The following is a 65,564-nucleotide window of genomic DNA, read 5'->3' as shown; positions in this document are numbered from 1 at the left end:
TGTAGTAATGTATTTTTCTGTTTTTAATGCAGTACTCTACAGGCACAATGGTACTGTTTTTGTAAGATGCTAGTTGTGAAATACAGTTAGTTGCATAAAATGAGAGTCTGATGTGATATCTGAGAACATACATACCTCATTCCTTGGTGTTGCTGTTTAAACTTTTTAGACATCAAATGTTAATTATAGGCTATTTCAGATGGATAACTACTGACCTGTTTATTATGTATTCTGCTTTATCTTACTAAATAGGATGTCTATTCATTGCTGTTACCTGGCCAAATTTAGTATCTGTAAAACAATGCTTTTTAAGGTTCTTAAATGTTTTTGGGGCTGGGCTAGTGTTCAGAATAACATACACTAGTTTTTAAAAGAAAAATACATGCCTCTCTACTTTATTTTTTAATATTTTATTTTTAGGTGGGACTATTTCCAGAATATACTGATGTAATGGATTACAAAAGAGCTGAGATTATTTAAAGTAAGCAGTGTAAGAATAGTAAATCTCATTGCAAGAAGTTTTATGGAATGTTTCTAATTTGAAATGCAATGAATGCTAACACATTTCAGAATTCCTTGCAAAGAAATAATAATCTATTACCAGTAATTGACTAAATGAGAAATGTATTTTTATTTAGGTTCATGTGAATAAACCACCCAGCACTGCCAACAAAAGGACTCTCTTCAGAATTAAGTAGCCATTTGGTTTGAAAGGAAGGATGGAGTGGATTTTACTATGATTCAACTGTCTCTAGAGAATAATCTCAAAAAATGTGGTACAAGTATGGTTAACAAAAAGAATGCGAAAAGTCTCACTGTTCTTTACGAACAAGACACTGAAGAGCAATTTCTACTACAGGTGCTACAGAAGTCAGCTAGGATCTTAAAAGCTGTGGTGGTTTTAACTGAACTATTAAGTTGCCAGAGTTTCATTGCAATGATGCTTGTCTTAGCATTAAGCAAAGTTAAGTTTTTGCCTGTTGGTGATTAAAGGGATATGACAGTACTGTCAGCAGAGTAGACAAATTCTAAGCAAAATACTGCATTTGACTCTGTTCATAATATAATTTAAATGAACTTCACTTTCATAATTTCTAAATAATTTTGACTTGTAGGAATCCTAAGTCTTTTTTTCTAACTGTAAATATATTTAAAAGCATCTTTACTCCATTTATAAAAAGTGAAAATTTAATGTTGTAATGTGTTCTGATTAGCTATTTTTCTCTGTGATTGCTCTGCATAAGAACTGTTATTTGTTAAATCTATATATGCACCAGTCTTCAACAGCCATACATCCTGGGATGTTCATGAAATGGTGGCCCCACAAAGACAAGTGTGATAGTGTTCCATGTAAATGAGTTCCTTTATGTGCTGATTGATTGTCTGGTTTCAGAAAGGAAAAGGGGGGAGAAATGGGGGAAAAGTATAAGTAGTTCATTGATAAAATGTACAGTAATTCAGTCTCTTATCTTCCTAACTTTGCCATTAGTTATTGGTGGTATAAGAAAAAGAACAAATATACACTTGACGGATCTCTTCTTTTCATGAATTTAAATCTACTTAATGGAGATAAACATTCTTCTACTCAGTAGCAGGTTGAATTACGCCATATAAAATCTTGATTCCAACAAAGGAGGTAGTAATAAATAAATTACATTTAAAAATTTTGAATTCTTGACATTAAGAGTCAATGATTAAGAATATGACTGAAGTTTTAATCTATTGTGTATTTCTCTAGATGTTTGATATTTTGGGGCATAGATTGTAAAATCTCAAAATGGCTTGATTTTATAATTTGTGCACTTTACTTTTTTTTTTAATATTTTAAATAGCACATTTTCAAGTAGCCATGAGAGACAGTGCTTTCTAGAATTTGTTCTGTTGGTTCTCTGTAGTGTTTAGGCAGGTCTTCTAAACTTCGCATCTTGCATCTTAAATTCTTTTTTCCTCTCCTGTCTCAAAAGCCTGACAGTTTCCTATGTTTTGCTGATTGATTTTACTTTGTTAACAGGATGGATTTGGCATGGAACTGTCTATTGTGTACTTTTTATCCAGGGTTCTTTAACTGTATCTGTTTGGGGTTTCTTTCTTCTGTGGCATGCCTTTATTTGGCTCTTCTCCCTACTAGGGAGTCTAGGTGTACTTCATTCAAAATCAGAAACTGTAGGGGAATAGAAAGGCATTTACATCTAAATTCTTCAAAGGCAACAGCACGTGCTATACTTGTAGTAAATTTAGCCTGTGCTTACTCAGGAATAAGTTAGATAAGATAAAAAGTTAATGCTGGTTTTGGCTAGTGGACCAGTCAGTCAAACATGGCTTTTGCAAATGTGTACCACTTCTTTTAACAAACAGTGTTAAGATTTGAGTGTGCTGGAAACACAGCTTGAGCTTTCAGAGGTTATCCTAATCTGAAGTTATGCCCTGACTTTTGTCAGAGAAGTCTCAGTTTGAATGGTTATAACTTCAAACTAGCAAAAACTGTACAGTAAAATCAGTCAAACTGTAGAAGCTCAGATGGTTTTCTTTTGTGCTGTCAAAGTTTTAAAAAGAAGAGAAATGTTAAAAGAGGCTTAGACTCGTCTAGGACAACAGTCAGGTACTGAACTTAGCTTGACATCTAAAGAACTCATGTTTTAACAAGAATTAACCACTAATTAAACTTGGAAAAGTACTTAATTACAAATCAGTGCTCTATAGAAATTATTGCAACTTCCTGTCTAGAATGAAGTAAATGGTACAACAGCAATGGAATACTGCATACTTGCTGGAAAATACTATTGCCCATCAGCAAGTGATGTTTACATGACTTTCCTAAGACATTGTGCTAGAAGACTGTAATATGTCTGTGAACAAGGCCTAGGAGTCCATATGTGTCCCCCTAACTAAACTGTACCATTAGATTCAAATGGTGAGAGAAAATGCAGTGAAAAAACAAATTAGTTTCAGATCCTAGAGTCTTAGTAATGCAGGAGCCTCCATTTAACTATGCTGGTAAAATTGAATTTAAAAAAAACCCACCACTGAATCACTCTGTATCCAATCCTAATCTTGCCCCTTTTATTATGGAGACAGATAAAAGTCATCAGAATGAACTTTCTCTGTCTGCTGATGGCAGATTTTAAGAGCAGACAGATTAATGGGCACAGGAAGTTTTAGGTGTACTTTTAACTTAAACATGGAAGATGAAGGGCAAAAGTATATTCTGTAGCTCTTAATGATTATTATTAAGAATGATTACAAGAGATGGCTGTCCCATTTGGAGTTTTATAAAAGACAAAATTGTAACCTTATCTAATCGCTCCTTGTCGCATACATTTAAAAAGAAAATTACTACCAGAAAAAATGTTGTTCAGTAACAGTACTCTAAAACATATTTCCAAAATGTTAATTATTTTGTAGAAAGTATGACATATCTTGGCAGATATGGAGGAGGACTATTTGAGCAAGACTATGTTTTCAGGATCTAGGCCACCTAAAAAAAATGTAGTCTTTGATTACACTGTTTTCTGTCATGGTTTAACCCCAGCTGGCAAGTAAGTACCACACAGCCCTTTGTGCATTCTCCCTCTGTGCTGTGGGTAGAGAATTCAAAGAGTAAGAGTCAGAAAACTCAAGGGTTGGGGTAGAGAAAATTTAACAGGTAAAGCAAAAGCTGCACATGCAAGCAAAGCAAAACATTCAGCACTTCCCCTAGGCAGGCAGGTGTTCAGCCATCCCCAGGAAAGCAGAGCTCCATCACAGGTAATGGTGACTGGAGCAGGCAAACACCATCCCTCCAAACATCCCCCTCTTCCTTCTTCCTCCTTTGTCTCTATATGCTGAGCACAACGCCACGTGGTCTGGGATAACCCTGTGGTCAGCTGGGGTCAGGTGTCCCCTCACAATTCCTTGTGCACCCCCAGCCTTCTCACTGGTGAGACAGTAGGAAAAGCAGAAAAGGCCTTGACTCTGTAACCTCTGCTCAGCAACAGCTGAACTATCTCTGTGTTATCAACACTGTTTCCAGCACAAATCTAAAACCCAGCCCCATGCCAGCTGCTCTGAAGAAAATTAACTATCCCAGCCAAAACCAGCACATCTGTGTACAAATAACTGATCTTGGTCAAAGCAAAGTCAAAATGCTTCTCAAGCTTTTAAGACATGTAGCTGTAGACCAATGGAGCTCTAATTTACAGTGGAGTTACTGAGAAGATAGCTGAGGAAAAGAGACTATTAATGTATTTTTTGATAACCTGCTAACCACATGCATGTAATTTTCCTTTTCTGTATGAAGAAGCAAAAGGATGCAGAAAAAGGAAATAAATGTAACCCAGGCTAATGAAGTGTGGCTCTTTACCTTCTTCCCAAGATCACTAGATTCTACAAATTGCAAATTCTGTTGGGTTCAAAGCTATTTGTGACTAAAGAAGGATGGAGTTGTTCAATCACTTTGCATCTTTTAAGACAAATGAGGGGTCAGGCCAATTCTACTTTTTCTACTTTCTGAATACCCACTTTGGGAACACAGAGATCTAATTTGCCATTTATATGCATCTAATGTGTAACTGTGATCCATAAATAATCTATTTCAAGCTGATTCTTCTTTGCACAGAATAAATAAAAATGCTTCAATGTCAAGCCCAGTTCCTGATGGCACAGATCTCTGAGCAGGAAAATCTGGCATCTGACTGATCATCTCTTTCTGTAACAGCCTTCAGCTATGAATTAATCTAGGCAAGGGAAGTCTCTTCAGGTTACTTGTATTATCATTACTCCCACCTCTGAAGGAAACACATTCTGATTCCTGATTCTTTCTTCACCTTTTTTTTTTTGTTTCTCTTAAGTACATCTATACTGTAAGTGGATGAAGTGAGTTTGAAGTAATTCATTATGACTGCTTTTTAAGTGGGGAATTTGACTGCTGTTCCCAGTTCTTCAACTCTATTTTGGTTTCTTTAAGATCAACATGGTTATACAGAATAATGGTATGTGGGAGCTTAGAGGTGAATATCAATTGTTATCACTGTTGCCTTTCTTTCTATATAATTGACTACCTGAACAGATTCTTGCTAAGCGAACTTAGTTACACTGATACTGTTACCTTTCAAGCACTCTGTCTGAGGTACCTGGCATTCTGGGATGCCAATCATCTGCATTTCTGCAAGTGGTATTCTTCCTTGCTGGGAGGCTTCCAAATGTGGCAAAGTAAGCAAATTTCTTTCCAGCTGATGGAGGCAAATGTTGCCAAGTGAAATGCTTTTAATCCCCACTGGAGAAGGGAGATTTGAGGAGCATGCACAGATATGGAGTGCTTTCTCTGCTTTCCTATGGAAATTCCAAGTAGGAGTCTTTTTCTAAAATGTCAAACCTCTTTAAAAACTCTCAGCCCAACAAAAAGACAGAGTAATAAACAGGGGGGAAGGAAGAACAAAGAAAATGCATTTTCAGAATAATCCCTAGAAGAGCCATATAATGGCTTCTTTGTCTTTTTTGTCCGTTTAGCATTCCTTTCTCTGTACTGTACTGGAAGTAGGCAACACTCACATTTCTTAGAAGTGTGTCTTGCTTTATAATTCTTCATGGCTGTTGGTTGAGTGACATTTGGCCTAAAGATGTAGGGTTTTCTGAATTAAATAGTAAATGCCATGCATATTTCACTCTTGCATACAAGTTTTTATTGAAAGGGTGGAAGTTTTGATGAAAGAGATAGGAACAAAATTAATTCCTCTCATGCAATTAGCTACTACACAATTTTAAAGGGTCTAATTCCTGGACTGCTAAGTAATGGGCTAGCTTTATGTTGCAAGGGTGATATGAACCTAGACTAGAATGGATGTGGCTTCTGAAGAGTTTTGTAGCCAGTAATTCATATGGCTGTTTTCAGTGATTATTCCACACCTTAACCTGTTAATCTTGAAGTGTTGTTAGAGCATCCTCACAAACAAATCAAAACTACCAACAGTACTGTCAGATGCTCTTAAAACTTACTAAGTGCCTTACACAGAGCATCACTGAGGCAATGGTTCAATTGCAAGGAAGTTCGAAAAAAAATTTACTCCTCTGGTTGAAGTTACAGGTTGTCAGTCATAACCAAGGTGATGTTCCTGGTTATACACATTAGAATCTTAGATTTTATTGCTGATACAAGTACCTAATAAAAAACAGTCCAGAAATTTTTGAGGCTTTCAATTTGTAAAACATCGGTTCTTTGGAGGAGGTTTTTTCTTCTAGCCAGTTGTGGTGGTCTACTGGAATATCACAGAAGTGATTAAAACTTAAGAGTATTTCTGGATGCTTTCAGATTTCTCAGTTTCTCAGTCAAGGACAATATTACCTTTCTTGGGAAGGGGTAGCTAAGTTGGTTTTGTTCATAGGGATTACGTTTATCCAACTAATTTTTTAAGAGTTCTATTATTAGAAAAAGGGCTTGTTATTTTGAAATAAAAATCTTACCTGCCAGGTGTCTTCCCCAAAATGAGTAAGTGCCTTTTCTGTTCTGACTCTTAGAAGTATTTACTTTGTCAGATTGAATCTGAATGTCCTGGATAAACCAACTATTAAGTACTGAGTGTTACTAATGGCTTGAAATCCTTTCACTGAAACAACCAGACAGATTGTAAGCCACTTGAATTGTTTTGAGACCTGATGTTATCAGAAGTTTTATAACTGCTATGAGTAGTGTACTTCTAAGAACAATGTACATTTTCAGGAACTTGATATTGATAGGAAATAAATATTTATTAAAAGAAGTATATTAAATAAATATTTATTTACCAATTTGAGTAAGACTAAATGTTACACCATGGGGGCAACAGTCTTGCTGTTAGCAGTCCTGACTACTTAATGGAAAGTAAAATTGAGGCCCTGGACTCTAACTATAAAAAAAAAAGGGTAGTATTTGGTGAGAGATTGGGACTGTGAATCTTATGTCCACGTTCTAATAAGGTAATTTTTCCTACCTAAGTTTTTACCAATTCTGAAGCAGAAAAGAAAGCATGAGCAGATATCAGTAAGAGGCCCTCTGATTTAATTGGTGCTGCTTCCTATCTCTAGTGGATTTTTTTTATTTTTTTTTAAACTTTGCTCAGGACTGGTACAGCTGAAAGTATATTTTCCCTTCATTCTTAAGCCTAGACTTTGAATGGAGTTTCTCTGAGACACTTTTGTAGTGAAATCGTATTCCCTACAAACACTGAAGAAAAAAATAAACATCTCTGTGAATGAAAGATTTTGTGTGATTGTAATTTTTTAATATACACAAATTTAATTACAAAAACCTAAAGGTACTCTAAGAAAAACATAGTATACTGATCTATCAAAAGGTCTCTGTGTAGCAGTCAGAAAGTACAGTTTGTACCATGCGATGCTACAAATTTTCTTTCTGATAAACTGCATTCAGTTCCAGCTTAGCACTCCTTTAAAGATGACCATACGTTGTATTTAGACAAGCGTATAGTAACCCATTGGGATACTGCCTCCAACTGACCTCTTCCTGACCTCAATTCAAAGACTATATTAAACAGTTTGAAGTTCTGAAAGTTTGGCAGGAAAGCTGAGATGGAGTGTCTGTAAAGAAGGAAACTCACACAGGAATCACAGTGCAAAGTTTGTTTTTTTTTTTTCCTATGATAAATGTTACACAATTAATGATAATGGAATAGCTTAAAAATTTACATCCCTATAGTTATTTCACATTGATGACATATTGTTGGTTTCAGAGGAGCACAAATAGATGGCTTGAATAGTGACACACAATGAAATTCCTTTCCCAGGAGTAAATTTAATACTTCTTGCCTGTGCACAATCTGACAAGAAAGTATATTTGGTGAAAACTAATGTAAGTTGACTACAATCTTCACTACCACTGGTGATGCTTAGGGTGTATTATGATAAAATGGTAAATAAAATTATTAAATTGTTCAGAACTCCTCTCTGCATTTATTATTTGTACTGTCTAGGAGAAAGGGCAAGAAATACAAGTAGGCAATTTGGGGATAAACAGCAGACTTTGGGAATTGAATCTCAAAGTCCCAAGAAGGCTCTGCTAATTTATTGGCAGAGATGATTCATTGCTGCTTTTGGTTATGATGGAAGTTGAGATATTCCTGGGAGTACTGCTTCTGAAGCAAGAAACTATGAAAGCATCCATCCATGCTTGCAAATTAAAAAATGAGGTAAGAAGCTTGAGAAGGGGGCTTTGTCTAAGGGTTCATCTCATTGTATATAAAAACTTTGCTATTGAAGCAGATTATAAAATGGTCTGTGTGGTTTCTCTCAACTTGTTTTCAATTCTACAGTTCACATGTTCTCTGAATTGTTTGTCATTTGTGTTGCTTTGCAGCATGTGGCAAAGGTCCTACAAGGCATCCTTGAAAGAAGCTGATTCTCTTGTAAAGACCCTCGGAGTTTCCCATTTGTGTACCAGGTAACGAGTATCGGCAGTGAGTATGGGACCTCATCCCCATTCCAATGAGGAAGCATGTGAGGCTGATACCGCCTTGGGTGCAAAATGCTTTAAATGCCACCCTGTCATTATTGGGCATAGATCCCCAAGAGCTGGCAGCAAGTGTTGGGAAACTGTTGACGTAACTACCAAATTTGGTACGAGCAGAAATACTGACTAAATTGTCATCAGATACCAGAATAGGGCTATTGTCACTAATTAAAGGGGTCTAATTTAGTCTTACTTACTTTTCTATTTTGCAAGAACAGAAGGGATTCAAAAGAGGAGCGCAAGTTGTTAAGCCCTTCTATCACCCTTTTATTCATTTCTTTTCACTATTGACTGTTCGGCAAGACTGCTACACAATTATGGGTCTGAAGATCAAAACAAATTTCTTAAATTCCACACAAATGTTTTGGCAGCCATGGGAGATCACAGCATTCCCCCGCAGATATGGGCCTGGTGCCTGGAGATAGTTTAGGACAGTGTCCAATTTTATTTTACCCTTTCTTGCCCTGAAAAAAAAGGAGTAAAAACTAAGTTTGTAAAGGTACAGATTAAAGATGGGCAAAGGAAGGCTGAGTTATGTCTAAGTACAGTCCTGAGTTAGCAGAACTTTAAATTATTTTGGGTGTTTCAGGCTCAAAGTTCAGCACTACACAATATCCCAACTACTCCCCAGCTCTGCTGCCACTGGTGCAGCAGAATGGTCCGAGAACAATCCAATTGACACTGTAGATAAAGCAGTGTAAGACTTCACACTCCGGGTGTGCACAAGGCGGTGCAGTGCAGGCTGACTGCTCACAGTCCTTACTTCTGTAAGTCTCAGGCATGACCAAGGCTGTCACCAAGTGTGATGGTGCTATATGCCTTAGCACCTTAAGGCACTTGTCTGATGTGGCTGTTCTATTCAGTGTTAAAAGGAGCAGTCAGTAAAAAGGACAATATTAGTGTCTTATCTCTTTTTCTTGATAATTCAGGTACTAAATGCTTTAAATAACTACCACATTTGACTGCTTTTGAAGCAGTCAGGTTTTGAATTCGTATTTATGAAAATTGATCAACCCTTACAGAAAAAGATGTGGAGAGACAAGCAGTAGGATTTTCTTTTTCTCTCTCTCTGACATGGTCTCTACATTGGTTTACATATAAAATTCTTCTTGAAGCGGGAGTAAAACCAGGGTACAGATGAACAGAATAAAAATTCGCAAAGTCAGTCAACACTTTACTTGGTTTGACTGACTGACCACTTTCCAAAACATCTCCTTAATTGAATGACCCTATGTTGTCTTTTTCATTTGAAATAGGAGCTACTGGCCCAGTGTATCCTCTGGCTTGCATTGCTGAATGGCTTAGAGACCTGACAACTCTTCTATACCTATTTCCACTTATAAAGATAGCTGGTAGTTGTCACCTAAATTTTTGTTTTCAGTTTAGCTGTTTGCTAGATAGAGTTTGGTTTTCCAAGACGTGCAGCCTTTTTTTCACTGGAAATAATAATAAAATGCATAAAAATTTTACATCAAATATGAAAAAACGCCCCTAAAATAAAAGCAGTGGATTTTTTGTTTATGGCCTGAATATTTCCTGGGCTAATGCGTATAATGTTAAGGATCTTCAAAAAAGTAAATAGGATAACATACTTAGTACAAGTAGTATAAATTCACCGTGTGGAATCTGCACTGTTACTGTGAAATGGAAAAGGTAAAAAATACCTCAGATAACTAATTTCAGATTATTTGATACATTTCATCTTAAAAATTGAACTTTCATGGCGTAATGGGAATTTACTGTTGCACATGGTTACTGCTAGTAAATTTTTTTTTGTATTAGAGGTAAATGAATATATTGTAGAAATTTAAAAACCCTCATCTGGGTATCAGGACTCAAAACACTTCATGCTGTAGCAAACAACAGCAGGACACAGTAAGGACTTTTAAACTTAGGTATAGTTATGTATAAATAAACAGTTATAAATAAATAGTTATGTATAAATATGTATAAATAAACATAACTAGCATTGCTTACCTTATTTCTATATTTTTTGTATATGGTATGTATTTGCGTAAGTACATTTGCTTTGACTCTTTGCAGAAGTACTTTAAATACAAGTCTTAGAATCACAGAATGGTTTGGATTGGGAGGGACCTTAAAGATCATCTAGTTCAAATCCCCCTGCTATGGGCAGAGACAAGTTCCTCTAGACCAGGTTGCTCAAAGCCCCATCCAACCTGGCTTTGAACACTTCTAGGGATTGGGCATCCACAGCTTCTCTGTGCAACTTCTTTTAATGTTCTGCATCTTGGTAGTGAGACTTTTTTCTTGTATCTAATCTAAACCTACATTCTTTCAGATTAAGGCCATTCCCCCTTGCTTTACCAATTACATTACCTTGTAAGAAGACCCTCTCCAGCTTTCTTGTTGGCCCTTTAGGTGCTGGGCGGCTGCAGTTAGGTCTCCCCAAGCCTTCTCCAGGCTGAACAAGCCCAGCTCTCTCAGCCTGTCTTCACAGGAGAGGTCCTCCAGCCCTCTGGTCATCTTCATCACCCTCTCTGGACTCTCATCACCCTCTCTGGTCTGCATCCTTCTGATGTTGGGGACCCCAGAGCTGGACACAGTGCTACAGGTGGGGTCCAATGAGAGTGGAATAGAGGGGCAGAATCCCCTTCTTTGCTCTGCTGGCCAAGCTGCTTTCATGCAGCTCAGGACACGTGAGCTGCAAGCACACATTGCTGGGTCATGTTGAGCTTCTTGTCAATCTGATTCTAGTTTAGAGACAAGGATATTGCGTGGACAGTTGCAAATGTATGCAAAGGTATATGACATGTCTGCACTTCGCTAATCTATCAGCATTCTAAGCCTACTGTAGAAGGTCACCAGATTTGTCAGGCGTGATTTGCCCTTAGTAAAGCCATATTGGCTGTCACCCATCTCCTCTTTATTATACCCATGCCAGGAACAGTATTTGGAAAATTTTAGATGATGCAAAGAAACAAAACCCCAACACTGAGAATCGCTTCTGGACTGATATTTGGGAGCTACAAATGTAGAAATCTTAACAGAAAAAAAGTACTTGACACACAACTATTGAAAAAAATATAGAAAGAAAATTATCTTTGTGGTTCTAGAAAGTATTCATTCTGCTTTTTTAATGTCGTATACTACTAAATACTGTGCAGGCCTACATATATAGATGTTTATTGATTTAGAGGATGAAATTTAAATTGAATTGAATTCTTAAGGGAAATGATACAAATATTTTTACTAATGTTTAATAATTTACAGTTGTTCACAGAGGATCTCTTAAATAAATTTTGAAGTGTACTACTGATGAAGAAATAATTGATTCAAATTAGAAGAAACTAGGAAATTTGCAAAGTATCACACCACTTCCTAAATAGTTTACAATGCCACTTACCTAATTTCATGCACTGTTGTCCTAGATGTTTTCCTGTTTCTATTGTCCTTGGGTGTTACTGTGATTATAGCAAAATATTTAAAGCTCTTGCTTGAAGTAGGTTGAACACACAACAATGCTAAACAGTGAGAACTAAATAGGAAAGGAATGGGGGAAAGCAATAATATTTTGGTTATCAATAAAAGTTGATTTTGACATTTTTTGTTATTTTTTTATACATTAGGTAATTTGAAGTGGTAGATGCAATAAGAGTGGAAAGCAGTTGTACCAAACTAGGTCTTTTTCTCAAAAGGCAATAGACAGGGAAAAAATTAATATCTGGCAGCAAGAGAAAAGGGTCATTGCCCCAAGAAGTCTGATGATACCATGTGTACAACACATGGCAGCAAAGCAGTTTCCTCCTGCTTACCCAGCCTTGCAATCTATCATAGCCAAGTGCTGACACTGCAGCTTGTATGAAAGGGCATGTGAACATCAAAGAAAGCGTCTTTGCATTTGAAAAACCCTTAACTGGTCTGCATACAGGGCAGTATTGACACAAATCTATCAGCACAAAATCTTATTGCTTTACAAACTTAATATTTTAATTTTGTGAAAGAACAAAACCGGGGGAATGATACAAATGCATCTGATTAGGACTGGGTGTGGGGTTTTTTTGTTTCGTTGGTGTTTTGTTTCTTTGTGGTTTTGTGTGTGTTTTTTTTTTTTTTCTTTAATTTAAGTAGATCTGATTTATCTCTTGATCTAATGACCTGTTAGAATGTTGGTTTCCTTTTCTGGCTTACAGTGACTGCTCTTATGAACACACTTGCAGAAGTATCAGATGCTGATTCTTTAAAAAAAAATTGATTGTCTTAACATATTAACATATTTAACACTTGTAGTTTATTAAGATAGCTTTTTACTGGAATTGAGCTATTTTCTGGATCTAGTAAATAGAATTGAATACTCAAGATACAAAAGTTACCATGGCTAAATAACTGAATTCTAGTAAAGAAAAGGATTTAAAGATTTATAATCATTAATAAAATGAGAGAATCTTGCATCCAATTGTAACTCAATGTTTTAAGCTAATTAAAGACCAGCAGACCTTGTAGTATAAAATGTTACATATTGTTCATAAAATATGCATAGTGAGCAATAAAGATACATAATTATTAATCTTTAAAGAATTTATAAACTGAATTGGGTAATTATATACCATCTGATAATTTTTTTTTCCTCAGTAATAAAATTTAGGTGTAGCATTTCAGTAACTTTTTCTTATCTTCCTTACTCACAAGACCAAGTTTGTAGTAAGAAGCATTTTGTCTTTTATCAAGCCAACTGATAGTTAGATTAAATAGAGAGATTTTGCAGTGTGAAAAAAAGCCTTGTGTGTATGTAAATTTAGCTGGTTTTTTCTCCCCAATAGCAAGAGAGCTTAACAAAGATGCTTTCTCTCTGACCTTGCCTTAGTTATATTCCTAGAGCACTGCAGATACATCCTCATTCATTAGTTATTTACATATCATTGAACAGTACTGAATGAAGAGAAGTAATGACATGGTTGATAATAATAAAAAAATCTCTGTTACCTCTCTTTAGCACTTCTTATTTATTCTTTTCTCCTCTAAATATAATTTCTTCCTCTGAAGCATGAGAGCATTATTACTACCCATCTGCCACATTCATTCTTGGTGCCACTATAACACCCTTTCAGACTTCATTTTCTCTGGCTGGAACAGTCTTCCATATAAAAGAAAAGTGTCACACCTCAGCAGGGAATAAGTGGTCTGCTTTTAAGCTTGCTGTCAGTAAATATGCCATCATATCTCTGTTCCCTGACTCTCATGTCTCTGTGTTACTCATGCCCTGCCATATGGACTTGACAGCATGTGTAGGGGGCTGTGAAGTGGGAGAGTGGCACAGGTCAGCAGGTAGATATGCAATGAGAGCAAAGAACCCGCTTTTGAGCACAAACGCAAAATCAGGGAAGCTGGATGGCAGGCTGTGGCAGAAAGCACTGAGGAAGACACAATATAGGGGTAGAAAGCCCAGCTAAGACCTTGTGTGTGGTTTCAGAGGTAGTTCTTCCTGCAATGCAAGCCGGTAATTGCTTTCCAGAGTTCTTTTTACAAATCCTCTGCCATTTCAGCTATGACTCTCCCATCACCACCCTGCCATCTTTGGCCCTGATTTCATCCTCCCTAGTTCCTTACTTCTCTCGGATTCTTTTTTTTTTTTTTTTTCTCAGCCCCGATTTCCCTGCTTGTATCTCTTAATACTCATGCCAGTATCTCCACTGCAAACAGGGTTGAGTATCCCATACTTTCTGAGGGACACCTTTTCTCCTCGTTTCTATTTGTGTCTTGAGGAAGCGGTGATGAACAGTTTTGGCATTACTTCTCTTCCAGCTACCAGAGTCGCCAGCTGGCATCCTGCTTTTACCTTCTTTCAAGCACAGCCAAGAGCAGTAGTAAGCTATGGCTCAGGTTTTATGGGCATTCACACATAACATACATCATTAGACCACAAAAGCTATAACAGAACTATTTTTTTATGGTTTATTGGGAATTGTGGTGGCATTTTTCTTAAAATGCAGAGTCCTGAATGGGGATATTATCACTTATTTTAAAAAAGGATGTTTCTAGTCTATAGAAAAAATGTGAGCCAAATGCACTGTAAAGACAAAGAAGTAAGCAGAATTATTCCAAACTTGTATTTTTTTTAAAACCAGTGTCAGAAGCTGAGGGAACAGCACTGAATTATGAATTTAAAATACGTTCCTTGGCAATAGTATAGGTTAGTTAAGCTGTTAGGCCTTTGCTCAGTCGTCTGGGCTAGAGAGAGAGGATCCACTACTGTGTTGGATTCAGCTGAAATGCAGCCAATATTCTTCCCATCTAGCAAGATGTACAGCTATTATTTCTTCTGCCACTTCCCAGACCTGCATTTTGTTGTCCAGAAGCATGACTTGGTGAACTAAAATACTTCTATTTTTGCTAGTGACTGCAAATCCTTCAGGCTCAGTTCTCCAAGCTTCTCTGGCCCAGCAGCGCCCACCTGCTCCAGGGTGCCACACAGTCACCTGTGTGCCAAGGCCAGAGGAGGGAAGGGCTGGAGTCCAAAGTGATTCCCATGCTCAGACTGTGTCTATACAAGGAGAAAGGACATCTGTGTAACTTCAGCTGCCTAAGGAATGAGTGGGTATATCACAAAATCGGTGAAGGTTGGAAGGGACCACAGTGGATCATCTGATCCAGCCTCCCTGCTCAAGCAGGGTCCTCCTACAACACATGGCACAGGATTGTGTCCGTACGGTTCTGGAATATCTCCAGTGAGGGAGACTCCACAACCTCTCTGGAGATCTTTTCCAGTGCTCTGTCACTTGCGCAGTCAAAAAAGTTCTTCCTCATATTCAGGTGGATCTTCCTGTGTACCAGTTTCTGCCATTGCCTCTTGTCCTATTGCTTGGCACCACCAAGAAGAGTTTGTCTCCATCCTCTTGGCATTCTCCTCTTAGATATTTATACGTAGAGAGTATCCTTGTACAGAAGCAGCTGTGAAGCTTTCACACAGGAAAAGTTAGTGCAACAGAAACACTGAGAGTGGAGAAAGTGTGTCATTTTGAGGGACATTTAGCCCCACTTTTGCCCTTAATGAAGACACACACCCTGTAACAGCTTTACGTTCTTCTTTTGTTGGGGTTCTCAAAACTGCACACGGAATTCAAGGTGTGGCCCCACCAGTGCGGAGCAGACCGGGACTGCCACTCTCTCTGCTTGGTATATTTCGACGCTCGACTTCTCCCAGGAACCCATGTTCTGAAGACCTGAATGGGGACGAGACAGGCTGAGCACAGAACCGCGACAGCAGGAGGGACGTAGCGGGAAAAACGGATGAGCGGCTTTTTTTCACTTTTGGGGGAGAAGAACAGCGGGCACCCCGGCGGCCCCGCCCTGCGGCCCGCCCGCCCCCGGCCCGCCCCTTCCCGCCCCTTCCCGCCCCTTCCCCTCCCTTCCCGCCCCCGGCCCGCCCCTCGCACGCCGGGCCCGCGCTGGGGATCGCGCCGCCGCCGCTCCCGTCGTGCTCCCGCCGCCGCAGGAGCCGCGGGCCCGCCCGGCTGTGCCGGCGCCGGGCGGGAGGATGCGGCGGTTCGCGCGGGTGGCGCTGCTGTGCCTGGGCTGCGCCGTCTGCTCGCTGCTCTACGGCCTCAGCCAGCTGGCGCTGTCCCTGGAGCAGGGGCCTGGCGGCGGCCACAGGCAGGCCCGAGACCCCGCCGCGCCCGGCGCCCGGCGGCAGGCGGGGAGCGCGGGCCGAGGCGAGGCGGGCGCCCAGAGGTAGGCGGCGCGGGGCCGGGGCCGGGCGGCGTTCCCGCCGCATTCCTGCGGGGAGGGCCGGGAGGCGCGGCGGGCTCCGTCCCGGCTGCGCGGGGCCGGCCGAGCGGCGCCCGGGCCTGGAAGGCGCTTGCGGGGCGGCGGCGTCTCGGTGCGCTCCCTCCCGGCGCCCCGCGGGCGGGGTACGGGGGAACGGCGGTCCAGGGAGCCTTAAACAAACAAGGAAAACTTTCGGGAGTAGCGACCGAGGCCGCCCCGTGCGCGTCCCCGCGGCGCTAAGCCCGTCCCGGGCTGCTCCTTAGTGGGACAGGGCGAGGGAAGCGACGAGGCTTGCATATCCTTCTTGCAAAAGGAGAAAATTTCGCGGTGCTCCTTCGGGTCTGAAACTTAGTAACTTTACGATTATCAAATATAACTTCAGTGAAACAAAACTGTTTGTTGTGGGAATACAGCCAGTCTTCTCACAGAAACCAGTGAGTTCAGTTCTGTAATTAAAGGAGTGCATATCCGAGCATCTCACACTCTGCATAGTTGTGTTGTCCTGTCAGCAGAAGTTTTAATGTGGCCAAGTGGTGAGTGAGATTTTGGAATGGAAATTACTAGTTTTCCTTTAGATTATAGTTTCATAATCCTGTTCCCCTGTGGCGACCAGAATCCTAAAGCCGGGAAAAGAGGAGTGACGAGAAAGTGTTACGGAAAGTGGAGGGAAAATTAGGACCAGACCATTCTGGGCCAGTCTACCTCTAACTGTGCTCGGATTCTCCAGCAGTTTAAAGCGAAGTGAGTTTATTGTTTTGGCGATGGTCACCGCTTCCCAGGGCTGTGCAAGCTCCGGCGCCGCCCAGTCCTTGAACTGCCTGTGGCAGTACAACTCACTCCTCCGAGCCCTCGAGTGAGTTGAGCTGGTGTGGTGACTTGCTTGGAAACTACCTAGTTTTTGGCCAGCTCAGCGCTCTATATTGCTTCATCATGTAATTATGCAAGTGTCGATGCTGTTGTAAAAGGACTTACAGAGGATGGCAAGCTCTGATTTAATAATCTTAAAATACCATGAAAGAGCATTCTGAGTTACTAGGGGTGGAGTCAGTTGAAATGTGAAACCCAGCTTTCGACTGGTATAACTACTTCAAAGCTTTTTTTCCCCCTGGTCTTTTTTCTTTAGTTCAAGTTAACACAGATTATAACATGAAAAAAATGTAAGGATGATTGTGTCTTACTTCTAGTTGATGATTAAAAACTCTTTGTGAGTGGTTGAAATCTACTAGTTCTAAATAAAAATATGATTTAAACAATCATACTTACGATATTTGCTTTACTAAAGAAAACATGCAGTTTAAATGAAGCAAAATTTTGTTGGGTAGAAGATGATCATGTAAATAAGTGATTTGTACTATTAAACATTAAAATGCCTTTAAGATGCATTGTACTGCTAGTAAGCAAAAGAAAAATCAAGTTTACTTTAAAAGCTATACAATTTTAGTATTTGTACTAGAAATGTAGATTTTGAATTAAATATATGAGTGGAAGAGAACCTCAGCATGGTGCGAGAAGCTTCTGGCTTCAGTGACATTAGATGAGATATAAATCTGCCCTGTGTTGTCAAATAGAAAAGTTTTACTATCGGAGAAAGTTCTTTCTTAAAGGTCTTAAGTGTCACAATTCCACTGGGTACAGTTTTGTGGGGGCTTATCTCCTTGCAAAACCATTGTCACCTGTGTGGGAATTCTTTACCTATAAACTGCTGTCAAGCTGCAGGCTCAGGATAAAAGTCCTCTGTTGTAAGTTACTGAAGCATGATGTTCGTGAAAAATGTGTGTGCAAAACTGATTAGTGAGTCAGACTCTTAGAAAAGTCCCTAAAAGACTTTTGCTTAAGGAAAAGCTCTGTCCTTTGGCAGTTAAGAAATGTCCCACTGAATGTTCCTTTAGATGCATTTTAAAATTATTCTTGAGTGTTAAACCACATTACATTCACTTTTTTAAGTGATACACACATCTTGCCGAATGTATTGGTTTTTGCTGAACATTGCTCAATGTTTGTCAGTTTTCATACCTCACCTACTTCTTCAGTACAGACAGAGCACTATGGCCACATATCTGTTTTATGCCCACTTCTGACTGTCTTGTGATCATGTAATATCTTGAAGGATGCATAACCTTACAGAGTAAATTGCATTTAGATGCACCTTCTAATCCTTGAAGTTTAACATTTTGTATGCAGTAGTAGTAACTTTCATAAATGGGTTGCCTCAGCTGCGTTCACTGATAGCTGTAAAATGCATTTCAGCAAATCAAATCTATCATCTGAAGGCATTCATCCACTTAGCAGTGCTTTTCTTTTTTCTTTAGCCAAGAAGTGTTTTCTTTGCCTGAATAGTCTAGTTTGTTATGTACCACAAAAGCAGAAAGACCTGGATTGTGCTCTGGGATAGGGGAGGGAGACGTTGGATTTTCTGTTAGGTTTTGGAAACATGCAAGCTTAAAAACTGCAAGCCTTGGATAAGGCTTTGGAATACTACATCTGAAAGAATTCAGCAATGGTGACGACATGTTTAAGAAGAAAATAATTTGAAAGGAGCTACCATATTGAAACTAGAATTACAGGTTGAGGCAGGATCCTCCAAGAAACATAATAACTAACAGGAATTTATTGGGTAATCAGTTTGGTAAGGAGTTGTTTGTTTCAAGGGCTACTCTGGGTCTGAGGAACAGGAGGACTGGAGACTAAAAGCTTGTATCTTGAGAGTTGATATAAACAGCTGAAGAACACTTTAAGAATTTAATAGCTAAACATCTTCATAAATGCCTTGGAGGCAGGACTAGAAGGGGTACTAAGCAAGTTTGCAGATGATAAGAAAGTGGGAGGAGCTGTTGACTCCCTCAAAGGCAATATTTTGTCAATATTGGCACTTCAGTTATGCAGATAATGTTCATCTTTATATTCAGCTCCAAAAAACTACTATTCTAATAACAATTTTGAGATATACAGAAGGAATCAGTTCTGTGAATTTAGTGAGGTCAGTGAATTTGACCCTATTAAAATGAAACATGTTTCCCTTACACTGTTGTTAATCATTTTTGTGCTGCCAGATCCTACCATTCTGCTATGTGTGGCACTGATGTTTGTTTATACCAGTCTTTTGCTAACTGTTCTGGCAGAGGGAGAGTTAAATGGATTATAATGCATGGAAAAGAGCACAAAGTATATCCACAAGCTTAGGAGAGGAGGGTGGTTATGATGGTAGCTGGTTGCTTCCTTGGCCTCTACACAGCTGTTTTGAGTATCAGAGCTTAACCAGCAGCTTCACCAGTTTGCTTCTCAGATATTCTTATTTTAAGAAATTGGTCCAGAACCTGTCAAAGAACTTCAAAATATGAGGTAAACTTAAAAGGATGAAACGTTGAATGATTTGAAGTTGACACTTCATTTAAAAACTGCTGAATTTGACAAGCATTTGACCAGCAAATAAAATTTTGCATAGGAAAATTGTTGTGAAGCAATGAAATGTATTCAAGATTTTTCCAGTTAAAAAGTTTTGGTATCTGACATCTAGCATTGCATTGACTATCTCCTGTCTAATAATGCCATTGCCTCTATGACAAAATATGTCATAACGAATTTGTGGTATAGCTGCAAATGTTCAGAAAAAAGCTGTTGAGGAGAATTACAAATTCTTAGTGCATTTGGGAGTTGAATTAAGCCTCTTAATTTACAGTTTTTTACTCCCGTGTGATTATGAGCAGGAAGGAAATTCATCTTTCCTGTTTTGCTGCACTTGTGGGCTATGCTGTAGGAGAGACATGAGTCTTTCTATTGGCTGGTTCATGAAGTTGATAAAACTTAAGTTGTTAATAAAAGGAATTATGACAGCGGTGTACCCCTCAGCGCTGCACCCCTCACCATTTGGACATTCTGCTAAGTTTGCTGTGGAGTTACAGTAGTGCAAAAGATGCCACATGGATTGAAAAGTATTTCTGACGGCCATGATCTCCATTAACAAAAGGAGGTTGCCACTGGTTGTTGAGGGATTTCTTGACTTGCCTGAGCCTCAGTCTTCACGTCTGCAACCTATGCACTGCTGTGTATTTTGCACACCAGTTTGAAAAAATATATCACAATATAGACACTTTTTCTATGTCTGCAATACTAAAATTTCTCCTATCCAGGGATCTTGAAGTTAAATTAACTGATAAAGGTAGTTAAGAAATGGCTGGTTGCTTAAGGAAGAGAAGGTTTGAGTTGGCAAACAGATCACTGAGAATGACACCAGTGATTTTTGAAACTTCATATTTCTTCTTTTTTATGTTTTTGACGGTGGTAGGTGTGAGTTGCCCAGCCCAGTATTGTGATGGAGGCAAGGCTGCTGCATTCCATGTTCCTGGGTTCAGGCAGGAGCAGGGCAGAGGATTTATTCCAGTGGGATCATAGGCTCGTAGTGCATACACACATGGATGGCCACAGAGATCAGCACGCAGCAAACAGTGCTTGCACAACCACAAACAAGCATTCTGATCCTGTTCCCTTCTCCAAGTGATCAGGATGAAAGGTTTTAATGAAATATACATCAGTGTATGTAAGGTGGATCCCTCCAGTAACTGGCCTTAGACACTTGGTCCATCCAGGAATGGGCTCCTGATCCTCTGGCCAATCCACTGTTGCTGACCCGAGTGTGTAAACCCTCTTGGTTTGCAGCCCCAATTCAGTTTCTGGTATTTGCACCCTCTTGGATGTGCAGACACATGCACAGGTGAATGTGCTGGATCTTTCGAGTAACTGGTCTTATTCTTGTGGCAGCTGGCCACAGGATTGCCTCATGAAATGGAGTCTTTTGGGTAGCTGGTCCTGAGCTATAGCCTTAAGCATTAACCACCCCTCAAACCCCAGGTGGCCAGCTCAGACTTTCTGGTGCTTCCAGTTGCCATCCTTCAGACCCTAATCTCTTGTGGCTGTGTAAGTGACCGGTTCTTTCAGTAGCTCAGACTCGCTGTTCTCTGCAGTCTGCTCAGTGTTACAGCCTGTCTGGCCCCCAAGCCCCTTGCTGTGCGTGCAGGCTGGTCTGGTTGCTGGTGGTTATGTGCACCAACACACCCACACACATGCTGTGTGCACACATGTCTCCATTCCCTGGCACTGCAGGCTCGTGGGCCCCTAGGATCTGTGGCCATCTCCTCATTGGCAGGCACTTCGACCTCTCTGTGTGCAGATGGAATGGAGCCACTCCTGTCACCTGGGAAAGCAGAAGTCTTCACATGTGACTGGATCCTCTTATCTTCTGTATTTTGCATTCTCCTTCCGCCCCAGTCCACCTTTGATCCCACAAGGAGTCCTACACCCTTTCAGGCAGTAACGCCATTAGGCAGTTGGCATACTGGCCAGGAGAGTCTCTCCTGTTACCTAGGCTGGTGGATGAATCATCTGCCTGGTTCATGGGCTCTCTGCCCTTTGAATTGGGGCTGTGTTAGGGTAGTCCATGTGCCTTGGTTAGTTTGCTTCACCGTACATTCTTTGCCACTTTCTATTTGTGGGGACTGGCCTTTCATCATGTAACAATAACAGATGTGAGCAAAATATGCCTCCGTAGTACTGAAGGTGACTATTCCTGTCTGACTAGTAACCTCTCTGAGGTAACGACTGTGCCTGTTTCTGAAAAGGTACAGTGCATCTCCCTAGCTGTGTAAAGCAATTGTTTGTAGTCCAGGCTTTCCTCAAATTTTATTTCAAGTAAAAAAACACCTTAATGAGTGGCATTTTAAATGACCTTATTGTGAATGACAAGAAGAAAATGTCATCCAATTATGCCAGTCTCTTAATCCTTTATATGAAAAACTTAGGGGAATATGGTAGCATGTGGTCAATTGAGAGAGATTGCTGATGACAGGATAATGTCTTGAGCTAACATTAGGTAAATTGCATACATTGTATCCTAGTAAGACTTTTCTTTTAAACATGCAATTTATGAATCAAACCCAAGGCTGATAATCCTGTGTGAAATGGAATGTTGGAAAGGCCTAATGTGTCAGAGAAATGAATTGGCCATTACTTCAGGTTTGCCTCTTGCCTTCGTAAAAAGACTCTTGTTGACATCTGGAAGAGGAATCCCCTGTAATAATAGCTTAATAATCTTCCAAATCAGAAAACTCTTTTGGAGCAATTGTCATTTAATTTATCCAAAAAGTCATGAGAAACAGTTACTTCAAAAAGCTAATAGTAGAGATCATAAAGATTGTTCTTCAGATAAGTGCAAGACCTGATGTGCCTTGAAGTGTTTATAAAACTTCAAAAGCCACAAAGAATAATGTAAGAAAGAATCTTGCAGAGAGAACTCGTGGCTTTATACTTTGGTAAAGAATAGCGCAGATATCCCTGAAACAGAGTTGCAGTCTGCATTTTCATTTTTTGTACCTGGGTATTTATTTGTGGAGAGCATTCTTAAGTAATGAAATAAAATGACTTGAAAATTCTTGAAATGCATTTATTTACAGAATACGAGGATTTCCTGTGATCTACCAAAGAACTGCACCACCCCCCCAGCACTTAAATGAGGCTTTGTGAAACACTGTTTATCAGGTCGTTTTTCTAAAGTGTTACAAAAGGCAGATATTACACAGCTTGACATTTTTTGATGCTACATTGTGTTATTATTGTCTGGTATTTGGAAAACATTAGCCTTCACAGGTTTCAGATTACCAAGATGGTACTGATTAATTTCAAACTCGCAAAGCCAGCTTTCAGTAGAGTTCTGAGTTATAGTCCTTAAATACCTTTTCATCAGTTTTTGTGTCGGTTTTCTTGCACACTCATTCACAGGTACTAACTTTCAAAGGAGAATAAACGCTACTGGCTTTGTATCACCGGGGCAGGGAGCAGAGAAGGTTGCTCAAGAGAGTATCTCTTGATTTACAATATTCTACTTACTCATTTCAGATCATAATTCTTGATGTTGATTTTCTCACCAGAACCTTTGATATATATACACTTTTGTTTCTATTCTAAAATATTTCATGTATTGCTGTTGCATAAAATGTAATGGTGAACTGGTAAACCCTGCTTTGTTTGAGCTGTTAATGTAGAACAGTCAATAAATTATTAGTCTTGCTATTCATATGAAGAAAGAAAACTTGTGAAATGTTGTGATTATTTCTGCATTGCAATAACAGTGCAATGTTACAATCAAACAATGGAATTGACTTGGCGCTGCTAAGTCATATTTTTTATTAAAGATCAGATTTGCATGTATGCACTGACTGGAGTAAGGGATGAATAGAGATTGTGTTAAATGGACAGTGTAACCTCGAAGGTGAAAAGTTGTAGTCGTTCCTCCACTTTGAGCAGACAAAAGTATTGAAAAGGTGAAGTTTTTTCTAGCAGTAAGTGTTGCTAATTCACTCGTTACCTGTGGACTTAATTTAAGCCCAGAACCTAGAAGGATCCTCAAAAATCTCAGCCCCTCTGTTTTTCTCAGTCTGAGAATATATAGAAAGGAAAGGCTAAAGGATGAGACCATTCTACCTTAAAAAAATTCTGTTTGGCATCTACTTTCTCCTTTGTATTCAAGTTGCATTACATAGCCCACTAATTTTTTTGCCAATTACTTAACTGTTCAAGTTATCCTTGAACTAGGAGACTATCCATTTAACTTTGCCATAAAATCAGTAACATTTATATAGGTTATTTTTGTCTTATTCTGTTAGGTGTAAGAATTTGTCTGTATCTTTCTGGAATTCCTATTGGATGCTGCCCTCTGATGTTTGTGGAATGAACTGCTTTTGGGAAGCTGCTTTTAGGTAGGATGATGTTAAATAGTACTTTATTGTTTGATTGCAGACAGATGTAGCTGATGTTTTTTGGCTCCTTAGCAAGGTGGCAAAACAATACCTTGATTACTTCACATGCATCTCATCTGCTTATATTGTGGTTGCCTTTAGCTGGTTTTTTTTTTTTTTTTTTTTTTTTTTTTTTTTTTTTTTGTTTTTGTTTTTGTTTTTGTTTTTGTTTTTGTTTTTTTTCTTCTTGTTATGTTATGGTCTGGAATTAGACTCAAGCATTACTACCAAGAGTAAATTTTTTTCCATTACATTGCTTTGTTAAATAGAAACTTGCTAACATCTGTTAAAAGCCTGTCTGAATATAGTCTGGAAAGTTAATGATAAAGTGTTTTCCTAAAATAAAATTTGCCGCACATTAATACCCATGATATAACTTGCAATAAAATGATATGCTGAGTAATTACATGTGATTTTTTAAAATTCAAGTTACACGTTTTATAGAATTTAAGGACGGTACTCCATCCAAAAGCCCTGGAGGGGCCATTTTGAATGCTCTTTAACATTTAGTATGTTAAAGATGAGACTGTCTCCTTAATGCTGCATCTTTAACAATAAGTTTAAATGTTTTGATGGGGGGGCTCAGGTGCTTTAGGCCGTCACATTAAACAGGTACCTTGAAAAGAAGTAAGCTACTTGTCAGGTTGTTCTCTAACCTGCATAGTTCTCTTCAGTATATAACTAAAGTTGTAAGTAAATTTTTCTTACATTTAAGATTTTGCTGATTTTCCTTTGATATGGTTATCTTTTCCTGTTCGTATGAAGCTTGAATATTTCTGGGAAAGCAAAGGGCAAAAAAGTTCAGCTTTACAAGGCTTAGAATTTTTTTGAAAATTATGATTGTGGGGAAGGCTTTAGATCCCTTATTCCTCTCTGCTTGTGTGTTGTCAGTGCTTTTTAAGCTCATCAGTTGTCATGAAATTCTTTAAAGCGATTACTTAGATTGATTTTTAGTCTCTTAGTGAACTTTATCTGCAGTTTGGGCTGCCGAGTTTTTCTCATTGCCGTTGGTAGCAATCCATACAGTATCAATCCATAGGGATTCACCGACTTTGTTAGGCAGATTTAGCTGTCTGAATAGACAGAAATAACTTTTTTTTTCCTTATAGGTTAGCTTTTGGGAGTTTAGCTTTATGAAATTTAGCACAGTGGGATAAATCAGATGCTGTTGTGATTGAGGGTGTAAGGGCCTAGCTTACGCTAGATGGGGGAACAGGATGTCATTGTAAGCTTCATGTAATCTTTGGGCATCTGGGCCAGTCTAACACTTGTAGTGCTGGGAGGGGAGAGGGTCTTGCTGCCTTTTGACCCCACTAAGCATGAAGAAGTCCATGAATACAGAGTAAAGCACAAAAATAGCAGAAAACTTCCTGTCTGGGTATTCTGTCAGACTTGAGGCAAATGGAACCTTGGAACCAGAAATGGACAAAACCTCATTTCCCTGTATGGGCTGGAATGACAAAAAAGATAATTGCAGTTTGGTTTCAGCTTTGGTGTGAGTTATAATTGTGTTAAACTCTCAAACAAAGTGTGTGCATGGTACTGGGTGCACTGAGAAGCTGAAGGCTGCTTCAAGTACAATAGTTATTAGTTGTTCTCAGGTTTGCAGTAGGATTTTTGGAGGAAGAGGAATGAATTTAACTGCATGCTTGTTTATTAACCACAGGAAATGAAGTCTGGCATTCTTGTTTTCTGAAATAGTATCTGTAGGGCCACTTCAAGATTCTTCATGAAGATTGTCTCTTGAAAGCTTTTTCCATAAAGAGGCAACATTTTGATTCCTAATTGGGTATCTTCTGAAATGGGAAGGAGTGGTTGCTCTGTCATAATAATGTCTTAGGCCAAATAATTTCATCCTGGATTGACTAAACCTTTGTCATAGGTGTGATTGTTGCAGTAAGGTACAGAATAAAGTTGAACTATGGAGAGACTAGGATAAGGGAGAGGGATATAAGGAAAACCTAGGAGTTACATATCTGATTGAAATCTGAGGATAGCTAACTCCACCGCTTATAGGAGTCACAGTGAATTTGCTTTTAATAGAGGTGTCAGAGTCTGGTTATTTAAATGCACTAATATAAGTCTTGAATCTATTTTGACTGACTTAGTCCATGAGAACAGCCAGCACTGCTTAACCAGATCGTAAATGAGCTTGTGAATGGAAATTCTGATGTTCTATTTTTGCTGTTTCAATAAACTAACCAAATGAGTTTGCTCAGAAGAGCAGATCATACAGCTGGAATATGTTTGCTAATAGTACAGTAATAAAATTTATCTCAGAGTTAGAATGCCTCCTTTCCGTTTTCCACTGAACATTGGGAGCTTTTGGATTTTTAAGTATTTTTATTGGAAAACGTAGCTTGTTATTTCTGTTTCTAGCTTGTAATTCCACTTAGCTTTTTTCTCTTGGATATCAGAACCACACAGATTTTTTTACCCCTGAGAGAACTTGGCACAGACACTTAGAGGAAATAACATAGAAAGCTGCATTTCCAAAGTAGCTCTAAGTGTATTAAGTCAAAACTAATGTTGTATGGATTTTTAAGATTCAAGTATATGTGATAGCAGTGTTGGAGACCTAGAGAGGAATGTGGACAATTTTTAACAGAGGTGTGTATATAGACTTCAGTATGAGTCTTGCAATAGTTGAAGATCATTTGAAATTGATGAACTCTGAACAGGTGCTAGTTCTAATAATGAATAATACGATCTTCATGTTGATCAATTGCTTTTGCTGTATGTGGGAAGGATTTTGTAGCTATTCTGCACCCACATTTTTTCACCACCATTCTGATTTTCAACTTAATTGAGAATGCCATGTGCTTTTGTCACAGTATTTGTTAGGTTTCACCTTGACAGAGGAAGCATGAGACTGCTTTTACGTACAGTAGCATAGATGTAATCAAAGGTTTAAAAATGCTGATGAAGATAACATGAGGCTCAGATTTTGCATGGTCTAAATGATGCTTTTCTTTTCTAGTACACCTTTCAAGGTGCTCAGTGTTGCTTAGCTGGTATGGCTGTTTATTTCCTACTGTGACTGACTAAGAAGAAATTCTTAGGGGTCGTTACTATGTCTGTCTGACCAGGCTGATTTCAGTCGTGGGATGTTGCAGCTAAGTGGGTTTTAACTTGTGTTGGGTGCTAAGTAGAAAGTTTCACTAAGCTTTTGGGTGTAATGAGCTTCATGTGGTATGGTTATATTGAGATGAATTCTGATAGTCCTGAAAAAAGGAATTTCTCTATACTGGCTGTCTCATTGGAGAATGGGGCATCTATTTTCGTAGTCAATTTAAAATTACTCATATATTGTAACTTCAAACCTAATCTACTAATAGAGTTGGCATTGAGTAGATTACATTTGGCCATCGTATGCAGTGGTATCATTAGCACATTTTTACAAAATAAGCTTTTGATTATGACATTTTTTATGCAGTGCTGTAGTAGAACATTAAGCTAAGTAAAAATTAGAATTTTCTTCACTTTCAGATCCAGATAGCATCTGTAGTTACCTTGATCCTACTTGTAATAAGTGTGGGAGTGATTTAACAGCTGCATTTTAATCAGTATAGCTTTGCTGCCTTCTTACTCTGCCTATTTGCTTTTTTTTTCCTGGTGACTAAAGGCTGCTGGGTTAGGCTTCTTAGTGGTTGATGGGTTTAGATCAAACAGGGCATTAAAAGAAAAAAAGATGCAATAAGTAAGCCATCTGTACTGCACTTAGTTATCTACCATTTGATTTTCTCAGGTATACTGTAGTGTCAGCTTTGAAATAACACAATTTGATTATATGAAAATATTTTACCTGCATAGTTTAATGACTATAATCAACATTTTCTGTGTTAATGATGAAAACCACTTCTATTACACCAAATTAGATGGAGCGGTATACAGGATGTTCCTGAGGTTTTGGTACCCTCTCACCTGTGCTTTCCATGTATTATGTGATAATAGGAGAACTTCACCTTGTACAAATAAGGGTGACCTCTAACTGCAGTTCCTTGTGTCAAGAAAGGACAGAGCTAAGCTTTTTGTGGAGCTGATGGGTATTTTAGTGCCAATAAAGGTTGTGTTGTTTTTTTTTTTTCTCTCCCAGCTAGTGCAGCTGGGATGCTGTGAAGGTTCTAGAAAAGTATAACCTGTCAAAACATACCTCTGTAGCTTACTGGCAAATTGCAGCTTCATAATTGTAATTGACCTAGAAATGCTAATTTAATATACAATGTGTCTTGGTAAACATCTTTAAATACAAGGCAGTGTCTTGACCGACAGGCTGTGGAAAACATTCTTCTGGCAGATTCACTGAGGATATCCACTTGTGTTCTTCTCTCAGAGGTTATTAACAGCAGAATTAATCATTACAGGATGAAGGTCTACACTTGGCATAGAATACTTCAGGTCAAGGCTTGTACCTCGCCTTTTGCTGCTGCTGAGTAAAAGGTTTTAAAATATATGTTTTTTACTCAAATTGTCAAAAGTGGGTTGTTTTAAATGTGTTTCCTAAACTCATGGGAGTATGTGTGGAGGTATGTCCCAAGTGTTTTGTTTACTTTTACTTCCCTACCCTTCACGTGTAATTAGTATCCTCACAAAAATGAAATTCTCTTGTTTCTTCCTAAAGACTCCAATTCTGTCATGGCTCAGTATCTTTTACTGGGTTACAGGTGCCTTCTTTCTCTTCCATTGTAATTACCAGAGGTTTTTCTTTCATTGCAGGAGTTAGGACTCTCAAATTACTGGAGATTTTTTTTTTTTTAGAAATTAGGTCTGTCAAGTTTTCTTTGTTAGCCTATCCAACACCCATCACCCTTACTATATTTCACCCTATTGTTGCCTTTTTCCAGCTTCTCCACTAGGTTCTCTCACACCAAAAGATGAAGCTTTTAGTAATTAGAAATGTACATATAGAAATCTACATTTGTGTTTTTCTGCCTCTGAACAAGTTTTTTGAAAGCATCTCCTCAATCTTGAAAGCATCTTAACCTTTTCAGGAGGTGTATTTGAGTTTCATTAAAGGTTCATACCAGAGCTGTGATACCTGATACCAAACCTGCTCAGGTTCAGACAAGTTACTTGTGGGTTTTTTATCTCCTTTTCTTCTGTTAGAGCCGGGATTAAATGCTGAAGAGACAGATTTTTATGTTCTCAGATGTTTATTAATTCTTACCTATAGTACAGTCTCACAAGTTGTGAGTTCTAGCTAACACGATGAAAAATGGCTCAGTCTCCATCTCTTTCCAAGGTCTTTTAAGTACAAATTGTCCAATTATGAAAGGACGCCTGAATTATTTTTACTTTTAACCCAATAACCAAACACCCAAGGTCTGCAAAGCAGATTATTCTATCCAATTACAATACACCACCCAAACCCATGAAGAAGCTGGTGAAAAAAGAAAGACTTAGCCTACATCCTAAAACCTCAATCATGCTTTATATATTACCATATACCAAAACCTTAAAATCTAAGTTTTTCCACCCTGTGATATTACACACTTCTATTCAACTACACACCCGTAATCCCAGTGCTATCAGTCAATTTTGGGAGCCTGTTCCTGGCCTCAGGTCAAATGTGTTTTCTTGAGGGTCAGTGGCTGTTAACACAGGAAGCCTAAAATTCTCAGCTTCCAGGATTCCAACAGTTACTATTCTTGTAGAATAAATTTTATTTTGCTCATTGTCAACTAACAACTGAACTGCTCAAAAAATGTATTGCCAAAAGATCTTTTGTCACTTGATCGTAACAGATACCAGACCAGTTATCTAAATGAACATGGTTTTCCTTTCCCTGGCTTCTGGTGAGGTAGCTGCTTGCCTAACTGCAGTGGGAGAAAGATGGAGGAAGCGTTAAAGAGATGGGAAAAGAAGGGAGCAGTTGAAGGCAGAAAATTCGGGGAGAAATTAGTGGAAAAACTAAAGCCATGTAGGCATAATATTGAGGAAGGGAGTGAAACAAATAATGAAAACCACAATTGTCTCTGGACCATAATTGGGGCTGGAACATGTTCACATGAAGGTGAGACTGCAGAGCTCAAGCTGATAAGCTCTGCTGAACAGTTTGCACTTCATGCCGCCTCTCACTTGAAGAAAAGGAAAAAGCAATGAAAGATGCTGGCAGCTGAGGGTTATTGGTGAATAATGTTCCTGGATGAAGATGGGGATAGGACTTCTCTCTAGGAGTGGACAGAGGTGTATATGGAAAGGAGAGGAGCAGCACTGAGGCCTGGTTGCTGAAAAGCAGGCTGTGGTTCTTAGTGGTCTGTATGTGGGGAAGTCAAATGCAGCTAATAATCACTTAAGGGTGTCTTTTTATGGAGTCTGGGGTAAGGACCACAATTCTGGAGTCTCCTAACTTCTGCCTTAATTCATCTAATATGTCTCATTCCCTTTGTAGTGGATAGTCAGAGGGAATGGTGACTTATTCTTTCCAATAACTTCTTTCTCCATCTGCTTCAGGGATAAAGCTTTATGTTGTGAATTTATGGATCTGAGTCCAACTGTTTCCCATTTGGTACAAGCTGAAATTCAGTTTTTGTTGGCTCTTTCTAATGTTTCTTTAAATAAAAAAAAAAAAATTAAGCACAGATTTAAAAAAAAAAAATTGAACTTAATAAGTCTGAAAGTTACAGAAGAGGTTGTGTGAGCAAAGTGACTGTAAAAGCGTTATAACATGATCAGTCATTTCTGTGTTGTGTGGCTTGAAATGTTCTTTTATTCACAGAGGTCACTAGATGTAGAAATAATAAAATATAGTCTTTGGATCTTAGTTAATTTTTTGGTTTCTTCAGCGTAAGTTTTGTCATACTTTCTTCATGGAAGGCTGTGTGTGACATGTAGTTCAGGAGCTTGGCTTTTAGCTATGCACTTTGTGTAGGTTTTGCCCTTATTTATCACATGACCTTGTAATATCACTGTAGGCTCTCATGACTTCAGGGCTTAATTATTGTAATTCCCTTTTCGGTGGATTAGTGATGAGGCTAATCTGCTGCTTGCAGCTTGTTCACAATGTGGCAGTGTACTTATTTCTGGGTTTGAACTACCCTCATCATATTCAGCTTGCATTGTGTTTTTTACACTACTGCTTAGTACATGGTGTAATGTTTAAATTAGCTTTATGTATAAAGGTCTGAATGGGCATGCCTTGATTATATTTCAGGATACCTTTTTTTTTTTTTTTTGTGAGTGTGTGTGTTAACCTGAACTAATTTTCAGATTTTACTTCAAGATTTATAAAAGGTTTCAATCTGCAGATTAAATCATCTGAATATAGGTATCTGCATATTGGTGTCTACGTCAGGTAGGTCTTAAACAGTCACTGAAATTCAAAGGGCATAGATCCGGGTGACCAGCCATTTAGTTGCTGAGACATAAATGGTTGGTGTTAGTCGGGAAGCACTTGGATATCCTAGACATCTTTTTAGGACTAGCAGACACAAAATGATCTTTGAAATACTTTTTGGCATCTGGAGATCAGGTGGGATATTCTAGAATGGGACTATACATATGTTAAAAATCTATTCAAGCCTTAAATGTTTACTTTGAAATAAGATGAATTAATCTCTACACTGCATAACCTGTTCACTAGGTCTCTATTGGCTTTAATGTGACTTTGGATACAGTTGAGGTAGGTTAGCATCTTCTTTTAGGTGCCCTATTTTGGATCTAGATCTGACCTATGAGGTCTTTTATCCATGTGATTTTTAATAACGCCCTGAATGTTGACTTAAGACTGGCTGCGAAATCTAATTAAAATTTTATTAATTTTAAATACCTGGATTTAAGATTAAAAAAAAACGTAGTTTTTCAGTTCTAGGTCTAGGGCACTTAATTATTTCAAAACTCAGAATGTTTTTTAAATGCAGCAATTATTTATTACATTAAAATCTAGCAGTTTTACAGTGATAGCTTTGCTTATATTTTGCCTTGTGAATGTGGAAATAATGTGTGTAGCTCTTTTCTCCCTTATAGAAAAGATACATAATATTTATTGCAAATTTAAAGGAAAACTTGTATGTATTTACATGGTTACATAAATAAGGTGGCAATTATGTGCTAAGAATCACATCTGGTAATTTCTGTTCTAGTGTGTCTCTGTTTCTAAGACTGGGTGATTTGTCAAACATTTCTCTCTCTGTTTGGTAAAGTCTTTTCTAACTTCAGAAATGGTTTGGCATTAAACTTGTAATTTTAACCTTCAGATACTTTTGGTTCTATTAGCCCCCTCCTCCCATAGTCTGTGCGAACAGCTCAGGTGCGTAATAATGTTTTGCAGATGAGCTTTGAGTTGGATGTGTGTTTAAGAGCTTTCAAAGCTTTTCTTACTTAATCTGGGAAATCCAGGAGATTTTTAGTATACCCACTGTGTTTGCCACCAAGTTAATGATATTTACCTGATGACAGTTTTAGTCTGTTATATAAAAATAGTGAAATAACTTTTAAGTGTGCCCTGTATAATACGTTCCCGGCACATCTCACCATAACTGTTGCAGAAGTGTCTTCAGAAATAAAGGATTTTCCAGTCCCCACTCCTTGCAATGATTAAGCCTCAAGGCCATGGACAGTGTGTATGGTCAGTGTACCGGAGGGATTTCCCAGAACCACTGGGAGCACCAGGGCATCCCACAAGGCCATCTGAGCTATTAGTTTCCCTCCTCATCCAGCCCACATTGCACTCCTGCAAGACGGAAGGACAGGAGAAAGCTTTCTGTGCTTTGTCAGTGCTTGGGCCAAGTGCTGAAGGGTGTGTCTGACAAAAAAGGACTTACTGAAGCAGAAAATGGATAAAACCTTGATCACTCAAAAATGTTCTCAACAGAACTTCTTGAAAGTAGGGGTTGTCTCACTTTTGTTGTTGAGTTCAACTCTGCTGTATTTGTCTTTTTTTTTTACTATGTCCGTATTTAGTTCAGGGAAAGGGGAAAAAACTCATGTATAGACTTAATGTGCTGTCAGCCTTTGACATTTTGAAGTAAATTCATGTAGTCTTTCTTTTAGAAAGCTATTTTGATGCATTTCTTTGCTAGTAATGAATAGTAAGACTGTAAAGAATAAATGTTTGTATATAGATCTCCTAGACTTCTAATTCCCTTGTAGGCTGGGATGGTGGGAGTGATTATGAGAATGGTTCAGATTAAATGTAAGCATACATATGAAGTGTAATGCTGTAGTTTGCATGTTCTGTTGAGTTGTACTTTGCTGGTTTGAGTATGATAAATTTGCTAATGAGTATGATAAATTATTTGCTGCAGTAAATTGTAGAGTTTTTCTTTAAGTCTCTGCTAGAAATAATGTCAAATGAAAAAATATTTTTGTATCAGATATGATTATATGAAAACACATCCTTCTGAGAAAATGCATCTAGCAGTGGTGGCCTGTGGTGAAAGACTGGAGGAGACAGTTACTATGTTGAGATCAGCCATTATTTTCAGCATCAAACCTCTCCATTTTCATATTTTTGCTGAGGACCAATTGCATGAGAGTTTCAAAGACATAGTAAGTATTCAGAAATGTATTCCATCAATTTGTAGCACAATTTGAGTAATGTACAGCAATTCTTCTACTTGTTTGATAGAGTGGCAGAAAGGCAACAGTCTACCAACACCTTATTACCTTATTTTTAGTGCTGGATGGGGTATCTTTGAAATTCTTTCCTGGGGAAGAATGTCAGCTGCTGATATCAGAGTTTCTCCTAGGGACAGACCAAAACTTCCTGAATCTTGAATCTGTTAAATACAAGCCTGGTGTTCTAAATGCAAACCAGTTACCTTGTGTGAGCTTATTTAGAGTTGGCTTTACAAGAAAAAATTACAGATCTGTCCTTTTTTGTTCCTGTGCTTACAGCATGAGTCAATCTTACATTGTTTAGAGAAAGCAAAACCCAGTTTTGAATATGGCAGATACTGTTATGTCTAATTTTAGTAAATTTCAGCTAATGAAAATTACATTATGACTGGAGTAGCAGTTTTAGAAGCTGACAAGGATGTAACTGTGGAGGATTTTACTATTTTTGTGCTTAAAATGTCATATTAACTGTGACATTAGCATGTTACACATCTTAATTTGTATACACTGTTATTTAAACAGTAACTGGCAAAAATAGAGTAAGTAAATTTGGAAAGATTTTGTTGGTATTTGTTCTGTTAAGAGGGGAAGAGTTTTAATTAATATACTTCTTGTAAATATTGATTTTGCTTCCTCTTCCTTTTGCATGTGATCTGATGTTTTCTTCATAGTGGCGTGCAGGTGCCACTTTTTGTTCAAGTCTTTTCATTAGCTGACATTCTTAGATTTCTATTATGGAAAAGAGGCATTGCACTTGTTTTCAAGTGTCAATTTGAATGGAGATTTGATTTGGTTGGGGGTTTTTTTTGTAATAGAATTGAAGTAATTTTTGTGATTTCTTATTTTCATATAGCTTGATGAATTCCCCTATGAAGGAAGAGTTAATTACACATTATATCCAATAACTTTTCCATCTGAGAGTGCAGCAGAATGGAAGAAATTATTTAAACCATGTGCTTCACAGAGACTATTTTTGCCGGTAAGTTACTTTGTAATAAGACAATCCAGAAGTCTATTTATGAAGCATCAAACTGTCCTTGTTAATCTGATTTCTGTTTGGTTTTAAATTAAGAACTACTACTACTCCTTAAAGTTACTTTTATGACATCCAACAATCCCGTTGTATCTCACGTTCTTCTGTGGCACTAGTACCCTATGGAATAAAGTCCTTTTTCACTTGATGCATTATGGCACATTATCTATCCTCAGAAAGAGGTTTAGGTCATGTCATCATATCAGAGTTAAGATGGATTTATCACACCTCATCTCCTCATTCAGTTGGAAAGTCTCCTGCATGCATGGGTTTGAGGAGTGTTAGAGAAAGAGAAACAAGAAGTGGGCTATTGTTGCCAGTGTTTTGTGTATATGCTCATCTAAAACACTTCAGAAAACATACTTCAGGGTAGTGAATTAGAGCAGTGGGATCTACCTCCCAAAGACAGGCTCTAAACACTTGTTTGATTAGCTGCATGGGAAAGGGAGGGAGCAGGAGCAAAAGAGGAGCTCCTGTTAGGGTGTTACACCTGGCCTCCACCTACTCCTGAGGAGCCCTGGCATATAAAATGTAGAATGAGTGCCTTTGCTTTGCTGTTCTATATAAGACTTATTTCCCTCTACAAAAATTCTTTAAAATGTGAGAAAAAGGAATGATGACAAATTTATTGACTGCAAACTGTCAGTGTAAAGTTAATTTATTTGCGTATGATAAGAATTTTTGCATTTTCTTGTGTTTTATGAAGAGAAGTTCAATAAAACTTAACATTCTGGTTTAAAATTTCTTTCCCTCACAGTTAATCCTCAAAAATGTGGATTCGCTGCTGTATGTTGATACTGACATCTTGTTTTTGAGGCCTGTTGATGATATTTGGTCTTTTCTGGGGAAGTTCAACTCCACACAAATTGCTGCAATGGCACCAGAACACGAAGAGCCTCGTATTGGGTGGTATAATCGTTTTGCTAGACATCCCTATTATGGAGTAACTGGAATTAATTCTGGAGTCATGCTAATGAATATGACTCGTATCAGAAGAAAATATTTCAAGGTATGTGTGTTGCATCAGTTGTATTTTTGGTGGATTTCTATCTTGTACTTTTATTTCTGTTTCACATTCGTATGTATTTTTCCAAATGTTTTTTCTGTAATTGTAATAATAATCTCAAAGTACACTGTCTTTAAAATAGTATCTATTTTTACAGTGTTGTTCATTGGAAGAATTGGAATTCTTGAATTTCAAGTGTGCTTGATTGATTTAATTTTTCTTAGTTCTGAGAGATCCTTAGATTTGATAGAATTTGCTGTAAATTACGTTTGCCAATAGGTATACCCACATTATTTCTTCACTGCAGGCGTCCGAGAAAAAGTTATTTTAAACTTGTAAAATGTCTGTAGTTGTATGACCAGGAGGTGGTGCTAAAACATTTAGTAAGTTGTTGAAAAGGAAGATTTCCAAATTTTGATCTTTTACATTGTAGCCAAGTGTTTATCACTCTAAGTTTCTTTTTATTTGCTTTGAAGTCCTAATTTTTGTAGACAAAGAAGTTCATCCTGCAATAGCTACATGCACGGAAGCAACGCACACAGCAGTAGAAATGGTCATTGCTTCTTAGACTTGTAGCTTTTTCCTATGTACTTGAAACACAAGTACAAAAGCAGTGCTATGTGATTATGCCTGGAGGGAAAGTACATCTCTGTTTAGAAGTTTGATTAGGGAAAAGTAACCATGCAGTCAAAAAATTCTGGAAGATGCATCTATATGAAGAGCAGTATTAACTTGCAGTAGACATAATTCTCCCTCATTTCCAGTGTAATAAGCAGCTTTCATCCTAGCATTCTTGCTATGTATTTTTCTTGATGGAAATTCAGGGAATTTAAGAGCAATGGAGAACGGATTATGTCAGTTGTAGTTAAAAGTAAAACATTGTAGTAGCTGTAATATATGGCTGTAGTTTCTCCAAGAAAACTTCTCTGTCATCATGTTATATATATATATATATATCTCATCAGTGAAATCTTGCATTGTCTACTTTGTTTGTTTTGCTGATTATATTATGAAGAAATGAAAATACTGAAAAGTATAAAGAGAAAAGCATGGGATTGAAAGCTGAATATATCTTAAGTTCTGACAGTGCATATCTGTATAGTGATTTATTTTCAGCATGGTAAAAACTAAGATAAGTTGGTCTTTTATTCATACTGTGCCAGAATTGTGATTTGAGTTCTCAGTACAACTTAGGTTATCAATTCATTGGAAACTCTATGCATTTTTGGTAAAATTGGAGTTCAAATTTTCAAAAGCATACAGATTATGTAGGATAGTAAAATTGTCAATAAAATCAACTGTAGTTTTCTGGAGGACAACATGAAGTCCTTTCTCCTTAACACCTAGTGGTGTTTTCTTCAAATTTAGGTGTATATGTATACCTAAAATATAAGATTTAATTAAGTGAAATAATTAGTGAGTATTTTGAAATTCAAAATGAAACACTGCACTTTCCCTTGGTTCTAGAGGACTAGAACATTTTTTCTGTGATTCTATGAGATCTGAGCAGGGGAACCATTTAGTTTATTCTCCCTCAGTACTTCGACTGTGGTCCCACAAGCTTGCAGAGCATCATAGTGCCCAAAGATGCACAAGCTTTATTACAAAAACTGCTGTTCATGGAAACTAGGCAGAGACTATGTTTTCATCTTCAGGTTCCTTGAATGTCTTATTATATAGATAATTGGTCAATAGGAAAAATTACAGACATCAAAGCAAAACTTGGAAAAGGATTTAGTGTAGCTGAGTCTATACACAGTGGGCCTGAGAATGTATGATTTTGCTTGTGATTGATAGCAAAGGAGCTACTATTCCCAAACCTTTGGAAAAGAGGTAGACCAAATTCAGGGATAGAGACTGTCCAATACCCCTTGCCAGTGACACTGCAAATGTTTCTGGACCTTACAGGTAACAATTCCATGTTGTGTCCCATTAACTATTCCAGTGAAATACAATAGAGCTAGAAAATGCTTCATTGCGTTATGGGAGGGTGTGAATTTGTTTATGTTCCTTCAGGAGGCTCAACAAATTCTTCAAGGAGTATATAAGTTCTCGGAATTTTTGTATCTTTTTAAAGATGCCTGTAGACCTTTTTGCATGATGCTGTAGTGCTAGAGCATTTTTCTGATGTGAAAGTTTTTGATCAGGATATGGATTTAAAACTGGGTTCTTTGTCTGTTGTAACCTGGATTACAAGCTGAGCTGCTTTGAGGCCTTTAAGCATCTTTCTTCTGTTGTCACATTGATTTTTAAGAGTCAGGAAGATCCAGAAGATGGAGAAATAAAAAATAGAGCCAGAGACTTTAACCAATGGTTACAATGTTCATCTGTGATAACCTGTAGTTCCGTGTACTGCTCCAGGATTAAGTCATCTTTTATCCCACTTCCCTATTTGAGCTTCAATTTTCTCAGGACTGTCAGGTCAGGCCATTTCAGACAAGCATCCCAGCTCCTTGGCTGTCGGTGCTGCCTAATGAATGTTGTTCCTTCTGGTCCTGTTTTATTTGTCTTGTGTGTTGTGAGTCTCTGTGCCTATGTACAGCACAAATACATGCACTAAATGCACACGTGTGTGTTCTTGTAAACAGATATATGTGCATGCACAGATGTCTTACTGAATATAGTGTGGTCAGTATACTGCGTAACTGCACGAGTCTAGAATTCATAGTGAAGCTTCTGATGGTTAGTGCCTACATGTTGTCTCTGCTAAGCAGCAGTTTGAGAATGGGAATGTAAAGCATTCCAATAAAAGACTGTTTAGGATATGGAAAATGTAATAGTGACTTTTTTGTATTTGTATACATATAGATGTAGATTTTTTTAAACTGGAAGAGATACAGCAAATGCTACAGGTACATTGCTTTTTAACAAAAAGACCAATGAGGCAATGTGAATGGAGAGCAATGACTTTGATCATATTTATTAAGAAGGTTAGTTGTGATGCCTGAGATGTAGGCAGTCAAGGAATGGAATAAGCTCTTAGAAAATCAAACAAGCTCCAAATAAACTAACTTCAGATAGAGAGTGCAAAGTAGAGGTTCATGGGTATGCTTTAGAAAAAAACCCCTGAGTTCAGAGAGCTTCTGTGACCTAAACCATTACAACCTTTTTTTTACCATTCATTGTTGCTTAGGGCTGTAGTTTCAAGAAATATGGTGAGCCTGCACAAAACCAAATTGCTTCTAAAAGAAAGGTTCCTGTTTCTTACCAGCTGCTTTTCTCTACTTTTCTTATTTACTTGATCATAGCCTTTGGTGTTCTGTCCTTCCTGTGATTCAATTCAATTTGCTAACAGTAGAAAAAATAAATCCTTCTGCTGGGTTACTGAAGTACACCAGCTTACATAAACATGCAGAAAGTCTGAGCACTACACTGTTAGTGCAAGAACAGGGTAGACTCGTGTAACCAGAAGGAAGAGGGCTGGCTCTCTTTTGGTATTAAGGAAATTTAAATTAGCCAGCTGTTTGTGGGACACACCTGCAGTTTGTTTAGATATTGCTGTGTGATTTTTTTTCCTCAGCTTTATATTTTCTTACTAGAATTTTAAAAAAAGTAAAGGCTAAATGTGATAGCTTTTTTAAGTCAGATTTCGGCCTTGGCCAGGCAGAAGTTTTCTGGTACAGAAATGAGTAATGACCAAGCTAAACAAATAAACAGCAAAACAACCCAAAATGTCAGAAAATACGCTGATGTTCCTTTGTATGTTTTGTTCTTACATATTTTCTTCTGCTCAAGTAAACTAGAGTTTTGAGAGTTCTTGAAAACCTGTCTGTATCAGTTTGATGTCATCACAGGAATGCCTACTATCGTTTGTTTTTTTTCTCAAATCACTAACATGCTTTGCATGTTGTGGAATACTGAGAGAAGGCTGGGAATTTAAAAATTATTGTAGCACTTTTTCTCTGATTTTTTTTTTTTACTTGAGTAACTTCCAAAAAGCAGTTCTATCAGCATCCTACTTCTCAGGCTGTTTCACATCACTGCAAGTTACAATGGAATATTTTAAAGAAGGAAAACAAGTAATTATTCAAGTAGTTTCTCTTGCTCCTGCACTGGTGTCATTATATATCACTGCTATATTATTAATATATAGCTCTTTTCTATTTATGCAAAGGTTATAGAGATACTACAATTTCCAGTTCTTAAATCTGACAGCACTATTTGTCAAGTAGCATTGCTTCTAGACATCTGGCTATGTGATGCATGTTCTTACCTGCTTTGCATCTTCTTGAGATATCCTCTGGATTTCTCTGCTATTAAAACTCTGCAAGTGAAAAGAAAATTCTATTAAATAATGGCTTTAGCAATTTAAACTTCTATTTCTGTGTGTTGCTCTAGAACTGTCTTTGGTGCCTATTCTCAAACCATGGTTTGCCTGGTATGAGTGAGCTAATTTAATTCTGGTTTTAATAATTAGCATTTTGTCTGAACTTAAATCTTGGGTCAGTATTCTGTGAATTGCAAATTTCGGGTGAGGGAGTAATCTTTACTGACTGTGATTTAGTCTTATTTATTTGCTTTTTTGGAAGGTTTTAGCTTAGTGTTAAACCCTGTGTTTTATTTCATTTAATCACTTTGCATTGAATCTAATGATAATTCTTACTAACGAAGACTTTTCTTATGCATTTCTTATGGCTGTGCTCATCGAATACTTGCAATCATGATCATAAATTTTATAGGAGAGAAGGGACTGTAATATTCTGTTTGGCTTCTTGCATAATATAAGGTATAGATCTTTTTTTGTATTAATTCTTGACTGAAATCTTGTAGTATTTCTTGGTTTAGTCTTCAGTTCTGAAAGCCCCTCATATTTGATGGCTGAAATGATTTGAGAGAAGAGTAAAAACTGAACTGTAATTTTGTATTCTTTCTACTTTGTCATTGTAAAGCTCAGAGAAAGAAGTCTTTGATACTGTATATCTCAAACTGAGTATTTTGCTCCTGGTAATCTGTCTCTTAACATGATATTGTTGTATGAAAATCCCAAACAATACCGGAGTTCCAGTACAATTTTTTTTTTTGGCAGCTTGCTTAAAAAGAAGCACAGTTACAATGCTTGTACTTGTTTAGGAATTTTCTCTCTATGAGACTTATTGTTATTCCATCCACACTCTCAAAACTATGAAGTGCAGGGTACAAAGTGAGCAGCCTTGTTCCTCTTCTGTTCTAGTTGAACTTAAATAAGGTGTAGAGATAAGGGATTAGTTTTAGAATATGTAACTATTAAACTGCAGATTTGAATCCCTTTGTTAACATGCAATTCAGTGTAGGCCAATTTACTCCAAGTAGTTGCTCCTCAACACGAACTTTAGAAGTGCTCCTTTTCTTTTGAAGCGATCCTGCTAAATCAGGAATTTGGGAATTTGGTAATAGCTGATGTTTTGGTCCTTACTGACTTGCTAGTGAAAAGTTATCCTGTCGATGTGGAAATTCAAGTTCAGTAACTAAAAAAAAAAGTTCAGCTGGGTGAAAAAGCTTATGAAAAATGTTTGAAGGATTTCTGTATTATTGTACACTGCTTTGTAGCCAGTATTTTTTATCTGTAGGTGTTTGGAACTACTTAAGAATTAATTTTCTATTAAACTGGTACAAATTTTTGCAGTTAGTGTTGGAACTTGTGTATATTATAATTCTGTGATATAGAGAGAAACTGCATGATGTGAGGATATTTGAATACTCCCCATCTACTTGCTGCATGACTTAAATGCAGTTTTGGTGTTAGATCCTACTGCTGTATAAAAAATCCCTTGCTATTCTTAGAATTCTTTGGTTTAGATTTTAGAGGGAAATTTTTCAGTAAGTTGATCACTGAGAAATAAAGCTTATTGAAAATATCTGTAACTAGTTTCCTTAGATAGGCTTGTTGGTTTAAAAGGAAGAAATTATCTATACATTTGAAATTTGTACCTTTGAAGTGCAAACTACTGAAATTCTGTAAGGCATTTCCTTCCCTATAGGTGTAACTCCTGAATGTGTGTTTTTTTGCTTTGTTTTGTTTAATAGAATGATATGACACCAGTCCGGTTACAATGGGGAGAAATTCTGATGCCACTACTGAAGAAATACAAGTTGAACATAACATGGGGTGATCAGGATCTATTGAACATTATGTTTTTTCACAATCCAGGTAAATCTACTTTGATTTTCAGTCTAGCACTGTGAAAAAAAAAAAAAAAAACCAAAAAACAAAAAACCAAAAAAGAACAGTAAAAAATCCAGGAAAATATTCCATTAGAAGGCTTTTGGGTGAAAGCATTCAAGGGACTATCCACTTAATTCTCTGAAAGCATTTGAGAGACAGTGCTGGAGCTTGCTTGAATGTAATTAACTGTTAGATTCCAATACAACTGTACAGAAATTTATAAAGCTGTTCTAAATAAATAAAGAGAAGATTGGTTTATTTCTTGAAACAATTTTGATACTTAACCCAGAGCATTCATTGTTCCATACAGAAAGTCTTTATGTCTTTCCTTGCCAATGGAATTACCGGCCTGACCACTGCATCTATGGAAGCAATTGTAAGGCAGCTGAAGAAGAAGGTATATTTATTCTTCATGGAAATAGAGGTGTTTACCATGATGATAAACAACCAACTTTTAGGGCCGTCTATGAAGCAATAAAAAATGTAAGTGATTTTTGCATTGTACTTGTTATTATTTCATGTATGTTTGTCTATAGTGGTACATGTATTTTGTAGGTATGTTGATATCTTGACTGAGATAAAGTAATTTTTTTCTCTTTTAAGTAATGTCAACTGTTTTACTACTTTTTTCTCTTTTATTGTTTGGATGGAGTTCCATTATGTTCCTGCTTTGATGAGCATCTTTTGAAACAGAGTGTAGACTATATCTAGGTTAGGATTCTAAGGCAATGCCTGTAGTTGTCAGTGTTTATTTAAAAGGCTTTTTTCTCATTTATTAAATAATAAATGTAAACTGTTTCCATGAGCAATTTGACATCTTAGAATATCTGAATAGGAAGGGGCTGACAAGGATCGTTGAAATGCAAATACCTGGCTCTGCACAGGACCGTCCCTGAGAGTCACACCATTGTCCAAACACTTCTTGCATGGTGCCAAGCCTCATGCTGTGACCACTTCCCTGGGGAGCCTGTTCCAGTGCCCAGCCACCCTCTGAGTGAGGAAGCTTTTCCTGATACCCAACCTAAACTTCCCTGGTTTCAGGACATTCCCTTGTGTGCTGTCACTAGTCACCACAGAGCAGAGATCAGTGCCTGCCCCTCCTCTTCCCCTCCCTAGGAAGCTGTAACTGCAACGAGGCTTCCCCAGAAGGCCCTTCACCATCCTTGTAGTCCTCCCTTGGACACTGATAGCTTTATATCCTTCTTTTATTGTGGTGACCAAAACTGCACACACTGCTTACTCAAGGTGGGTCCACACCAGTGCAGAGTAGAAAGGGACATCTTTTTCTCTAGGCTGAACAAGCCATCACCAGAAGCTTCATTTTTCTGGAGATTTTAAAGTGCAGAAAATATCCCTTCTTCTGAAAGTTTGTACGTATTTACTGCAACACATTAATAACTAATTTTATGTAGTTTTGGATTGTAATTTTTTTTTTAAATACTATGTTTTGACCTTTTCCAGAGATTCAGTGTATTAATATTTTGCTGTTCCTTTAAATACTAAGCACAGTGGCTTCTTTTCATTCTGCAAATAAGTCATCTATTAAACTATTTATCACTACTTCAGTATACTCATGGAAGAGCTATAAAACTTAGCACTGATGCACATTTTAATGTAGCAGGCTACTGTGTGTGTATAACCTACAAAAATCAAGAGTATATTTTAATGTTGCTTTATTACGTGTTGTCATATAGATATAAAAATGAAGAAAAGTACTTTTGGGGGTCTGAGAATACATTGCAGAGAAAGTGATTGTATTTCCATAAAAATATTACTTCTTTGTTTCCTTTGAGCATTGTCAAAAATAGAAGAAAAAATTATTTCCTTTTATTTATGATTCCATTTCGTACGTGAACATGTGAGGGAAAGCATGTAAACCACTACTGATTCAATGGCAGTAAGATGAACAAAATTGCATTACTCCAAAATGCTGTTTTCACTTATCATTTGTTTATAAAAAACACTGCAGTGTTGAGCTAATGACAACTTTATTTCATGCCCATGTTAAACATAGTATGTGTTTGATCATCATTCAGTTTAATGAAACTTCAGTACCATTTTTTATATTGCTGTTTCATTATAATTTGATAAGAATTGTATTACTTAAAGGTTATATGTCATTTGAGAAAGTTACCATACAACAAAAAAAATACCCAGAAATCATTTTAGAGTTGTAAATTTTCAGTTGGGTAAGGCAATTTTAAATTTCCTCCTTGCCTGTCTGTTGACTTGCTTAACATTAAAAAAATATACCTTTCTTGTTAGGTTTATTGAAAGCATGAGAGTATATTTCTATAATTTAGAGGTGTTTTTAAATTAATGCCTTCAGAAGCACTTGTGAGTTCTGGAAAACATTTAATAAACCTATAGATGACAAATATGATGCTGAAAATAATTTTTACAAAACTCTAATACCTCTGAGTAATGACAATCTTCCATATAAACCTTAAATTTTCTTAACCTCTTTTACAGTATTCATTTGGAGATGACCTGGTTCATTCACTGCTGCAGCCCCTAGAACAGGAACTACAGAAAACCATGCATACATACTGTGGAAGAGTATACAAAGTGTTCATAAAGCAGCTGACAAAAAGCATAAGAGACTTGTATGCCAGAAGATCAAAGGGAAGGTGATTTTTGACTCTTAGCTATTTTATCAAGAGACTGAATTAACATAGCTGGTCAAAAGGTGCAAGAATTCTATTACAGCTTGAATGGGCTCTTAATGTGCCCAGAAAAAAAGTTTACTAGCATGCATAAAAATGAAGAAAATATTCATGTAATGAAGAACAAGAACTTTTTTCTGCAAAGGTGACTTTTTGGTTTTTTGAAGTTTAGTCAGTGCTAATGTTTGTCTCATCTCTGATGATTTGGGTGTTACTGGCTTCTATGGTCAGTACTTTTTAGTCTGCATAATTCAGTTATCGAATGATAAATGAACAAGGAAGAAATGAAGATGACTCTTGTTTGGGAGTGTACCTCATATATTGTCTAAAATTCTCTTAAACTGTGAATGTAGCAATAACTGAGTCAGCAGCACTAACCTCACTTTAAAGGTGTGAGCCTTTACGTAAACAAAGTTGTTTACAAGGGCAGAAAATACTCTCTTGTCAAAGAAATGTGTTGTAATCATTGACAATCTGTATGTGCCTTTATATGTTCATCTCTTACATGTTGAAGTACTGTTTTGACAATCTTGTTTCATTTATCTCAGATGTAAGCTGCACACTATAAATATGATTTTCTGAGAAACTAATGACTAGTATGTGATACTAGTTTTCTCTGTTAGTAAATACAGAGACTTTATATTAAAAATGATTTGTTTCCATGTTGTAAAGCCATTAGCACCAAAAGGCAGAGCAGAACTGAGGGGGTTTTAAGTAAAAATCTGGTTTGAAGTTGTCTTACAATACTTTTTAAAAAATTCATGGTTTTGCAGCTTTATAGGGCATTTTGGAAGTAGAAAAAAAGCCCAGTGGTGGAAATCTGTTGCTGTTGTATTTCCATACTAGGACTTTTTACTTGATTATTGGTAGAGAGTATGTAGTACCTAAAAGTGAAGAGCTGTAGTAAGAGTTCTGATGCTTCATCAGACTGTGTAGTAGATGGATTTTTTAGAGAATATATCCTGTTAAAATATTTTTTTAATAAATGGCTTTAAAATAGTTTTGGGGCAGACCCTCAACTACATGAACGCATTACTGTTGATAAGATGATAGTGATTTGCAGCAGGTAAGGATTAGGTTTCCTCCAATTACCTTAGTGAATAAAGAAAAACTTCTCTTCAAGTAATAAAAATCTTTTCTCCAGGCAAAAACCATGAAGAAAAGGACTGAATTCTAATGTTACAGTGAAATATTTAAACTTGCATGGTATGAAATGTATATGTAAAGTATATATGAGCTTAGATAACCTGTCTAAGTGAGATGAAGTCTTCATAAAGCGAACTTTTGGATTCCAGGGAAGTTCCTGTGTGTTGAACGTGGAGGATCCACTCACTGACTTGCACCTTCATCCCAACCCCATTTTAGAAGCTTAATTTTTTTAGCTGTTCCCTTGTCAAAGATAGACTGGCTCTGACTTCCAGGTCCATGTGAGCTGGACAAATGCTTTAGCAGTAGGAAAACACAATCTGCTGTCAGCAGAGTTTGTATCTGCTTCTAATTTCCCTGCAGGCTCAGGGTATAAATTTTTGGGATGTAATCTAGGAAGCAGTCTGCCTCTCATGTAGGACTCTTTTCCTTGCTTTGTAACCTTTTGAAGCCTGAAAATGTAGAAATCTCTGTGAAGGTGAATACTGTAACTGACTGTACAATATGCAGTGCATTATTTTTTTACATAAATACTGATTTTTATATCAATTTGTCTTCATCTTTCCTTTTTTCTTGTACTATGTGTTTGTATTTAAAAAATCTTTCTACTTGTTTTTTGTGTTTGTCTTTGAAAACATTTTCTGTTTCGAATTTATTTTTAGTACGTTGTAGACATGCCAAGATGTCTTAAAACCTAATGGGCTATTTAAGAAAAAAATGGGGAATGTGAACTTCAGCAGCAATTTTTCCATTTAGATTTCAAATTTTATGGGGGAGTAGAACAAAAATAATTAATATTAATGCTTATTGTAGGAAAAAAATTTCTTACTTTCTGCTTTTGTCTAGAAATGTTTAGTTAGCAAATTACAAATAGCAGAATATGGCCTTATGCCATAGGTTTTGATTATTTTTTTTAATATAAATGAAAACTGCTCATCTCAGGTCACCTCCAGGTAACACTCATGAACACTTTTTAGAAAACTTTAAAAAAGCAAGTAGCTTCCATTAAAAAATTCTCCAGAGTATTTGTCTGTTTCAAATACATTTCTAGTTCTCTTATCACTGTGTTTTAAATTTAGAAAAATAACCTACCTTTACAAACAAAATCCCAAGTCTGGCTTATAAGGGAACATTTTGAAGATGCTAAAAAGACTGGGTATCCAGATAATGTGATAGAAACTCTTTATGCTCCCAAAGATTTCAATACCTGATTTGTAAGGTTATATGCTTAGAAGTGTAGAGCTTACATCTAGCTTGGAAATCCTTGTTACTGTCTAGTTTTGGAAGCATTGCTTTTTCTACAAACATAGTGAGTACTAACAAATTTCAGACCTTTAGGAATCTCATTTTTAATGATTTATTTGTTATGAAGTTATTATAAAATGTAAAGTTTGATAAAAAAATGTGAACATCAGGAAATACACGTTCAGGTTAACGGAAGATAAATCTCTCTTCCTCCTGCTTGATTAGTCTCTATGTCATGGTACCATTATTCTGTCTCTTTTAAAGGGATCACAGTCTCATGGTAAAGAGGTCTGTGTGAAGATGTTATTATCTTATTTGGATGAGCTTCTGTCACTCATTGTAGACAGTATGGAAAGCAAGCTGTCCCTTAATGGGACTGAAACATCCTTGTGTGTGGTACTTGTGCCACTGCCAGTTAATAAGGCTGTATAAGCCCTGTGAAAATGTCTGTCCAGTTATTTGTAGTTATGCCAGAATTTAGACTGAGGTCTAAATTTTAATGCCAGTTGAATTGGTTTTGGTAAGCTTTTGGTTTAAGTTTAGAATGATGAAGAAAACAGGTTTAGAGGAGGAAATGATTTTTCATTATTCATATTTTAAAAGAGCATGGCCTTGCCTTGTGCTGGTTTTGACCTAAATTTGGTGAAGTTGTAAAGTTCTGGTAAAATGCTGATTGAAAGACTGAACTGTCAGCATAATTTTTGATTTGTACCAAATTTCTGTCCATACCAGACATATTCCAACCATTCAGGCTTTCCACACTTCCGTCTGTACACTTTACATAACAGGATGACTAAGAAGCCAGCTGTCTTTCTTTTCCTCCTCCCAAATTATACTTCCTATCTATTGGAACATGTAAGAGGTATAGCTGAAGGTGTGATGTGTTAGCTGTATATGCAGTGTTGGGCTCTTTTTTTGAGTGGAAATAACAATGAATTACTGCTGCTTATTAACTCACATATATGGCTGTGATGATGTTTGTGGCAGATTAAATAGGGTGAAACTGAGCAGCAACTTCAGCTTACCTGTGGGAAAACACTAGACTTCTGGTTTCTTCTGCCTGGTTTATAAATGTGTCTCAAAATGCGTAGACATATGTAGAATTTCTACTCCTTAGAAGGCTTAAGTTATTTTTCATTATCTGTCTTCTGGTTCAAATTGAAAGATTATCAACTATCAAACAGGTTAAACAATATCCATTTACTGGCAGTATGATTTTTTTTTTTTTTTTTTACTTTATCAAGTGGACTATTCATGTATAATTAAAATTAATGTATTGGCTTTTTGTCCTGATTTTTTAGTAAATGATCAATTTTGAATAGTTACTACTATTTTAACATTCTCTCTCATGATATCTAATGTGATTATGATAGTTATCATGGCTTTCCTGCCCACTTCACTACTTTGTGAATGGATGGCATTTGAAACAGCTCCAGTGATTTTGTGTGTTAAAATAAGTTGCAGAGAACTGTAATATGAATGTATAACTTCTATTAGCAGAAAGTGGGTTCTTCTGTAGCAGACAGTAGAAGTAGGAAGTAGTGGGAAGATACTGCTCATCACGATGGATCTTGCCAAAGATCTTGCATCTGTCTTATGGGTGGTTGTTGTTAGTCTGAGCGTTCTTCTGTGTACAGGAACTTAGAAGTGATTTTTCTGTTTTATTTCTAATCTCTTTGAATATCTTTTGTTTCTTTTTTGGAAGTTCAGTTTTGTCTAGCTGCATTTTTCTGTATATTTGAGAAGAATAACGGAAATTCCTACAGAGTTTTCCACAAATAGCAGCCAAGTTATTTGCTCAAGTTGTCCAAAGGGGCAAAGCATGAACCCAGCAAGTAAAAAAAAAAAAAAAACTAAACACAAGTATATGCACTCTAGGTTCCCTTAGGAAAACAAAAAAATGTCGTTTGATCTTTTTAACACTACAGAGAAACATTTGACAACTTGCTTTCTATGTTCAGCTGCCAAATCTTAAGTAATGCAGGATGATTTCCTGTAGAAATGCAGGTTGCCTCATAGTTGCATTATAGTCCTAGTAAAGTATTCAAAACTATTACTTGGGTTTCAAAACAGAAGATATTTACAGAGGTAATAGTGAATTTTCCACTTCAGGAAGTGAGGAGGAAATCTCATTTTAAAGTAGTTCTCAAAATCTCTCTTGTAGCTGTTTAGTGGATCTATATAAGAACAGCTTGTCCTGCAAAGTTGTCATGAAATTTAAGATATGTTGATCTCCTATGCCTTTTCAAGCCTTTGTGGGCCTATTTTAATTTTAAGTTTCCTTAAGGAATATTGAGTAATTGGAAATTCTTGTGTTAAAGTTCAGTTGCGTCTCTTCAGTTTTGTGGTTGCTTTATGCACAGCTGCAGTCAATTCTTGAGAGAGTCCTCATTTAAAATTATGAATGTGCTTCCTGTATATTTGCTTGCAAATTTCTGCAGCCCTTCTTTATGCTCCCTTCTGCCTTTTCCCTGCACTGCTTTTGAAAGATAATCACTAAGCTTTTCTTTCATTTGAATGCTTATAAAAATTGCAGGAGGTATTATTACAGGTCTCTTTGCAGAAACCTGTAATTAAAGGAGAGCCTGTATTCCTGCTGTGGTTGGGTTTTATTTTTTGTTTTCCTTCAGACTGCTATTTGATGTTCAGGTAGGAAGAGGTTTGCAGCCATTAGTAAAGTCATGTTCCTTGAGTGATCATCTGGTAGTTTCTTCCTGGAACATCTGTTCTCTTACAATAGATGCATGGCTGGTTCCTGCCTACTTCATCCATATGACTGCAAGTTTCTTAATCAAAGCAATGACCATCAGTTCTGCTAAATCTGGATTTTAAATGCTTCTCCTGTATCTGGATGCCACCTTAGTTGCACAAACCAGGGTCCTAGTCTATTTCCACTTACAGATCATAAAATCATGGAATGGTTTGGGTTGGAAGGGACCTTAAAGAGCATCTAGTTCCAACATCACCTCCTGGGCAGGGACACCTCCCACTACACCAGGTTGTTCAAAGCCCCATCCAACCTGGACTTGAACATTTCCAGAGATGAGTATCTACAGCTGCTCTGGACACCTGTTCCACTATCTCACCATCTTTACATTAAAGAAATCTTTCCCTGATGCCTAATCTAAACCTTCTCTATTCGAGTTTAAAGCCATTCCCTTGTCCTGTCACTAATGCCTTTGTAAAAAGTCCTTCTCCAGCTCTTTTGTAGGCCCCCTTCAGGTATTGGAAAACTACTCTAAGGTGTCCATCTTTTATTTATTTTCCTTCTTTTAGTTTCCAGCTAACCCATAGGAATAAAATAGATAACAAGGAATGCACAATTTTTCATAGTAGGAGCTAGATAACTACAGATTTCTGAGATGCAGTTAACAATTCTGAAATAGTTCTCTATCCTTGAATCTAATTTCTGATTTGGTAGATGCAACAATTAGTGTCCTTCGTTTGTCAAATGATTTGACTTTTCCCTGTGTCAGCCCCTTATATGGAAGGATGTTTTCTGTGAATTTCAAAGAAAAGAACTGTAATTTGTCACTGTAGATCTTTAGCATCACCCTATCTAAACTCTTTGAAGCTAGGAATAACTGCCCCCTTGCTGCTGTATTGTACTGGTTTTATTTGTTTCTTAATGGTCATGCTAAAAAGGGAGCGGGAAGTGATGCCGTTTTTTGCATCTCCTTGTTAGTTCCTGGCCTGGTCTTTTGAATTCCACATGACCCTTAAAAACCAACAACTTAAACCGAGTTTCTGAGTCTGGGTCAAAGCCAGGGAGATTAGCACATTAACACCCTCATGTAGGAGGATGGGTCATGGACCATAGATTTAAACATCAGGACAGTTTCCTTGTTCTGTTTTACCAAAATACATCTACAAAAGCAGGACTTCTCAAGTCTGATCCAGTTTGTTGCTGTTTTAAGAGTCCCAGGCTCATAAAGTACATATGTTATATTCTGAAAGTGTGTCAGAAGCCTTTAAGCATATAATATAACCCTATAGTCTGTCAATGTTATGACTGCTTTTCAAGGTAGTTGAATTAATTTTCTCACCGAAATTCCCCTTCTCTCTTTTCCACAGATAATTTATTGATTTGTCTCTTTAGTGCAAAGCAAAAATTTGGGAATTTGCTTTAATAAATGTTAACTTGAAACCAAACAGAATTTTGCAAGGGGTGTAAAGAGAGTGTGAAGTTTGTTTGCTAGGGATTGTTTCTGCACTTCAGACCTCTCTAAGGCCACAGAGTACAAACCTGGGGCTTACCCGTGGCTTTCTTACCACTTGGAGAAATGCTGCTAGATTGTGCTGTCTTTAATTTTCTCATCACTAGCGTTGAACACGGATAGCTAAAAATGCTTTTTTGCCTTCCTAAATGGCCTTTCTATTCTATGCAGCTTGTATTAAATTATTAAACTGAGATGAGCAATTTATTAGCATTTTCTATTACCTTCATATTCTGGGAGGTCACTTTCCCTCCTGTTCTTCCTTTGGGTCATTTAATATCATGCCCTCATTTTCAAAATTATAATCTGAGTACAACAGGTCTATTTTTTCTTCTGTGTCTTATGAATGTTAATGTTCTGCCAGTCATTTCTGTACACATTTTACTGGAGTAATTCACATTAAATCAGTCTGTAATATTTATAAGAATAGCTTTGGAATACAAAAGTAGATGTAGAAGTTACCATAAACTGCAAGTCTTTGTGGTTGAATTAATGAGTATTTAGGGCATGTTTTTTTAGGCTTCCAAGAAAATTAAAGCAATATAATCAGTTTTAACTCTTGATTTGAGACAAGGAAATCAAATTTAATTAAAGCTGATGTTTTAGCCTTATAATGCTGACCTACTGTGTCTCACTGAGCAGCTGGTGTCTAGGAAATTCTGCTTGTCTGTTGGATGACATGAAACTTCTGTCAAGTATTCAAAACAGTTCTGACTAGTCACTGGTATTGCTGTTTCTTTCATTTCAAACTATTTTGCTGTTTTTCACTTTATTCTTTTGTTTTACATTTTTATATCATGGATAGTATTATTCAAGGTGAATTTGGATTGCAGATCTAAGCCCAAGAAATAAAAAAACTCCGATTTTGCTACCCAAAGTGTGTTATATACGTTTGTCTTTTGATTTGATATTATTCACCAGTCTTGTGGGTAAAACTGATGTATTGGGAGTTTACTGCCTCTTACCCTTTCTGCTCCTTCCTGGTTTGTCTCCTTTCTTCACTACCCCTCCAGTCTACACCGCCTGTGTTCTCCAGGGGTTGGTGTTGTTCTGCCTTTCTGATCTTCTGGATCTTGCTGGTGGTTGTATGTCTTCTGCCACCAGGTCTGTGCTCTCAGAACTGTGCTGAAATAAGGTAACTGTGCCAGTTTGAGCCAGAAGGGCTCCCTGGAGCAGGCATACTGCTTTCTTCCCAGAGCTACTGCTTTAGCACCATGTCTGAGCATCTAAGTGTGTTCTTGTCCCAATGTAGTTCATAAGCAATGCTGTGTGTTTCTTGGTTGTAACTTCGGGAATAAATTTAGTTTCCCTTTCAGCTTTGTATAGACTATTACCAAATTTTAATCACCATTATTTTTCTGTAGAGATAAAGGCTTTTTACCAGAGGCATGCTTTCAGGAAGAAAGCTTGGCTATTGAAGCCATTAGAATTGAAAGGAAGTGATCTGAGGTGCTCTGCTTGCCTGAGGCAGACAGCTCAGCAGGGCTTCTGAGAACAGTGTGAGCACCTGGCTGCCAGGGCACTTGGTGCCAGAGAAGGGCTTGGCCTCTGCCCTGTTCCTGTAGGTGCTGGACAACCTCTAAGGACGAAGCAATCTTCAATCAACTCTTCTTTCTGTGAAGGTACAAGGTGAGAAAATTGATTTATGACTTCAAAAGGCCCAAACAGAGTTTTAGAGGGGTTTTTAGAGGGGTTGAATGCAGTAGAACACACGGTATATACAATTTTTCTGGTTGAAAAATGAACAGCTGCAAATAGCCCATTGAAACACACAGGATTTGAGAAGTACCTTCTTCACTGGTCCATAAAAGCAATGAATAAACTGAGCAAAAATTAGTGATGGTAGGATACTGCTTAAAAACTAGATCAATACCTTATTTTTGCAGTAATCCTATTTTGCCTACTTTGATTATTCTTTGCCCAGAAGGATAGGGTGTAATTAATGAAAATTGATTTAACTTGAAGAATAAAGCATTAACAGTTTGCTATTGTAAGAAAAATGAAGCAGCTAGCAAATTTGCAATATTTTTTATGTGCTAGGCTCAGGCAGTCTCTGAATTAATTAGTCACTTTATTAGTCTACATTTGTCAAATAACACATTGGGAATTTTTATATATTTGTACAAAATAAACTTAAGTATCTTTCTAAATTTTAGAGTCCAAGTTGCAATTAATACCCTTTTGTAAAATTATATGTCTTTTGAGAACACCACATCCTATGCCATAATTTATAACTGCTAGATGTGAAAGTGCTTGTTCTCCCCATAGAATGGTGTTGTGTCCCTGAAAAGGTGTGATTTTTAAGGAGTACATTATATGGTATTTAAAAGAGAGTTTTGTGATGATACCCATTGGCACCTTGGCAGACATTAGGGGGAGACAAACAGAACTGAGTTTCTTAAACAGAACCGTTTAGCAGTGCTGTGCCTGACTGAAGTCACTGTCTCACTGCTTCAAAATACTTCATAAGCACAAAGGAAATACAGTAATACACAGTTTTTAACAAGAAGGATAAATACAGACCTCCTGACCTCTTAAAAATCCTCACCTAATTTATTTTACTCCTGAAAGTAGACGTTTCAGAAGCTCCTTAAAGTCCATTAAGGATTTTGCTATTGATTTAATATGAAAGTGCTTAGATACCCTAGCAATGGATGGCAGCATAAAACAGTAATAAATCAATTAATAAAGTTTGGCCTTGGCAGGGGGAGAATGTTAGTTCATCTACTTTCATCAGTCATATATCACAAACCATCAAATTTCTCCCTGTTACAGCCAGTAATTTATTTGACCAAAGCATAACTTGTGTCCAGCTAGCCCATGCCTTTCAGAGAAATACCCAGTCCTGGTCTGAGTGCATGAAGAAAGAAAATGCTTCCCTTTGCCTGTTTGTTGCAATGGTTCGTTACTCTCACAGTGATTCATGTCTCATTTGAATTTTTTCTGGATTTTTTTTATGCTTCTCCCCACTGGGGTAAAGAGGTTCTTAATATCCTGCAGTTTCTCCTTGTTGTGATACTTAAAATGTAGCAATCAAATCACTTCTCAGTTTCATTTTGGATAAGTCAAACTGTCCTGGGTTGTAGTTTAGGGTGTATTCTATCACCATCTTCAGTTAATGGCCCATCAATGCCTTTTGCATGACTCAGAGATAACTCCCTCCGGGCGTTATCTCTCTCTTTAATGGGCCATTAAGGCTCTCTTCCATGACTCATCATCCCATTGTGAGATGCTCCGCCCATGGGGAAGAGCCAAGCATTCTCACCTGGATATAAGCTGGGATTTGGGACAGTAGAAGCAGCCTTCTTCCACTGGATTCCCAGAGGACTGGAGCTACCAGACCTTTCTACAAGATTTCTGTTTCAAGAAGACCACCTCGTCTGGACTGTTTCCATCACCCTGATCAGGTTGTATTCTGACTCTGTCACTGGTTTTTCTTTTTGTATTTATTTTATTTTATTCTATTTTATTTTCCTTTTCTTCTCATTAAATTTTATTTCTGACTTAGAGCCTCTTACTTGGTTTGTTTTTAAACCACAACACAAACAAACTGAGTTGATGAACTTTCACTCAAATACATCTCTTAGGTTTGTGACTCTTTTTAATACCTTCATCAGTTTTCCAGAAGCCTCCTTAAAATATGGGCACAGCATAAATATATGGTATACATTATTTCAGGATAGTATACAGTATAGTTAAGGATTTGGTAATTCAAATACATATGTAAAATTTTTCTAGTAATTTCTAAATTTGTGCATTGAGTGCTCATGTTAGCATAGTTTCTGTTCCTGGGCTTAGATCTTCATTCCTTGCTGTGGGGGTGTTTGTCTTTGTTAGAGTGAGCTCAGCCTAATGCTGTTTCATCCCAGTAATGCAGATTCAGCTGTGGAATTGCTGCTGTTCTCACTGTGTATCATATTACCAGATATTGTCATCTGCAAACTTCACCAGCCATGATTTTATATTTACTTCCAAACTACCAGTGAAAGCTTTTAATAATGTTGTCCTTCATAACATCACTGGAAACAGCTCTTTGATAATGATTTTCTATCAAAGATTATTTGTTCAGAGTGGCCAGTTAATCTCGCAGGTGTTTTGTGTTTCTGGTTTTTATCTGCACAGCATAATTTCAACTTCATGGGACAAAAAAATATATCCAAGAATAAATGCCATATTTATTTGACAAGCTTTATTTTCCTAGAAAGCACATTAGTTACTTCTGATTGTAGTATTTTGTTTTAATTTCTTTCCAGATAATTGTGTTGCAATTTCTGTAATATTTTGTGTGTGTGTGTGTGAAAATAGTCTCATAGTAGTTAGTCTTAGCTAAAAGTTACTCAGAAATTTAAATAATATTAAAAATATTTAGATTGATTTGTGGAGTTTTCTGGGAATTCTGAGATTTGTTCAACCTATTAACAGCAGTGTTCTTCCAAAAATTCTTTCATAGTTTCCCACTGTAAATTGTCTAGATCTGCTGAATCTGAAATGTTTATACGTGGTCAATGTTTACTTTCTTCTGGTTTACTAATGGACATGACAGTATTTCAACACTCTCATGTAATGCAAACATATTTTATTTCTGAATTCAGAATACTTGCCTGAATGCCTTCACATTATCAACAACATTAATTAGTGGTGAACACAGTTTTATTTTCTTTTGTTCTTAATTTATTCCCAAAAGTACAGCATTGTATCACACTTAACTGGAAAGGGAGGTGGTGGGAAGAACTGTTACTTTTCAAATCAATTCGTTAAGCACAAATATCATAATATCATTTTAGAGCTCTTGTCTTGGAGATGTGTTGGAGTGATGTCTTGCCAAAATAAAAAAGGAGATATACCCCAGTCATTTATTTGCCTTAGGATCATGCTACAAGGTTCAGAGAAGCTGAGACACAGAATTGAGTCAAACAAAACATCAATACCCTTACCCCTATCTTCCCTTTTCTCTCTCTTTCTCTGTTTTGTGCACAAAGTTGCCTGTACATGTGTAGTACAGAGACACAGGGAAGAGCATTCCTTCCCCCATCTTCTAGGTTTTTTTTTAATACCCAGATTGAACATAGAAATGAAAAAGTAACTTTTGAGGCTTGAATGATGGATGTTGCACCCACTTTTCATGATGCGAAGTAGCTGGTAAACTGAGTAAGAGTACCTTTTAGAGCCTAAGCAGCAGAATCCAAGTACAGAGTAGTTTCTATAACTTTTAAAGACATCTTTGAATCACAGAAGGATTGAGGTTGGAAGGGACCTTCAACCTCACTGCCTAGGCAGGGCTATATAGAGCTGTTTGCTCAGGACAAGTGTCCAGGTGGCTTTTGGATATCTCCAAGGACTCCACAACTTGCACGGGCAACCTTTGCCAGAGCTTGGGCACCCTCACAGTAAACAAAATGTTTCCTGATGTTAAGAGGGAACCTTCTGCATGTCAATTTGTGCCTGTTGTTAAAATTATTGAAAATTGAACTCTTCAGGGAATGTACATAATGCCCATTCTATTCAGACAGCACCAGACCTTGCTGGCCAAGCTAGTACCCACTTCAGAACAGAGTTTGTGTCTTGCATTGTATTTTCTCCTCAGAGTTAACAGTCTAGTTATATCATCTCAGCAAATTACTCAGAAATAAACAGATTATGAACTTTAAAGGAATGGAGATGTTTTCCCATAAAAACACTTGTGCTACTAATAGTACATTCAGTTTATTTCTGTCAGAGAGCTTTAGCTTTTGTCTGGTGTCCTTGAACGGAAGTTACTTTTTATAAGGCAATCCTTTGAGTTGCAAACCTGTACTGATACAAAATGATGCAGTTATTGCTAATGGTCTTACATATAGTTATATTGGATCACAGTTCTGAAGTAGCTCAGTTGCATTTATGTAAAATTTAGGTGCAGCTCAGTTCTTTTTTTATAGCTGTAATAATATTGAATCTCATAACTTTGTAATGGAAGAGAAGGATTTTTGACTATTGTTTACACAATATACCAGGTACTACTTTTCAAATATTCTTTGATGCTACCTGCTATGACCCACCCCTGAGGCAGATTAGAGCACAGCATCCTGCTGCTTTTGCAAGTGGCCAATTGTTTGAGTAATTAACCTTTAACATTTCAGTCTCTCCCTTAATGAGGAACTCATGCATCAGGAAATTTATAGCTCCTATACTGAAAATATATATTGGATTCATAACACCAAATTCTCTGAATTAATGATTCTAGACCACCATTTAAAGGAAATTCTGTAGCTTGATTCATCTCATCCTAAGGTAGATATATAATATAAATCAAAGAAATTTTATTCTAAAGGCAATTTTTTTCCCCTTGCTGATAGAGATTAGGAAGTGAACTTATAATCAAGCACCACAATGCAGATTCCTAATGTGAGCTACAGTGAATCCCAGCCAAAGCTGGATCCATTTAAGGTTTATTCCTTGCTGTTCCAAGTATTTCTGAATATGTCCAGGAAAGAATTTTTCTTCCTGAAACACTTTTTGAAATTATTTAAATGCTAAATGTTGGTCTGTGGTTAAAGAGAAATCAGTATAGATAGTGTACAGATAGTAAGTGATATGTGTTCTGCTTCCTGGCAAGATGACATCCTGTATTAGGGTTTCTGGTGCAAATACAAATGTATTTTTTTCCCTAGCTATTATATCTGAAAAATCCACTCTGTGTTGCTCATTAGTTACTTTTGTTAGTAACCTCTAAGGTGATCTAACAACAATCAGTGAAGTTCAAACTGGGCGTTAGGTTCTTCATTGAGAGGGGGTCAGTCATTGGAACAGGCTCCCCAGAGATGTGGTCACAGCCCCAAGCCTGCCAGAGTTCAAGGAACATCTGGACAATGCTCTTAGCCATTTGGTTTAGTTAGTCCTGTGAGGAGGAAAGAGTTGAGCACAATGATCCTTATGGGTCTTTTACAGCTTGAGATATTCACTGATTCTAAAGAAAATTAGCTTCAGGTCAACTGACTGTTGCGGCATCTACACATTGCATCTGTATACTATTGCTGATCTGAGAGTTTTGGCTGATATGTGAATTATGGTAATCTCTACGTCTGCTCCTCAGTCAGCATTTCTAGTTCTGGCTGCTGGTTTGTTTCCCAACATCCTTTTGATCACAAAAGAAGGCCTTTGTATAGGTAATGCATAATTAAAATAAAAAATGGACTTCAGAGACTAATAGAAGACTCATCTGCCTTTCATTTCTGGGAAGTAATCCATCTATGCCAACAAAGCCAATTAGGAAGTTTCCACAAGTTACTATCTTTTCATTTGTGCTCTGTGTACACTATAAGTACTGGCTAGACAGCAGCTTGGTGAAGCCTCTGCCAAATACTCACATTTGAGACCTGCATTAATTTTCAGCATTGTGGAAACCTTATTCACTAACTCCCACCTACTGTGATACAGGGTTGAATAGACACAGAAGGCCAAGTAACTAAATTTCTGCCCAAAGGTCACTCCAGGGAGCTACAAGCCTTCAACCTGATCGGGATGCCAGGGAAGGGATGTGACAGCATCTTGAGTGCTGTCACACAACATGTACAGGACAGTCAGGGAATCAGGCCCAGCCAGCAGGGACTAAGGAAAGGAAGGTTCTGCTTGAGCAACCTGAGCACCTTTTGTGACAAGGCAATCCACTTAGTAGGTGGGGGAAAGATTGTGGATGTCATTTACCTGGACTTCAGTAAAGCCTTGGAAACTGTCTCTCCTGGTGTTTGTGGTGGTTTAGTATGGATTGTGATTGGCAGGTTGGCTGACGAATGGGAGTGTTTCTACATCTCTGGAAACACAGTCTTAAATTACAGTCTTTCAGGTGACTCAGGCTCTTTCCTTTTCCGGTCATCGAGAAGGTAGCATCACCTCGTGGGTCGGGGTCAGGCTGGTCCCCCGGGGCCAGGCTGCCGGGCCTCGGGGGGGTGTCCTGCCTGTGGGACAGTGGGTGAGGCTGGCCGTGTCCCCTCTGTCCCCTCCGATGGGGAGAGGAGGAGGAGGACTGCAGACCAGCACTCTGGCCCTGCGCCAGGACCACGGTGGCCGTGCTCTGGGCCTTGGCTGCCAGAGCCGCTGGTCTGAAGGAGGAGAGACTTTTGAGAACTTTTCTCTGGAGCCTGAGGAAGCTGATCTGAGTTTAAATCACTTGAAGTCTGACCACGGGTGGAGAAGATTTCATTTATCAATGTTCCTGAGCCTGCACTTTCCCTTCCTCTCCCCTGACCACCATCTGTGGCCTTGAGTCTGCTGAAGAAGAAAAACTCTGAGCAAAAACTTCAACCCTTTTCCCTCCTCTGTGGAAGACATTTGAAATGTAGAGAGAGAGCATTGAGAAAAAGTCAGTGAAAGAACTGAGAAAGACTATTTTGAAGATGGGATAGAAGAAGTGGACATTTCTCACCGGACTTCTCTAGATGTAAATTATGGAGAAATGGACTGTTTTTGTAAGATCCTAATGTTGCTTGGGGGAATGCAAGTTCTAGCCAAAGGGTTGTGTGTATTGATATACATGGGTTTTAATTAAGAATTTTGATTAGAATATGTCCCTGGCTCCTGGGAAAGAATAAGGAGGTTTCTATCTCTTTTGAGAGAAAAGTGAATTTAGAAATGGAAGAGAAACCCTGTTTTATACTAAAAAGCATTCTTAAAATGATACCCCAAACACGTGGAAGCCCATGAACAGCGTGGAAACTGTTATATGGGTGAGACTGCACAGAATCTGCAAAAATTCCAGGTGGTTGTAGATTCTATGAAAGCCAGTAGATTTTTTTTTTCTTTTTCTTGTGGCGTGTTCTCCATAACTCTAGAGAGGCTCCTCTCCCAAGGTGATGTAGGATCATGTTTAAATAGTGGCAACTGACTGAAAATCACAGTCTTCTCTCTGTGGTGTGTGAAAAAGTGAAAGTTGAGGGAGGGAAGGAGGAAAGTGTTTAAATGTCTCAGCAGGTCTCATTTTTTTTCTTTCCTCTCTTTTTCTTTAGTGTATATTAATAAAAATCTATCTGTTTTTATTTTTAACTTGTGCCTGTTTTGCCTTTTTCTCCCGAAGTCCTATCTCCCAGCTGATAAACAAAATTTGATGAATGTCAAACCACGACAGTGTTCTCCTGAAGAAACTGGCCTCCCGTGGCTTGGACAGCTGCAGTCTTCACTGGGTTAAAAAATGTCTTGATGGCTAGGCCCAGAGAATGGTGGTGGATGGAATTACATCCAGTTGGCAGCTGGGCACCAGTGGGGTTCTCCAAGGTTCAGTATTGGGGCCAGTTCTGTTTAGTATCTTCAATGATTTGGACAAGGGGGTTGATTGTACCCTCGGTAAGTTTTCAGATGACAAGTTGGGAGGGAATGTCTCTGGAGCAGCTGGATCAATGGCCTGAGTCTGACAGTACTGAAGTTCAGTAAGGCCCAGGGCCCCACGTGGGTCACTATAACCCCACAAAATGCTACAAACTGAGGGAAGAGTGGCTGGAAGGTGGCCTGGTGGAGAAGGACCTGGGGGTGCTGGTTGACTGCAGCTGAACGTGAGCCAGTGTGTGGCCAAGAAGGCCAAGGCACTTGGCCTGGATCAGGAACAGTGTGGCCAGCAGGACCAGGGCAGTGATTGTCTCCTTGTATTTGGCACTGATGAGGCCACACCTCGAGTGCTGTGTCCAGCTCCCCCTGAGAAGGAAGGATCAGCAGAGATACGTGAAACTGACTGCAGCCCTCATTCCTCATCCCGCTGTGCAGGGGCAGAGGAAAGGGTGAATGCAAGAGTGACCTTGAGCCTGGAAAGAAGGGATCCGTAGGGGTAAGGTGTTTTTAAGATTTGGTTTTATTTCTCACTGCTCTATTCTGATTTCATTGGTAATTAATTATTTTTTCTCCAGATTGAGTCTGTTTTGCCTGTGACAGTAACTGAGTCAGTGATCTCTCCCTGTCTTTATCCTGTCCTACAAGCCTTTCATGCTATTTTCTCTCTTGTGTCCAGCTGAGGAGGAGAGTGGTATGGCTTTTCGTGGGTACCTGCTGTCCAGACACAGTCATCCTACCACACAAGGTATAGTGACAGTAGGCCTTCCTCACTATTTTCAGTCCTGAGTCTTATAAGGAGTTTTTGGGAGCGGTTTATGAGTAGATTAAATACTGGTTTTCCTTGATACTGTCAGGCATTTTGTTTTCCCTGGGGCCGGCTCCACTGAATTCAGATCTTCCCCTGCCCCATAGCCATGGCTCTCTGTGGCAGCTCTGCACACCCAACACGCCTTGTGCCCCACTCCTCTTCCCATTACATGTGGGATGAACCTGCAGCCTCCCCCAGCCTGCCTGGCTCTGATGACAGTGCCCAGTGTGAGCCACAGCCATGCTGCAGTGAGGCAGGGCATCAGCATCAGTTCTGGGTTTAGGGGTTGGTGTGAAACCCCACAAATCATGGCTGTGGGTACTAAGGCTCTCTAACTCCTAGCAACCTCAGGAATAGGCAGGAATGCCCACCAGATTTCCTCCTCATGGTCCTGTTTATCTGGTCCATTGTATGCTTGAGGACATCTTTGTCGGACCTCAGATGGCAACCGCTTTATTCTCAGCTGTTTCTTTTTCATATGGAGATTGCAATAAAACACTGAGGTGGGGTTTTTTTTGCCTCTGGAAGATGTAGCATTTATGTTTTGTCACTGAAACAGTCATTATTACTATTTGGGTCTCTTACTGCTGGTCTGTTGGGTGTCAAACCAGCTGTCTTTTTAACAGCTTCTGCATTGGTATCTTGCTGCTTTGAATAGCAGGATTTATTTTCTTTGCATTTCAATAATGAAGTAGCTGAAAGTCACCTTTAGTATAGTCCTTAAAAGTAACTAATCTTTTGATACCCTAGGGCTTTGAATCAAGGGTTTTAAATCAATATTTTCTCTATAAAGTTACTGGTTTTTTTTCACCCTGCACTCTATGGACTGATAATTGGTGGGGTACATTTGGGAATTGTAGAGAACATGGGATAGGCAAAGAATTAGGTGTTGTGTTCTTTTGGGAAATGCATGAAATTAAGAAAATTGTGTCACTCTTCTCAATAAAACCTCTAGTATTATCATTGTTTTCATGCAGTTTTGTTCTTAAATATCTCTTGGGCACTAATTGAAAAGGAAACAGAATTTTATTTTTCAGGATGCAGTGAAATCTCAAACAGCAATTAAAACACAGAATGGTTTGGCAGTCTGTAATGTAATTGGTTCCATGGACTGGAAGAGCTCACAAACTGCTTTGCATTTTCTTTACATTTGGTCTTAATTTTAAGAGACCATTACTGCTTGCAGTCATCTAGGAGCCCTAGATTCAGCTCAATCTCAGGGGAAAGGGAGCACAACAGTGCAACTTTAATAGCATCAGATGTATGTTTATCTCAAGCTTTTTAGTTTGCTTTCTAAATCTGTTATATTAGGAGTAGTACTACAAGCTATGTTCTTTGGGCTTCTTCATATGTACATTTTTGAGAGAAGTTACTTGGTGCAAAACTGAATTTTCTAAGAAAATACATTAATTTAACACACCATTAGTTTCAGTTTTCTTGTGTGTGAATTCAAAACCTTCCTGTGGTCTGGAGTAAAACAGAAAGAATATGGCTGTGTTTTTGATGCCCAAAGCCTTCATTTTGTTAGAGCAGGTTTTCATGATGGGTTGCTTTTTTAAAAACGGTTGCTTTTTTAAAAACAGTTGCTGTAGACTTTCAACTGGCCACTCACTCCAGTGAAGAGATATAAACTCAGAAAAATGAAAAAACACTATGAGAAATAAGATGTTTCTAAATCTCTTTACTGTCTATAGCTGCAGAATAAACTGAATGATACAATTTTGATTTTGTTACTTCAATAGAAGGAAGAAAAAAATTTCATCCCAAAGTTTTCATCCTAGTGTGAAAGATCACAGTACTGCATTTCTCCAAGGAAGGAGAATGGCTTTTCCTGTATTCTTTCTTGGACTTACTGAATCCTGTGAAAGTGCTCAGTGAAAGGGGAGAGACAGAAGAGTGCTGAAATATTCTGCTTGCTTTATATGCTGGAATCTCACTTTTAGGGTGAAATTTGCCTGTTTTGATGGTGTTCTTTAAGTTTAGTTCTTTTCATTAGTCACTGACAGCTTAACTGTTAAAATAAAATCCAGTTGTTAGTCTCCCCTTGACTGTTAATCTTTTTAATATCCTCTCTGGATTTAGCTGTGTATTCCCTTGTTCCCCTGACTGATGGATGCTGGTGACTGGGCCACTTCCACAGCAGGCTGCTCCACTTGGGACCTGTGGTGCCCCCCTGCCAACATCCGCAGTTCTCTGCCCCTGCCTCACACCTTCGCCCTACACCTGTGCATCCCCCAGTGTGTCCATGGCCTCCAGACTCACCATCTCATCCTTAGGGGTCACCCTGATGGGAGTGTTCCCACTGTTAGTCAGCTCTTTGCTCAGAGTGGGGGAGGCTGTGATGAAGGCTGCAAATCTACCTGTCTGCTCCCCTCTGCTTCTCATTTGTTCCAACCTCTCCTCATGTGTTGCCATCAGCCTAATTCACCAGTTCATGGCAAAAGACAGCTCTTTACTCCTTTATACAGTTTCAGCTGCTGGGCATCAATTCTGAGATAAACCAACCATCATATAAATGGTATCTTGACACAGCAGCAACCCACAAAGTCCAAATGAAATGGCAATGACAAAAGCAGCTCTGTCCAAATTAGGATGATGATGGCAGCTCCATGCAGTTAAGGATTCCCTACAGACCTGACCGTGACTACCCTTTCATTCTGGGGTCTTAGCCAGGTGCTTTCATAAACTGCACCAAACTGTGGATTGTAGATCTCTGCAGGCTATTAATAGAGCTGTCTGACTTGGTAATGATTGATAAGAAGTAAGTTATGTGAGGAACTCTAATTTCTTATTAAAATTGGCCTGTAGAAAGGAGTGACAATGCCAACAGCTTTTTCCTCTAAGAGGAGTCAGAAATGGCTTGTGTTTCTTCTGGCTGGTTGATGCAATAAAATATCCTTATACATCATGGACATGATTTAGAGCTCAGGGGAAAAAATCAAAATGTTTCTAGTGTTCTTAAAAATAGGGAAGGGTTGAATCAACCTTTTTTCTAATAGGTTTCACTGAAACCATGCTAAGTAAATGACAGGGCTGAAGTGAGCAGAACATTTCCACCCTTTTCCACCAGGTCACAAAGATGTTTGGTCACTCTGCTTCCAGGTTTGCATTCATTGGTATCTGTCCACCTGAAAAGCTGCTCAGATTGTTTTCTTCATTCCTGCTCTTCTTGTAAGGCTATAATAAATATGTAAATATGTAACTACTCTCTATTTATACCACACTGTTAGGTTGGTGTTGGTTTGGGGATTTTTTGTGCAGGTTTGTGCAACTATCACTTTTTTGTGCAGGTTTGTGCAAACTATCACTTTGTTGCCCTTTTTTCAACATGTGTGAGTACTTCAATATCCTTCTTGTAATGAGCAGCCCAATATTAAATACAGGATTCAAGGTGTGGCCTCACCAGTGTGCAGTACAGGGGGACAATCACTGCCCTGGCCCTGCTGGCCACATTATTTCTGGTACAGGACAGGATGCCATTGGCCTTCTTCGCCACTTGGGTGCATGTTGCCTCATGTTCAGATGCTGTTGAGCAAGAGCCCCAGGTCCTTTCCCGATGAGCAGCTTTTCAGCCACTCATCCCCCCAGCCTGTAGCACTGCCTGGGGTCGTTGTGACCCAAGGGCAGGTCCTGGCACTTGACATTGTTGAATCTCATGCCAATTGGACTCTGCCCATGGATCCAGCCTGTCCAGATCCCTCTGCAGGGCCTTCCTTTCTTCCTTCCAGCATATCAGTGCTCCCACCCAACTTGGTGTTGCCTGCAAACTCACTGAGGGTGCACTTCATCCCTTCATCAGATCATCTGCAGAGATGCTGAACTGAAGGACTGGCCCCAGTTCCCTGGATCCTCCTTTCATCCCCTCTTGTAGATGGGGATCCCATTTGCCAACTTTCAGCTACCTGGGACCTCCCCATTGGCCATCCACCTCCCCATTGGAAAGTGACTTGGTGGGTACTTCCACAGGCTCTCTCTGTACTCTTGGGTAGGTCCCATCTGGCACCATAAACTTCTGTGTGTCCAAGGGGTGTAGCAGATTCCTAACCATTCCCTTCTGGATTATATGGAGTCTTCATTCTGATCCTTATCCTCATCTTCTAGTTCAGAATTCCTCACCTCTGTAATAGCCTTCTCCCATATTAAAGAACCAAAGCCTCTTTGGTAATACTGTAATTAGCAAGTCATGTGCTGATCCCCAGAATACTCCTGTTTTCATTAGGGCCTTTTCTTGCAAAGACAAGGACAAAACTTTCTAAGATTGCGACTTAGTTCCACTGCCAGAGCTGCTGTGGTTGGGTAGAGAAACCTGGACAAATGAGAGGCCAGGCAACCAACCACATGAAATTGGTTGAAATTCAAAAGAAATTCAATAAGGGAAAGTGCCAGATTCTGCACCTGGGATAGGGCGGCCCTGGATGTACAGACAGACTGGGGAATGAGATGCTGGAAAGGAGTGCTGCACAAAGG

The 65,564-nt window shown here is 38.2% G+C and overlaps 1 protein-coding gene across 2 annotated transcripts; it reads left to right on the top strand.

Annotated features, from left to right (window-relative positions):
- The first annotated feature begins 15,951 nt into the window (after window positions 1-15,951).
- GXYLT1 (glucoside xylosyltransferase 1) lies at window positions 15,952-46,085 on the top strand. Of its 2 annotated transcripts, XM_066319049.1 has the most exons (8): window positions 15,952-16,165; window positions 23,854-23,946; window positions 33,300-33,474; window positions 34,397-34,522; window positions 35,334-35,585; window positions 41,586-41,709; window positions 42,035-42,207; window positions 44,197-46,085. In XM_066319049.1, the coding sequence occupies exons 1-8, from the start codon at window positions 15,972-15,974 to the stop codon at window positions 44,356-44,358; spliced, it is 1,299 nt and encodes a 432-aa protein (XP_066175146.1). In that variant the 5' UTR covers window positions 15,952-15,971; the 3' UTR covers window positions 44,359-46,085. The 2 variants fall into 2 exon arrangements, with proteins under 2 accessions (XP_066175146.1, XP_066175145.1); XM_066319048.1 differs by lacking the exon at window positions 23,854-23,946.
- The last annotated feature ends 19,479 nt before the right edge of the window (window positions 46,086-65,564 follow it).

Source organism: Sylvia atricapilla, chromosome 5 (genome assembly GCF_009819655.1).
Source record: "Sylvia atricapilla isolate bSylAtr1 chromosome 5, bSylAtr1.pri, whole genome shotgun sequence".
Taxonomy (NCBI): Eukaryota; Metazoa; Chordata; class Aves; order Passeriformes; family Sylviidae; genus Sylvia; species Sylvia atricapilla.
Note: the sequence above shows the minus strand (reverse complement) of the source record. Positions and strands in the feature narration are given on the sequence as shown.

Excerpts from the sequence above, each read along its gene's own strand:
- GXYLT1 (XM_066319049.1), top strand. The coding sequence starts at position 15,972 with ATGCGGCGGTTCGCGCGGGTGGCGCTGCTGTGCCTGGGCTGCGCCGTC. Across the intron at positions 33,475-34,396 it reads ATGAGAGTTTCAAAGACATA|CTTGATGAATTCCCCTATGA; the intron begins GTAAGTATTCAG and ends ATTTTCATATAG. Across the intron at positions 41,710-42,034 it reads TATGTTTTTTCACAATCCAG|AAAGTCTTTATGTCTTTCCT; the intron begins GTAAATCTACTT and ends TGTTCCATACAG.